Source organism: Xyrauchen texanus, chromosome 33 (assembly GCF_025860055.1).
Source record: "Xyrauchen texanus isolate HMW12.3.18 chromosome 33, RBS_HiC_50CHRs, whole genome shotgun sequence".
Taxonomy (NCBI): domain Eukaryota; kingdom Metazoa; phylum Chordata; class Actinopteri; order Cypriniformes; family Catostomidae; genus Xyrauchen; species Xyrauchen texanus.
The window spans coordinates 31,888,062-31,960,150 of record NC_068308.1 but is presented as its reverse complement, the minus strand read 5'-3'; the positions used below and the strand labels follow the sequence as shown (position 1 = coordinate 31,960,150).

General features: G+C 36.6%; 1 protein-coding gene across 3 annotated transcripts; it reads right to left on the bottom strand.

Moving 5' to 3' along the window:
• Positions 1-30,026: 30,026 nt before the first annotated feature.
• Positions 30,027-71,701, bottom strand: LOC127627261 (dual specificity mitogen-activated protein kinase kinase 6). Of its 3 annotated transcripts, none has more exons than XM_052103603.1 (12): positions 71,325-71,701; positions 48,957-49,023; positions 48,688-48,736; positions 47,268-47,381; positions 45,773-45,892; positions 45,346-45,462; positions 44,526-44,577; positions 42,932-43,059; positions 41,053-41,130; positions 37,657-37,796; positions 36,592-36,637; positions 30,027-34,962 (listed from the first exon to the last, which is right to left on the bottom strand). In XM_052103603.1, exons 1-12 carry the CDS (start codon positions 71,413-71,415, stop codon positions 34,885-34,887), a joined length of 1,080 nt encoding a protein of 359 aa, XP_051959563.1. In that variant the 5' UTR covers positions 71,416-71,701; the 3' UTR covers positions 30,027-34,884. The 3 variants fall into 3 exon arrangements, with proteins under 3 accessions (XP_051959563.1, XP_051959564.1, XP_051959561.1); XM_052103604.1 differs by lacking the exon at positions 71,325-71,701 and adding an exon at positions 69,235-69,434; XM_052103601.1 differs by lacking the exon at positions 71,325-71,701 and adding an exon at positions 49,297-49,495.
• Between the last annotated feature and the right edge of the window lie 388 nt (positions 71,702-72,089).

Sequence of the window (72,089 nt, the reverse complement as noted above, 5' to 3'; positions counted from 1 at the left end):
TAACTAATGGCTAAAGTATTTTTAAAAGACTAGAGGCCGACCAACACAGTGCAACGAACCCAGACAGAGTCCGGTCTCGAGTACTTCAACACTGGTATTTATCCCATTTTGAAGTGGTTAACTTTGCCGGTGTTAGCACGTTCAACTCATGCAGCTCAAACAGAGAAATCCCTAGCATACTGGATTAATGGATTTGATTCATTCATGTCTAATATCTTATTCTATACACAGATTATCTAGATGTTTTTTCTTCTGTTTATATCTTGCTGTATCATTTTTATCTCGTCATATTTTCATCAACATTATGCTTTATTTTAAGCATTATTATCATCATGATGCATCTTTTTTGTCTCATATTCATTATCGTTGACAAAATAAAAAAAAACCTTTATCAACGAACATTTTTGTCAGTGATTTCATTGATGATATTAACACTTTTCACGGCATTCATTCAGTTAAGATCAGTCAACGTGACCGACGTGCAGTTATTAGCAACTGGTGCCAACTTACCTACTTCTGTATGATCATGCACATAGAAAATTTTTCCAAGAACATGTAATGTATTTTTTTTAATTAGGCTACATAATTAATACAATCTACTGAAATACTCTTAAGTGCTCATTCACTATTTTGTTTTATATGCTCCATCACTCATGGGCCTTCTGCAGTGAAAGCCATTCACACATCTGCCCATAGTGAGATACACTATACCCCTTTTATCATCATTCTTTTGTCTGTATTCTTCCCATTAATAATCTTTTATACACCAATCTTTGCAGTTGTCTCAGTGTCATAATTACAGAGTGTAACAGAGTGTAATCGTGTATATTGTGGCCGCGTATAGTGTGTTAGTGCATTAGCTTTATGAATTCAGAATTTAAACAAGACAAAGTTCCCTTACAAAAATTGAGAGCTCACTGCATATTTGCTGCTTGTTATTTTCACAGGCAAATGAGCTTTGCAGCAAACTTGTAGAAAATTGTACATTGTTGCCAAAGGTTTGCCGGAGGTTCACCACTACCGGTGAAAAGCTGCAAACTTCTGGCAAACATTTGTGGTGAATCACAAGCTCATTTGCATGTGAAAATAACAAGTGGTAAATTTGCAGTAAGTTTGTGGCTAGTTTAGATTTTTTTGTAAGTGTTGGCATTTTCTGCTTCATATACATTCTTTTAAATCATCATTGAATAGTTAAAAAGCATCTTTTACTGATCTATTGTGAATTCTACTCATAGAATGAGGCATACAGTCATTGATAAAACATTTTAATGTCACATTAGTTTAGGATTCACTGAGCATTCTCATATATAATGAACTTCTAAATGCCTCCCACAGCGCTGTGTTGGGTGTCTGAATGTTTGCAAACAGTATACTGTTGCTCGGCTCTTTCGAACAAGAAGTACTTCTCCGAGAGTATATCGAGCCTTTAGGGGGCTATCCTTCACATTTTGAGCCAATCAGAAAACTAGCCCATCGAAAACTCTCTCTGCCTGTGAATGATTTGTTGACTTTGGGTTTGCTGACATATCTTTGGAGGGTAGGATTTTGGATAGATTGCATGCCCTTGAAGTTATCAAAATGGATGGAGCTAGCAAAATGGCAGAAATCGCTTATAGCACATTGAAGAGCTTAAAGCTACACTATTTCACTTTTGGCCCTCTAGCATTTGAAGTTACTTGCCGAGGAACGTGGTTTTGGTAATTATGTGAGTTGGGGTTAGACTCTGCTCTTCTGCATGGATGAATCTGATGGTTTGAAGAGTACCGGTGTAAACATGGTTACAGGTGATCATCTTATGAAAGCAAATGTCACTAATGACAACGGCTCACTTTTGGTCCAATAAAATATCTTACCTGTCCAGCAAGAAAAACTCAATTTCTGGGTCAGTTTTAAATCGTTTAAGATCTCTGATTTGTCACCACCTCTGAAAAGCCAAACCAATGTTGTTTTGTGTTTTATTACGTGCTCTGTTGCTTTCCCTTGTTGTTTGCAGGCTCTTATCTGTTCAAGGTTTCTTTATTTTGAAAACGGTTGATTCCCCAGAGGGTTGCTTTTTTTAATGATCCATGGTCAATGTCGCTCATTTGTTGTGGCTACAAGCTTTCAGACCACACTACTACCACACATGTCACCGTACATAGAGTATCCACACGCTGTAGTAGCTGGAACTTGTTTTCTTTATTTACAGACATTAAATAAACACACACAGATGAATGACAGAAGTATGAAATTTCCCGCCAAATCTATCCCAACAGCTCTAAAATATAAATAATTATTATAGGAAACATAGTGAATCAGGTAAAGGTAGAAACATGGTTTGGAATGTGGATTGTTTGTGTACCTACTCATTAACAAAATTTTGTTCATTTAAAAAAAGAAAGAAAATAAATAACATAGTGTAGCTTTAATTTCCAGAAAAGTTATCCAGGTAAGTAATCCTAACCAAGGAACTAAACATCCAAATAACAGGAATGGACGATTGAAGCAGTTTCGTTTAACATTCCAAAACATCAGTGCAGAAGCTACAAAAAAGATTTTTTCCAGTACTCACACACTCAAAAGAACCGCTACCAGACCAATACAGTATCTAAATGGCTCTCACCTCACTTAAGAATCAAAAAAGTGCTTTTCCTGCCATATTTGATTAGCAGCTTTTTGACGTTTTTACAAAGGAAGAATTTAATTCAGCTGTGTATTATATGAATTCATAATACACGACTCAGAGAGACACAACCTTCCCCTCTCACACACCATTCATCTCAATACGTCAGATGCATAGCCACTGCCAGAGGTTCAAATGGTTGTATACTTGAAAATGTATCATATTACTATATTAATAAAAGACTGAGAGCCAGGTGTATTTCGTTTGAATAAACTGTAGAATCACTGTAAAATTACTGTTCAAGCCCTGATATCCAGGAGACATTAATTCCACTGTTTTGCTGTTGATGTATGCTATACAGTACTGTGTAATTTTACAACCCTTGAGGGCAAGCTGAGGTAGGATGCATTTATGAAAATTTGGGCCATCGGGTAATGTGAATTACTGTACTTTTACTCTATGTGTGTGTGTGTGTGTGACAAGCGCTAATGTAAACAGACTTGGCTAAACAGACAGCATGTTTTCACTGTGAGAATTCGAGTTGCTTTTGTGATAGTTTGGCTGTCCGTTTCAGAAAACAAACATATTATATGCCTGAAAAGAGTTTCTGTTTGTGTGAATGAAAACCGCATCAGCACCTAATCAGCAGATGTGGCTGTGTGCATGGGAAGATCGCGTTTAGATATGATGGCTGTGCATATACAGTACAAGCTGTGAACTGTTGCCTGGTACTTTGGTGATCATTTAGTTGTTTGTTACATAAAACAAACATATTATGTGCTTGAAAAGACTCTTTGAGTAGTTGTTTGTTTGATGAATGAGAACCGCAACTAATGTAAACAAATGGCAGCACGCATTCCAGGAAGATCGAGTTTGATATATTGACTGTGTGTATAAGAGCTGTAAACATTTTATCATGGTATTTTGGCGATGAGTTTGATGTATGTACATAAAATAAACTTATTTTGTGGTTTAAAAGACTGTATGAGTAACAGTTTGAGCAAATATAAATCACAAACGCTTGACCAGCGCAGCCTGTGTCGACGCTAAAGCCAATTTGAATATAGCAGCTTTTAACGTAACTGGCTGTTGCAGAAACTCATATGTGTGATGCTACTCTGCAGGACCCAGTTATTAACCATCACATATGTGTGATGTTACGTATGAAAGGGTTCATTTCTTTTTAGCTCTAAATTCATTTTTAGCCATGTGTTACATTATAATGACTTAACAAATAAATGGCACTTTTATCAATGGATTAGGGGCCTGTTAATGTATCCAAATACTAGGCTAAATATAGTGATAAAATCTGAAATTCTGTCATGTAATTGGAGGAAAAATGTGCACTTTCTGGAATACAGGCTTTAATAGACTGTAATGTACAAATACACCAAGTTGTACATTCACTGGCTCAAAATAGTTTTGGATAAAATACAATTTGTAATACACTGTGCGTAACACAAGAACGCACAGCTGTAATAAATAGTTGTCAACCGATATATCGCTGAGGCCGATAAATTGGCCGATATTGTGACTTTTAATTATCACTTCGGCCAATACATTTTCATGTTTAGCCGATTTGTTTCTTGAGGGCACCGAAAATCACCTGTGACTGAGACATGTAAACCACCAGTCATGGTTTGTTTTGTTGTTACGTGCCATCATGTTACTACAATAATAGACCGGTGTGCAACACAGTCTCATTTAAATGGTCCACATATCAGAGTTGCAGCAGATGCACTTGAGCTCATAATATTAAAGTGCTCACCTGTTTCATTCTCCCACTATCTCCACAAAAGTTCCCTTTAACTGTTAACAGTTTTGTCTAATGATAAAAATTTAAATATCAGTAAAACTAATATCATACACCATTTGCATAGATAAACGCGCATACCTCTTTTTAACAGGTGTAATAAGCAAACCTCACAAAACTTAAGCAGATCAGCATCCTGTGGAGCGCTCATTTATTTACCTCTAAAGCACATATTCTATCAGCCTCCCCTCGTCAGTTCCCTGTAACTTTAAACTTTCTTTTCTAATGATAAAAGGCAAATATCAATAAAACTTCTATTATATACCACTTGCAAATATGTAGATTTCCTGTTTAAACAGATGTAATTCTCGAATCTCACAAAAATCCAGCGTTTTCTTCCCATCGAGTTCTCAATTAATATCTTCCTCTGAAGTGTTTTAATCTACAGCCAGAATCAAAACTTCAGGATCAGTATCAAAAGTTCCTCTGATTCTGACATCATGACGGTCACTCTGTAACAATCCAAGCAGGCAATCCAGGTCGTTTAAACTGTCAGGAGACTGCTGCTCACATTGGATCCACACAAGCACGTGAGTGCAACTTCAAAGTAAAAGTGCTTCATGTGTGCTATAAGTAAATGTCTTATTCACTATGCACTGTATGTACAATTGGTTTGATTTTTTGTGAAAATGTGATTGCTAACGTGGACATGCCATCCATGGCTGCTGGACTACTGTGTGTACTGTTATTTCCTTCTTCCTATTATATTAACAATTTCTTATTGTTAAAATAAATTACACAAATTTGATGACAAATCATAAATTGGAAGAAACGGCTAATTTTTAGATTCTAAAGTTTTGTGTGAATTTCTGTGAAATTGAGTAAATATAGATAGCAATTTTATGTTTATGTTATTTACTATATTAAATTGTGTGACATTTCGGCATCATATCAGCCTGTCGGCCACCCGGTATCGGCCAGTAAAAACCAACTTCGGTCGACTACTAGTAAGAAGATTCAAGATTTTTACAGAAAATTATTTGCATTTAGAGAGTAAGTACGGGGAGCTTTGGTTTATGTATGAATGCAAATAAAAACATAAAAATAATTCTGATGTTACATTAATTATTGAACCAATATGAATGAAGAATAACATGTCTGACTTGAAGCAAACTAACAAATGATTAATAATTATAAAAACAAAGTGTTAAAAAAATTAACACAATTAATCATGTGCCCATACTGTAATAAGGAATATTCCTACCATCGGAGAAATTCAAGCTTGAAGTACCACCTGTTTTCAGCAGGGAGCAGTAAGTGAAACTCCAGCTGTATTGGCAACACACATCAGTACAGACATACCACACTCAGGCTCACTTGACACCAGCTAAAGCACAAGATGAAAACTTGTTCTTCCATTCAAACACAGCTGCACAGAGTGCAATTTTGAATGCAGGAATCTCGAGATGTGTTTTTTTAAAGTTTCAAACTACGTTTAACTTGACACAGTGACATAAATCGCTGTATTTATGACACTACGCAAACAAAGTGAGATGCAATGATGATTGTGACGCAATCTCAGACAGATTGATAATTAATTTGCTAAATCAGTCACTGTGGACTGTAGGCCAATGATATTAACAATAAATAAACAATATATTGCTTTCAAAAGCCACTTTTTTGCATGATGCTGCATCTACACATTAGGTGCCAGCACACTAATATTACTGAGTGCACATTTCAGGTTACGGTTTGGGAGTGAACTGATCAATATTCACACAGGAATTCAACATGTTGCTACTGTACCCTGATATTGACCCTGTTTTGCAGTTACTGATAAATGCCATCTCACATCAGATATCAATTTATGCAATTTAAATGTCTTTACCTTTTCCTGTGGCACTACATCTTTAAAGTCATGGGTTCTGGTCCAGTGAAAACCAGAAGTAATCACGTTCACATAATCAAAGATAAGCGTGATTTGGAGGTTGCATTTTCCCTCCAAGACTACATTTTTACAATAAGGTTTGGGTTAAGGTGTATGGTTGAGAAAATATGAATTCTTGTTGACTATTACATAATTTACGACTAAAAATAACTTGTTTACCAGCTAGCTTTTGGCGCCACTTTGTGGACATGTCACACAGAAACTCGTGCACGGCAGGTGGTACACAGGTAAACAGGCTTTCAGTCAGGTTCTTAGTGTTGCAGTGACTCTCACAGAAGTAGCTGGTTCCGAGTATTGTTCTGGACAGAGGGAGAAAGTGTCACAGTTGGCCCTGTGACATATCTTCAGGGTTGTCCCCTACTCAACCCAGAGAGACATCACCTTCTCCTCTCACACACCATTCATCTCAATACGTCAGCTGCACCGCCACTGCTTCCAATGAGATTCCATTCCTGGCAACTTAATATAAATACAAAACAAGAAGGGAATACTGAGGTCATATACTGTCCTTCTCAGTATTACAAACATACTGTAAGCAATATCAAAATTATTTATTATCTGTTTTGTGTGAAAAAGCCTCCATATGGGCGACATACAAAAGCAAGTTCTCCCAAAAATGAAAATTCTGTGACTATTTACTCATGTTGTTTCAAACATTATTTCCTTTTTTAATGGAACACAAAAGGAGATCTTTAGTGCTTGCATTTAATTCAAAACATTCAAAGGTTTCATGTTGCAACTGGTCGCAAGTTGCAAGAACCAATTATGTTTTGCATCACTGACATCAAACCTGGCATTTGTATGCACATCAGAATGAAATTTGAATGGAGGGGAAGGCTTTAAGTGAGTAAAGGACAAAGTAAACTCTACACAAGAACCTAAATGCAGACATTTCTGGCTAAGCATGCTTGATTTTGTGCGCTGTTGAGGTCGAAAATATTTCAGACCGCAATTCATAACACAAATCAAGTACACATTACATTATCTATAGTGGGCATAAGTGTGAAATGTCCACTTCTACGGTGAGTTTTCTCTTTCAAGCCAACTACTAGCATATCAAAGCAACAGTTTAAAGAATCTTTTGCTGAACAAGGTAAAGTCAATATATTCATTGCGACTTACCTGAATTATAACACATCTGGTTTAATGACACAGACTTTTTAAGGTAACTCTATCGCTCCCTAGATTACTGAGGTTTGTTAGCGCTGCAGTAACACAAAAATGCATGTAAAAGGGTAAGTTCACCTAAAAATGAAAATTCTTTCAACATTTACTCACCCTCATGCCATCCCAGATGTGAATGACTTTCTCTCTTCTGCTGAATACTAATGAATTTTTTTTACAAGAATATCTAGTCTCCTATATCTACATTCATACAATACAAGTGAATGATGGCCAGGGCTTTTAAGGTCCAAAAAGCACATAAAGACAGCATAAAAGTAATCCATATGACTCCAGTGGTTAAATATATATCTTCAGAAGTGATATGTTAGGGGTGGTTGAGAAACAGATCTATTTTTAAATAATTTTTACTATAATTCTCCCTTTTCACTAGTCGGGGATGGTCAAAGGTAGAGATTTATAGTATCAAAGGACTTAAATATTGGCCTGTTTCTCGCCCACACCTATCACATAATTTCTGAAGATATGGATTTATCCACTGGAGTCATATGGATGACTTTTATGCTGTCTTTATGTGCTTTTTGGACCTTCAAAATTCTGGCCTCCATTTGCTTGTATCCCCCAATCAGAGGGAGAGATAAAAGTAGGAGCCAGGGACGCCAGAGAGAGAGAGAGAGACGCATGCAGCAGTGCTTTGTGTGCGTGCCTTTGTGATTCAGTTCAGTGTTACATGTTGAATTAAAGTATTTTTGATTGTTAATCTGATTCCTGCTTCCTTCATTCCCGATGAACAAGAGGCTTGTCTGCCACAGCAGATTATACAAATTATAATAATAATAATAATAATTTCCATTGTTAGTTTGTGTTATATTCATAATACATTAGCTAATGTTAATGTATATAAAATTTCATTTTGAAAACGTTATTGTATATATTATTATTTCCATTAACCGAGATTATTAAATGCTGTAAAATTATTGTTGATTGTTCCTTCATGTTAACTTGCACCATTAATTAATGTTAACTTATGGAACCCTATTGTAAAGAGTTACCATAAAAAATAAATGTTTTTAAAAATTAAAAAGGAACTAGTCTCACCAAAAAGAATATGCTGTTCAATCATCTTGACCCACACCAGACCTGAAGTAACACAAACCTGATTTAAGCATGATCTTTTCAGCAGGGTGTATCTTCCTGGTGAAAGATTCAGCCATGTGCTGCTGGACAGGCCTGTGGAAAGACAAATGCTGGTACACATGCTACAAGCACATAAATAAACAAACAAGCACACTCTTTCACAGTACGTGCCTTACGTGACATCTCCTTTAAGTAAATCCGCTGACCATTTTCCCTCTTGCTAATTACTCACTCAACTCTCACTCTGGTTCCATGAGATGCATCTGTGCAGCTGTCCAGGCCTCTTTGGAGTCTTTCCTCCTCAGGTACATATCTTGTTTCAGCCTCTTGAACAAGCATAGAGCAAAAATAGGCAAAAAAATATAAATAAAATGTCTCGGCTCGCAGATAAACAACTCTGTCCGTGCATGCTTGGAGTCGCATTACCCCCACAGCAGCTTGACCTCATCAGTAAACAATTTATACCATTAAATTACTCCAATAAGAGCAATGAAATATTCACAGCCCTCTTAGAAAAGGTCAACGGCTATCCATCAGGAGAGACTATTGAGAATTGTGTTTATAAGCATATCAGATTTATCTCTTCACCCCAAATCTGTCATTGGGAGACTAAATGAGAAGTTCAGAGCTTTCAGGACACTGTAAATCAAAGATGCTGCTATCTGTGTCCCTCACAGTAGAAGGATATGACCTCAAAACTGTACCAGTGCTTTGCGGTACTTTCAGCAAGTGAATGACTTGGAAATATTGCTTTCAATGATATGTGCATGGATGTAAAACAAAACAAGCTAAAACATGGAGATGACAGGAAGGTGTAAATGTGGATTAGAGAACTCTTTGGGAGTCCTTTTAATGCTTGCAATGTATTTTAAGTTATTTTAAGTGTGTGATTTCTGTGAATCTAGTGTCACCCAACGGAATAGCAAAGATTTGGACTGTTTTCCAACATGTTTCTCAAACACTTCTCTCAACTTGAATTGATCAGCCAAAGAGAGAGTTTCACCCTAAACTCGTGCCATTGGTTGAGCCAAAAGAGAGTGAAGAGCAAAGAGCAGTTGTGTCTTAGGCAGCTGGACTCTGGCGAGAGTCGCATGCAATGTTCATACACTGTGTTAATTGTGTTTATTTAGAATTCCACAGAAACCTTACACCTAGGGGTGGGCGAAATGACCAAAACCTTAAATCAAAATATTAATAATTTGATATCATGATTTGCATTGGCCCTTTTACCTTCCCTTGCGGCACGGCAGGAAGTGTGTCGTATCATCAACGTGGGAGCCTTGGTTTCAGATCCAGTAATAATGCCAGAAAGTAATCGTGTTCGCAAAGTCAGTGACTTTTTAAGGTAACTCTATCGCTCCCTAGATTACTGAGGTTTGTTAGCGCTGCAGTAACACAAAAATGCATGTAAAAGGGTAAGTTCACCTAAAAATGAAAATTCTCTCAACATTTACTCACCCTCATGCCATCCCAGATGTGAATGACTTTCTCTCTTCTGCTGAATACTAATGAATTTTTTTTACAAGAATATCTAGTCTCCTATATCTACGTTCATACAATACAAGTGAATGATGGCCAGGACTTTTAAGGTCCAAAAAGCACATAAAGACAGCATAAAAGTAATCCATATGACTCCAGTGGTTAAATATATATCTTCAGAAGTGATATGTTAGGGGTGGTTGAGAAACAGATCTATTTTTAAATAATTTTTACTATAATTCTCCCTTTTCACTAGTCAGGGATGGTCAAAGGTAGAGATTTATAGTATCAAAGGACTTAAATATTGGCCTGTTTCTCGCCCACACCTATCACATAATTTCTGAAGATATGGATTTATCCACTGGAGTCATATGGATGACTTTTTTTGGACCTTCAAAATTCTGGCCTCCATTTGCTTGTATTGAGTGGACCTACAGAGCAATGTTCATACACTGTGTTAATTGTGTTTATTTAGAATTCCACAGAAACCTTACACCTAGGGGTGGGCGAAATGACCAAAACCTTAAATCAAAATATGAATAATTTGATATCATGATTTGCATTGGCCCTTTTACCTTCCCTTGCGGCACGGCAGGAAGTGTGTCGTATCATCAACGTGGGAGACTTGGTTTCAGGTCCAGTAATAATGCCAGAAAGTAATCGTGTTCGCAAAATCAGTGACAAGCATGACTTGGAGGTTGGATTTTCCCCTCTAACATGATATTTTTAGGGTTTGGGGGTTGGGTTGGGGGCTTCAGTTCATAAAATATGCATTCCTCTTCACTAAATTACAGCCTGTACAGTTGAAAACAACTCGCTTCACTACTCTCTTTTGGCACCCTTCCATGGACATTACACCCAGAAAATGTAGTGAGTCCATACACCCAACAAACTCACCACTTTGGCCACTGGGGGCAGTGTTTCAAATTTCAGACTGATTTTAGCTAAGGAAAAGTCAACCTACTGTTTCACTGTGAGATCAGTCTGCAGCAAATGAGACTGTCGTGATACTTTGGCAGCCGAACAGTTGCCTTTTTGACACAAAGGCTAAAAGCGGCACTCAAAATAAAGTTGCCAAGTTGTAGACCATATCAGTGCCTTTTGAGAAAGGCTAGGTCTGAGAAAAACATTTTATTGGGGGCCCCTTCAGTATGTTCATAACACTACTTATAATGTTTTTGACAGTGTAGGGGCCCCGTAGCAGATTGGGGGCCCTAAGCAGCTTGCTTAGTTTGCCTATTCACCTTATGCGCCAGAGAAACTAGCGTGCAGCCATCTTGAACATTTTGTCTCAGAACTTCCGTTCTAGCTGTTCTATATAAATATCTATGTTGTTGATATCAAAGTGTAATTAGTTAGTGAAGTGTATTTACAGGTTATCAAAAGCTATCATGGGTATTTTAAAGTGTTCAGGGGATGTTATAACAACTGGAAGCAGACCGGGGAGATTTTAAAACAAGAGTACTTCATTGATAAATACACAAGATCCTACCTTCAAGCTGAGGATGTAATGATATTCTTCTGTGCTCATGAAATTCCAAGACACACTGCAAAGTCATTAAAAATATCTCTGTAAGACACCTCTGACCATCTTCTCATGTCATTCATCCATGGTGGTATTGTTAAAGTAAGCAGATGTTTTAGTTAAACCGGGACAGGGGAGGGATGACACAATATTTATACACACACATATACACATGTGAAAGGTGTAGTGGTCTAAGCACATAACTGGTAATCTGGTTATCAGAAGGATGTTGGTTCGAGCCCCACAGCCACCACCATTGTGTCCTTGAGCAAGGCACTTAACTCCAGGTTGCTCCGGGGGGATTGTCCCTGTAATAAGGGCTCTGAAAGTTGCTTTGAATAAAAGCGTCTGCCAAATGCATAAATGTAAATGTAACCATTTTAATCACATTTAAGCCTCTAAAAATGCAGGGTTTTTTACAATTGTAATTTTCTTATATGTTGAACTTGCATGTATAATAATATGAGCTGTCACTGTTGGAAATTGCATATCAACTACACATTTTAACTAGGGCTGTCAATCGATAAAAAAATGTAATTGAATGAACTACATGGTGTCCCGATTAATTAATCGTGATTAATCGCATATACAAATATTTGCTGAGAAAGCCCCTCATATAACAATAACTCAATATATAATGATTATACATATTTATATCAAATTATACATAGTTATCTTTAAATATTATAAAATTATATATATATATATATATATATATATATATATATATATATATATATATATATATATTCAGATAATAAAAATGCATAACATTCTTGTGGCAGAAGAGTTAATCATTGATAAGACAATACAAAAAGGCTTTAGAATGCAATGTTTTGTTTACTACCATATTATTGATCATAAGTCAATCATTGGCACACAGTTCACAGCAATCCATTTCACAAGTGAATTTGTCAATCAGTTGGAGATTTATTATGAGGGCTTGTTTAAGGCTCGTCAATTTACACCTACATCAGACGTCTCGGGTGTGTTGCGCTATAAACATAAAATGTTTAGGTCACTGTTTCAAATTAAATATAGTTTAATACTCTATCTTTAAACACATCATGAGATCCCTTAGATTGCATTTCCCTCCTTTGAGTGTTTTGAACGTAAGAACACATGTTTGTGTTGTGCTGCCTACTGTAGTGTTTTCTTCACTGTATAAACTGCGCATTGCTCATACAGATGAAATTTCACTTACTGCCCTCTGGAGTAAACAGGTGGTACTACAAGCTTGCATTTCTTCTTATTATGGTCCGTGGGCATGTGATTAATTGCATAAATTTTTTTAACGCGTTATTTTTTGTCAAATTAATCGCACTGAATTAACGTGTTAAATCGACAGCCCTAATTTTAACACAAATTATTAACAAGCTGAAACCTAAAACTTCTAGCTCTCTAGAATACTTGATTCTCACTGTTCACTTGCAGCATCTGCAATCAAATAAAGTGGTTTCCTACATAACTGAGTGTATGTGATATTTTATCCAAAATATAAACAATTAATTAATAAGCTCCAATCAGTATTTGAACTGGGGTCTCTAGCATTGGAGGCAGGTGTGTTAGCAAGAAGGCAATAGGCTACAGCCACTAGTGTCAGTCGCTAGAGCACCTCTTGAGGCCAGGGGAGTGAGGTTTACACATTGCACAGCTAGCTACCTGTTGGCTACCGTTACACATAAATGCAGTGCTGCAAAAATGTCACAGAGGGCACATCTGCAGCAGCATTTACATGCATACGATGCAATTTTGCATTTACCCTTCAAATAGGATTATGTGCCAAGAAAAGAAAGGTTGAATAAGGCTTATTTTACAACATTTTTACAAGGAAATGAACATGATCTCATTAAAGCATTACAAACACAAATGTACTCTCTATTTCAAACCAGGCCTCTCTTCTATCTCTTCACTGTAAAGCTTGGCTTTTAGCATGGACCTTGGCTAAATTGTGTTGTGTGGTCTTGAGTTACATGGAGCACAAGTTGATGGAAAGAATACGAGATGAAGACATTTGATACAAAAGAGCCGCTCCAAATGAAGCTTTGCGATCATGCCAGTGGATCCTTGAGTTCTCCGCTGCTCAACTGACTAAAGAAATGTCTTATCCGGTGTGTGCGTTGAATTCTCAGAGCAGGAATAATTTCACACCAGATCCTGGCTTGACGTTTTTTACCCCGCCCCCAGTTTCCACTGTGGTCTTTTTTTAAAAGCTTTTTGCTTCCTAAAAGCACCACAGACCGCATGGGAAATTCCTCTCTGTTTCCCTCCATACAGATGCCGGACCACGTCCAGTCAATAAAATGAAATCTTCTCCCTTTTTTCCCCCTCTTTGAGCAAACACTCTGTAAATGTTTCATTCATTCATTAATTCTGCACACAGTACAACCGTCTAATTTATACATTATACACTGTAAAATAAAATACAATTATACATTAACAGTCAAAACAAACCAGCAGCTGTGGTTACAAGAAATTCACCAAAAGATTATGGTGACCATATTTCAAGCCTTACGGTATATTTCGGTGCCTTTGCACTGTAATTTACAGTTAATAAATGTATGCATTATTATGATCTATTGTGTTTCATTATTTCATACTTCCGTTGTATGGAAAAAAGATGAAAGTGAAAGTGAATGGTAACATTCAGCCTATCATCTAGTTTCATTTCCTTGGGAAGAACAGAAGTCATGCAAATTTGGAACAACACTGAGTGTGTGCAACTGATGAGGATTTTCTTATTTTGGGCTATCCCTATAAAATGTACTGATAACCACCACAATAATAGAGGTTGATTTTTCACAGCATATTGTAACTTTAACTAGGTCAACTTACTAACAGTATAAAGAAAGCCTTGTGTTCTCTATGAAAGGCTAAGGTACTGGAAAAGATAAAATCATGAACATTCATTCTGATATGATTCATTTTCCCTTCCATCCACCTCGTAATCTTAGAGGTGCCTTCTGATCTCAATGTAACTTTTTTACTCATTACATTCTCACCTCTTTGTTGTAATGAAATACATATCCTTCCCTAACCTTTGTCTACATAAAAATGACCAGTTCCGTTGTTCTACAGTAATTTAATCTTTTTGTTTACTCCTTTCTGATAAAGAACAATTGTTGTGTTGGTCTTAAGGCTTCTGACAAGTTTGAGGCCTACAAGCTCAGTTTGTGTTTGTTTTGTGTGTGAGAGAAAGAACAGACTGTCAAGTGACTTATTTCAAAGTCTTTCTAGCGAGTCAGTCCACTGGCAGCCATCTTTGGAAAGCTCTCGGGAAGCTATCTCCAAAATAGTTGGCCAATATTACGATCAAAGAACATTTTACAAATCAGCAGTCAAATCTAACATCACTGGTCTCATTATTGTGCTTCTTTACCTCAGATTACACACAAAAACACGTAATCTTCCCAGGATTTATAGTTAATGTGCATGCACATTCTCGAGTTGATTGACATGCGATGTCTGTATCTAAAAGGTGATTGGCTCTTTTACCTGTAAGGCAGGACATCCTTTCTAAATCCATTGACCTTTGGGCGTTCTGATTTCTTCCTTTCATTTTAATAGAAGTGGCCCATCTCTGCTAATTTAGCTGTCCTACAAGCTACTTACAAAAAGTAGCTAACTACCTTTAAGCTATTTAATGGGACAATATATATAAATATCAGTTTATTCTTTTTTCAATTAGAACTTTATTTGCTTGGCACAAATCAATAATAATGTTAATTACTCTGCTGAAAAAATTATCTTAAACCAGCCTTGTGTGGTTTGCTGGTCTTAGCTGGTTTAAGTGGGCCTCCCAGTCTGTTCAAGCTAGTTTTTAGCCTAAGCAGACTAGCAAGGTGAGTTTAAGCTGTTTTTACAGCAGTAAAGATTGTAGGGTGACAGCATTGCAACTTGAACAGATTATTACAATAAAAAACTCTTACTTACATAACATTTTGAACTGGTTCAAATTAAAGCCCCACTTCGCTCAGCCATGTGCAAAATACATTGAGACATGAAAACTAGCTATGCAGCATTTTGTGATGCTATAGGCTATTCGTTTGAAATAGTAATGGCAAAGCTACTTTATTTTGAGCTATACCGTCACAGCACTGAAGAAATATAGTTAAGGTAGTAGCATTTAGCTATTCTCCAACACTGAACATGACTATGTTAAGGACAAGTTGTTGTTGTTGTTGGTAGTAGATTGGAAAATTGTTGTCACTGGGTAGTGTTGCAGTTTGAATGTATCTCTGTAATGTGAGCCATTCCCTCCTGCCTCTTGAAAGCCAAAGCATTTAACAACCACAGCCCAACTGACACATTCACAAAGCTTACAGATATTCTGTAATGGGTTGAGGGAATACAACAACATATTTGGATTTGGATTCATGCCTTGTGGGCTTAAAATCGAGGAGCTTCGTGATCGGTGAAAGGAAAACCTTATTACGTGATATTGCATCTAAAGGCTGAAGTTTGAACTATTGAACCCCCTATCTTGACCTTTTTCCCTTGAATACAAACACACAAATGTTATATTCTAGCTAGAGAGGTGTAAAAAGACAAAAGACATCAGAGAATTAATTTATAAATTAAGTGAAATTTCATCCCTACACCAGTCTACTCTAAGAGGGCTAGGAGTGGGGGGACACCCACTCAATTCATGTTTTACATTTAAATGTACTCTTTCTATGAATAACAGTGGCCTTTCCTCATTAATGTGCCCTAAGCCATCATCTGCCTCAGTGCACTGATGGTCTATGCATTGCAGAAGCTTTAAGCAAGGGATCATGCAAATATCCCCTACATACAGTATTTGTGAGGGGCCCTCAGAGCCTCACTATGGAATGTGCATATTAGTGCAAGTGTCTGTTTGCAATGCATGGTTGTTTCTTCAACTACAGACACTTTCAAGTCCCATGGGTTAATTTGATTAAAATGAACAGAGATAGAGTTTTTTTTTAACTTATTGTTATACAAAGTTATTATTTCATATCATCATGAACCAAATCATTTTTAAAATGGCATTTTAATTCTGTTAAAATGACAGAAAGATATAAAAAACAATACATATTTTGAGATTTGGCAAACATAAAATTGTTATGGAAATGTACATCCGAAAAATGGCAAAATGACAGAATTTTTATGTTATGCATGAACATACATAGTAGGTTCATGCATAATAGGTCAAATTAAATAAACTACAGAGATTATGAAAAATGTGTTGTGGGGGGTGGCCTAGGTAGCTCATTGAGTTAAGACGCTGACTACCACACCTGGAGTCACAAGTTTGAATCCAAGGGCGTGCTGAGTGACTCCACCAGGTCTTTTTTTTTTTGTCATGTGTCAGTCCGGTTGTCAGTTAATAAGGGCATTTTCAGACAGACATGTGCAGCTGCACTGCCAGGATGGCATATACAAGCTCTGAATTGCATGGCGATGGGCAAAGTTCTGTTTGGCACAAACACATCATCACGTACACCTGGTCATTAGGATACCCCAATGAGAGAGTGATAAAAACAGATTGTAGCCCAAGGTTAGACAAAGGAGTTGATCGGTATATACACCGAATAATGAGTGCCAGAAATGTCAATCTAAATCAACATGAGGGCAGTGGCAGAGAGAGAGTAGAGGGGAGAGAAAGAGTTGGCATGCATACACGTCAAGGCATAACTAGGGCCTTGATAGTGCCTAGGCTTATTTCCTTAATTATCCCAATTACAGATCAATCCTTTCATCAAGAAGAGTAGGGAGGGCAAGTTGGAAGCTCCCAAAGGAAACGGTTTGGGGCTGGTCCAAGAACAAGCTTTCATTTAGTTCTGTTACATCATCTGGCTTATTTCAACTAATTATTGTGTAATGATATCACATGTTTTATGGGGTGTAATCGGCAGGCCAACTGGTCAAAATGAAAAGGATCAAGACTTGTGGTTTGGCTGTGTGCAAAAGCTAAAGTGCATGCATATATGTGTGTGTCTTTCAGGCATGCACCTGCCGCAGCTGCAGCAAGAGAGATCTGCCGGTCAATAAATGTGATCAGCTGAGTCCGGTTCTCACAGTCAGCACTACCTAGACTAGGAGAGCTCACAGAGAGAGTAAGAAAGAGAGTAGACTAGCAGAATAAAAAGTCTAGACGTAGGGGTCAACTTTTGACTCCTGCTGGTAGAAGCAGAAACTGCACCATCTGTTCCAAATGAGCATCTTTCTCTATTGACAACCATTCAATTGTATCTGTGCATTCTGTCATAAATAATATTTTTTTGCAATCAACATAGTATATACATCTAATATTTCATTATAGTACAGTAGATGTTTTATCAGTGCTTGATTTTCTTTTAAGGGGGGCTCTTGAAAGCATGAAATGCATGTTTCTTCCTTTCTGCTGCCTTTTAGGTAACTGCTCAGTATAGTCGCTAGTGAAAGGCTTGGGATTTTGCATGTTCTTGTGGTGCCATCTGAGTTGTCATGTCATTTTTCTGTGGCTCTAGAAAAATTAGTCACATGTCAAAGAGCACTTTTGCACATAAATCTTCAAACAATTGTGTTTTATAAGCTGGCAAAGCATGTTTCACGTAAACACCTAAACAACTTTACTTTAATCGGTGTAAGGTCAAAAACGGTTTGAGCAAAAAGCGATGCCAATTACCCCAATTTTGTGTTGCATTTAAACTTTACTGCCATTCTTACAAGCTTATCTCAAATTAATCTCTCCTTTTATGTTTGAGATTGGCAAACCTGTTAGGGTACATCTTTCAAACACATCATTTTGCACCTCTCTCCCTCTTTTGTTGTGTTTATGGAATGTTAAAGCAGAGACAGGAAGTGCTTTTTGTGAACAGGATGCCCCCTTAAACTCCTTCTCAGCTAATAACTTTAACACTTTACTTTCCTGTAGCCAAACACAACCATCACACACAGATACACACACTTCCCTTCACAAGGCTGTTTCCTCTAGAAAAAAAAGACATGTGTAGGAAAAGTCTCCATGCATAGAGACATAATTAGCCGTTACTCTATTGGTTCAGGTCCTGAAACACTTGACACTTCAAAACTGTGAAGAATTGGTAAAAATAGAAAGGAACAACAGCTCTGAGGTCAGCTGTAAACTATAATATTACAACAAACTTGACAAGGTTAAACAAAAACTAAAACTGCATGTAAACTGTTAAATTAAATAAAAACAAAAAATCAAATTCTACTAAAACACAATTGAAAGACGTGCACATCTAGGATGGCATAAGGATGAATAAACAATGAGAGAATTTTCATTCATTAGTGAACTATTCCTTAATTGAATTACGTCATTCGCAATTGTGGTGAATGTCTTTGTCTTTTTGTCTGAATTTCAAATACTTTTCTTTTTTCTTCCAAACAAAGTTTGTAATGATGTGATTCACATCAAAGCTGGTTGTTTCGGTACATGTATTAAAATTATTTAATTTAGGATTTAATGTAATCTCTGGGTGGGGAAAAAACATGGGGGAAATACTTCCGGAACCAAGATGGCTGGAAAAGGGGTCACTGTTACACTTTAGTGTATATCACAACTATTTGCATGAATTGCAACTTGCAATTGTTATTCAGAGGTTGGTGGTATTAGGAGGAGGGGCATTCTCATTCTTCAGAGCATTTGATTGGATAAATTATGAGTGCAGTATGAGCCATCAAAGTTTTTGGTCTGTTTTCCAGGAAAGAGAAAGGATGTATATTTTATTTGCATATCTGCTACAAGTGTCACGATGAGGAGTACACTAGCAAGTAAATGATCTCAAAGCTGACAAACATGGACTCAAAACCACACAATTCAACTAACTCCAAAATTTGGGTTTCATTGGGTCTTTAAGTTGTCTATCAGAAAAAGTCAAAAGCAGACATTACACCTCAGTAAGTTGAATGGGTAGCCATGGCAACATATTTGGTAAACTGTGTATGAATTTTCATTATTATTAATGGGATTCCATGGTTTTGCACACACTCATACCATTACACACATGTATAAAATTCATCATTGTGAGTGTGTTTCTCAGTGGGACTCCTTGTAGTGCGAGGGCACTGGTTTTCTCTCTATGCCCTGGTTTGAGTTTCACAATATAAAGGACCAGCTTCCCATACTGACAGCTGATGATGTCATGGAAAATGTTATGATTGCACTTAAAAAATGGAGAATGATTTGTAATGAAGTGCAGCTCTCTCATTTGCTTTTCCTTCCCTTGTTTTCTTGAGGAAATGGGGGGAAGGTGGTCTTCTTTGAGCCCTTGCATTTATTAAACCCATATACCTGAGCAGAACTCACTACTTATATATTTTTTAATTTACGTAATTCAGAGCAGGGTGCTTTGTGGGACCATGTCCATGTTGAATTTGAATTATTATTTATTTATTTTTTAAAGTGGGCCTCAAGTAAGAGAGGGTTTTCAGGCAAGGCACCGTTAATTGATTGCAGTACAAAAGGCCCCTTGACCCGAGACACAAGGTCTCTCCAGACCTTTATATCAAACTGTCCAGTTCTCATGGCAGAACGCTCAAACAGAAAAGAGGGCTGAGAAAGTCTTGGGGGCTTGTGAGACTTATGCTGATGGGACATTGTTAAAAATGCAGTGGCTATATTTAATATGCGCACAATAAGATATGACATAAGGACCTTACATAAGGTAACAATCAGAGTAATAAAAAACCCTGCCATGCATGCCAAATTCACATATAAGACTCTTATATATGCAACAGCATGTACGTAACAGCATTTACAAGCAATAGAGCACAACATCAGGGTTCCAGGAGTAAAAGTCAAATTTTCTGCAAAAATAAATAGATTTTTAGCAATAATGTAAAAACCTTTAAAGACAGACCTACATTTCTAAAGAAACCTCAACAATTATGGTAACCTGCCATTGTTACCTCAAGGATCTTTTTCGACCTGATCTAACCCACAAAAATGTATTTCTTTAACATTTTTATAAATTAAATAGAAAGATTTTGCAGTGAACATCAACTTTTTTCTAACTTGGTGTAATAGCCACATTTCCTGTAAAGAACTACACTACCCATAATCCAAAAGATAGATCCACCAATCAAAGATGTTGATATTGCCATGAAAAACAGAACTGAAATATAACGGTATATTACTGAATATTTTGCACAAAAAATACAAAAAAAAAAAAAATTTAAATATTGTTTCTATTCTAAAAAGTCAATAGTTTTACATTGTTTATTTGTTTTTTGTTTGTTTGTTTGCTTGTTTGTTTGTTTGTTTGTTTTTAATGCAATGTTAGCTTCTATGTCTATTTTCATGGTAGTTTTACATTGTACCGTTGTTTTCTATTTAATTGTGTAATTCGCACCATTCATGGGATGAGTAGTGCATTGTCTAAGTACAAAGTCCCTTTGTCTTTTTCACATTTTCCTGTACTTTTATCCTTTGAATTAAAATTTTAAATGTTGTAATTCAACTTAGGGCTAGTTTTATACGTGTCATTATATGTCATTTTATAGATACCTTAAAAAGTATTTTGGATCAAGAAAAATTAGTGGGAGCAGTATTTTTAGACTTTAAAAAGGCTTTTGATACTGTCAATCATGAAGTACTCATAAATAAATTAAAACAAATTAACTTTTCTCAACAAGCCCTAAACTGGTTTAAATCATACCTGGGTTGTAGACAGCAATGTGTTAAAATTAGTGGTATTAAGTCATCACTTCAAAAATGCAAACTAGGTGTACCACAAGGCTCAATATTGGGTCCTTTGCTTTTTTGTTTATATATAAATGATTTACCTGAAAGTTGCAAGGAGGTCGGTTGTCAAATGTTTGCAGATGACACAATTATTTATGTAACAGCAGAAACTTCTCATTTGGTCAGTGTTTCCCAGTGGCTGCAGTATAACTGTTTAACTTTAAATTACAACAAAACAGTATCAATGAGTTTTTCACTAAAGAACAAATCGCTGAATGGGCTCAAAATTGACCAAAAGGAAATCAAGGAAATGAGCCAATTTAAATATTTATGTGTCATTGTAGACTCTAAGCTTAAGTTTGATGCTCATATTAAGAAAATGTCTAAGACTTTTAAGACAAATTTGAACTGTTTTCATATGATAAGACCATGTATATCTCTTAAAGCAGCTGTTTATGCATACTATGATATTATCACATATGACCTATTGTGTGATAATTTGGGGTCAGGCTTCTCAATCAGTTGTTAAACCTGTAATGTCATTATACAAACAAACTTTAAAAGTAATGGGTCAGAAACCAATGAAAAGGCATTATTGTCAAATTGTTCAAAAGTATGATTTGTTAAGTTTTGATAATTTTTAAAAGATCTCATTTATAAAAACAGTATTTATATGTTTTAAGTATTAAGTGTTTATATGGCCATGCCCCTGATGTAATCTGTCAGTTGATACGAAAATACAGTAGTGATGGGGCAAAGACCAGAGGGGCAGTAAGTGGGAATTGTAGAGTTCGGAGATGCAGAATTGCTGTGGGTCAATAATCCTTTTCAGTGAAAGGTTCACATCTATGGAACACTATGCCTGTAGATTTTAAGTTGCAATCAGAACTCACAGTTTTCTCTACAAAGCTGAAACAATGGCTAAAATCTTTTCATCGATGTGATCATTGAGTACCTTAGGTTTATTCAGGTTGGTTAAGTTTATAATTTCTTTCTGTATGTAGGATCATTTACATTTTATGTTTTGTGACTTTGTATAAAGTTACATATGTACTTAGGTATGTCAATGTGCCATTGTTTGAATTGTTTAGGTACAACCTATACACACATAGTTATCTGTTTATACATAAGTGTATTTGTTTTGTTTCTTGTAATGATTGATTTTTTGTTTTTCTTGTGATGATTTTATGTAAAAGCCTAACCAGGGATGAGGGATGCAAATTAGCTTTATGCCCTATGTACATGGCATAGGTTGCCTGTTTGTAACAATGCCTAGTGTATTGTCCCTGTTAAATAAACAAATAAAATAAATAAAAATGAACGAGAAAGTTGTTTTTTGAAATCCCTGTGGAGATAACCAATTGGAATTAAAATACTTCCAGAATCTAGACTTCTGAAAACGTGGACACTCTGATGAAGCCCTTCTGTATGGATTTGGTGTGTTTGTGCTAGAGATATCAAAATTTGTATGTGTGTTGTGGGGTGGATGGAGATGAGCTGGGGGAAAAATAAAAGGGGTGGGGGCGTGGGGTTAGGTGGTACTTCGTTGCACCTGCAGCAGAGTTGCTTGTTGGGAAAAGGGAAAAAACAGGATATGAAGTTTAAACAACATCCTGTTACAGCACCCCCTCTTCCTTGGGCTGTGTGTGTGTGTGTGTGTGTGTGTGTGTGTGTGTGTGTGTGTGTGTGTGTGTGTGTGTGTGTGTGTTTCTCATGCCTCCTGAGCAAAAAGTGGGAATGAAATGATTTAGGATGGTGAACGGAGAGTGGGTGGTCTTGTCCCTTCAGACAGGATTTCAATGATTCTTCCTCAGTCACCTCTTCATTCACTGGAAAAAAATTAAGAGTTTATATATGAGTGTGTGTGTGTGAGTGTATGTGTGTGTGTGTGTGTGTGTGTGTATCCTTTGCTTTTAATGATAGTCTGCGTAAGTGGCCTTGTTACTGGAATCAAAGTCCTTCCTTTTGTGGAAAAATCGCTTCATACTGTAAATGTGCTGTCTAAAATTAGCCAAAAAGATGAAAGAGTAGCACCATAATTTCCTTGTGGAGATAAAAGTGAGACATTACTGCACGTTTACATGGACTTCCTACTAGGTTCTTATTACAAGCGACTTCCATCTATATGTGTTCAAAGAGAGAGGGGGATGTAGCTTCAGTCATCACAACAGCCTACTAGTGTAATTTAAGTTTGTATTTTTTTCTTATTTTTTATTTTGTTAAAATTTTGATGTTTAGTTATTGTTTTCATTCTATGTTTGTTTGAGCAAAGTACCTGTCAGCCTCTACTCCCACTTTTATCGGGTCCCCTACAGTCATTCACCCTGAGCCCCAAACCCTGCACTGCCTGTTGTTACACTTTTTTTTAAGTTTCAGTTTAATTTCAGATTTTCAAATATATACATTTTTTATTTTAATTCAAAGATTTTTGGGAGTGTTGAAAAATATAAAAACACATTTTAAGAATTATTGCACAAACTCACTTTTCAGGCAAAATATTTCTCAAAAAGAAATTTGCTATGTTTCAAATTATATAATATAAAAATATAATTTTATATTTAGACAAAATGTATTTGGCAATTTTCTAGTAAATGTGATGAACTACACCTGTGGTTACTTTGCTAGGACACCGATGGGAACTGACTTCATCCATTAAAAATCATTGACACCAGTTGGTTGAAAGTCTTTGGGAAAATGACTCAGAAAAAGAAGTTAAAGATCAAGCATCATTTGTAAGCAGTTGCCATTTGTTAGACATTTTCAAGTATGACATAAGTGCACAAATGAAGATTTTTAGAAGAATATCTCTGTTTTGTAGCTTCATACAATGCAAGTGAATGAGATCCAACACTTTCAAGCTCCAAAAGCACATAAAAGGCAGCATAAAAGTAATTCATATGGCTCCAGTATGTTAATGTCTTCTGAAGCAATCCAGTAAATTTTGGGTAAGAACAGACCAAAATGCAACTAATTTTCACTGTACATCTTGCCATTGCATTCTCTAGGTACGATCATGATTTCAAGCTTGATTACACTTCCTAGTGCTTTATGCATGCACAGAGAACTTGATGGCGCTAGGAAGTGTAATCATGACTGCCAAGGAGACTGCAAATGTCAAGATTTATAGTGAAAATGTAACTATAATTTGGTCTTTTCTCACCCAAAACTGATCGGAATCATCCACACGTTTTGACAACAAAGCTGTGCAGAACATATTTGAACACTTCCTCTGAGCGTCTTTTGTTTATGACCCCTCAGTCTGTGAATTCTCATATGTAAAGAGGAAACAAGTTGGCACTCCAATGCCAAGTAGGTAAACAGGTCTCATGGCAAAAAGGAAAACTCCAAAACAGCTGAGTTACTCTGAAAATAAATGAAGATTCGCTGCAATAATGAGATAACTTTATCAGTGTGTATGTAGCAAAGAGTACCTACACTACCAGTAAAGTATGGACACCACTGTTCATTCTTTATTTTTTTCTCACATTTTATAATTATAGTTACAGTTGAAGTCAGAAGTTTACATACACTTTGGTTGAAGTCATTAAAAAAAACATTTTTAACCACTTCACAGATTTTATATTAGCAAACTATAGTTTTGGCAAGTCGTTTAGGACATCTACTTTGTGCATAACACAAGTAATTTGTCCAACAGTTGTTTAAAGACAGATTGTTTCACTTTTAATTGACTATATCACAATTCCAGTGGGTCAGAAATGTACATACACTAAGTTAACTGTGCCTTTAAGCAGCTTGGAAAATTCCAGAAAACTATGTCAAGCCTTTACACAATTAGCTTCTGGCTAATTGGAGTCAGTTGGAGGTGTACCTGTGGATGTATTTTAAGGCCTCAGTGCCACTTAGCTTGACATCATGGGGAAATCTAAAGAAATCAGCCAAGACCTCAGAAAAAACATTGTGGATCTCCACAGGTCTGGCTCATCCTTGGGAGCAATTTCCAAACACCTGAAGGTATCACGTTCATCTGTACAAACAATAGTAAGCAAGAATAAACACCATGAGACCACGCTGCCATCACACCGCTCAAGGAAGGAGACGCATTATCTCTCCTAGTGATGACCGTAGTTTGGTGCGAAAAGGGCAAATCAGTCCCAGAACAACAGCAAAGGACCTTGTGAAGAGGCTGGCGGAAACAGGTAGACAAGTATCTATATCCACAGTAAAAACGAGACCTATATCAACATAACCTGAAAGGCTGCTCAGCAAGGAAGAAGCCAATGTTCCAAAACTGCCATAAAAAAAGCCAGAATACAGTTTTAAAGTGCACATGGGGACAAAGATCATAATTTTGGAGACTTGTCCTCTGGTCTGATGAAAGAAAAATTTAACTTTGCACCCATAATGACCATCGTTTTGTTTGGAGGAAAAAGGGTGAGGCTTGCAAGCCGACAAACACCATCCCATCCATGAAGCATGGGGGTGGCAGCATCGTGTTGTGGGGGTGCTTTGCTGCAGGAGGGACTGGTGCACTTCACAAAATAGATGGAATTATGAGGAAAGAAAATTATGTGGATATAATGTAGCAACATCTCAAGACATCAGCCAGGAAGTTAAAGCTCAGCAGATGGGTCTTTCAAATGGAAAATGATACCAAACATACCTTCAAAATTGTTGCAAAATGGCTTAAGGATAACAAATTCAAGGTATTGGAGTGGCCATCACAAAGCCCTGACCTCAATCTGATAGAAATTTTGTGGGAAGAACTGAAAAAGTATGTGCGAGCAAGGAGGCCTACAAACCTGATTCAGTTAAACCAGTTCTGTCTGGAGGAATGGGCCAAAATTCCAGCAACTTATTGTGAGAAGCTTGTGGAAGGCTACCCAAAATGTTTGACCCAAGCTAAACAATTTAAAGGCATTGCTACCAAATACTAACAAAGTGTATGTAAACTTCTGACCCACTGGGAATGTGATGAAAGGAATAAAAGCTAAAAAATGACTCTCTCTACCATTATTCTGACATTTCACATTCTTAAAATAGTGATCCAAACTGACCTAAGACGGGCAATGTTTTCTATTATTAAATGTCAGGACTTGTGAAAAACTGAATTGAAATGTATTTGGCTACAGTGTATGCAAACATCTGAATTCAACTGTCAGTAACTAAAAATATATAATAATGCTATTAGTAGTATGGGAATCATGTAGTGACAAAAACAACAACAAAAGTAAGGTGCCACCTGAAATGATTTTTCAACTATATTATAGGAGTTCCTATGTGTATATGCTGCCCTCTTGTTGGCTGCTTTTCCTATAACCCTGTTCAATTTATGAGCAACACATAATGATAAACACCATAGGTAAGGAAGAAGCTACAAGATTTTTTTTCACACAAACACAGACACTTTCTTTTCTTTGTGTAAGCTCAATTTAACCCTCCAAACCACAATATGACCCCAAAAACCCATACAAATTTATATTTTTAAATGCAAAACATGCATCTTTTTGTTCAGCCTTGTCTAACTGGAGGTAAAGGTCTCCATCATTGAACAGTTCCACTTCTTCTTTAGCGAGAGTTGACGTGAGATGTGAGAGATGTGTCTTTGTGTGAAGAAATATCTGAGGAAATCTTAAAACAGAGGCTTTAAAGTAGAGTCCTTCCCGGCTTTAAATACCACTATCCAAACAGAACATTATGTAGCTGCAGATCATGGGGGGAGGGATGTGCTTCAAAACATACAATGCATCAAAGCAGGTGGCCATAAATATGGGCCACATGAGGTCATCTTCAATCTTTCTCATCGGTTTTTGGATAGGCAGGATTTTATTTTGGCATGTTTTGTCTGTCATCTGCTGTTTTTGGCTTTCTTTAATATGTGTAATAGACTCAAGTTCAGAGTTAATTTGACCCTCTCATTTTATACACTAGCTCACAATGCTACGTGACTACAGCCTAAACCTCATTCTGCTATAAAAAGTCTGTCAAAGCCCAAATTTTTATTAAACACTGGAGCAAAGCCATGTGTCAAATGTCCCCTATCAAAACCAACTTCTCTCAAAGTCCTCTTTCTGATCACCTCTTAATTAAGTCCCTTTTGTTAAAATGGCACCAAGTCTGTCAATACCATCCAAGATATTCACAAATACATTTACCTCTAAATCAGTGGTTCCCAATTCAATTTGGTTCAGAGGCCAAATTTTACGTGGTGACCCGATACTGTACCAAAATGGTTTCTACAATTGTTAACTAAAATCTCTTTTAAACCAAACATAGAAATGTATTAATTTTACCATGAACTGCATAGGCCCATCCAACCCGATGTCAGGAAAAATCATACATCATTTATGAGTTGGCTATTTTGTATTGCCTCGCACGATGTTGTTCGCATAAATTCGTACGACTTCATCACGTGCAAATTCCTGGATGTCTAATGCGGAAGCATGAGTTCTGCGCACGAGGCGTTAAGAACATTCTTATTAATATTATGCCGTTTCCCAAACCCCTTATCTAAACCTAACAAATCAGTAGAGTGTGAAAACATGATCGGAAGCTGTTGTGTGTGACAGAAGCAAGAAATTGTTGTGTATTGGAAACGATGTCCAGCGACGTCATTGGCTGTAGTAAAAGTCGTAGGAATTCAAACGAGTGCAGTTGCACGATATCACACGAATTAGCCACATTTATAAAAGTCATTTGAATCCTGCCGATTTCACAGACGATTTCAATACAGTTTTCATGTGGCGGTTGTGGCTCAGGTGGTGGAGCGGGTTGGCCACTAATCACAGGGTTGGCGGTTCGATTCCTAGCCCACATGACTCCACATGCCAAAGTCTCCTTGGGCAAAACACTGAACTCCAAGTTGCTGCCAATGGCAGGCTAGTGCCTTGCATGGCACCTCTGCTGTCATTGGTGTGTGTGAATGGGTGAATGAGTCACAGTGTAAAGCGCTTTGAAAACCGCTAAGGTTAAAAAAAGTGCTATATAAATGCAGACCATTTTACCATGTGTGATTTGCCCATGAACCCATATTTATATAGGTCTGTTATATATATATATATATAAAAAAAATTATTGTGTAGTTCTGTTTATTGATTAGGTCATGCAACCTGTCCTGCTGACATCTATCTAATTTGACTTCTACCAAGTGACAGATTAGTTTCCAAAATGCTGCACTGATCGGATGTACAACAATAAAAAAACATTAAAAAAAATAAGGTAATTATTTATTCCTCCTTTTCAAAAGCTGAAAAGCCTAATTATTTTTGCTATACTAATTATGCACAATTATAATTGTGTAATTATGTATTTTATTATTTTCTTTAAGTATTACTGTGTGTTTTCCCCATGCTGTCTGCAACACTCAGAACAGATCTGTGATGCACCAGCTGAGAACCACTGTTTTAAATATTGAACAGTTATTAATCTGAGAAAAAAATGGAGAAAAACTCACATTTTTACAGCAATTCCAACGAGCGGGAGAAACACTTAAGAGAAAACTTATATTATACATATAATACTGCATTTTCTTTCCTACTGTGGCATATATGTGGGTAAAATGTTAACGCAGCAACTCCAGATCTTGCTGCATAATAGTACATGTCCCCAGCTTAACTGCACCGTAGCATTGCAAGAAAATTAAATAAAAAAGGCTTAACAAAAAGGCAAAAAAAGGCCCCAAGGTCCTCAAGCAAAAAACTCACATTGCACTTTTTACTAATGCCTGCATGAGCACAAAAATGTGACAGCTTAAACTCAAACACACTGTGCATTTACTGCCGAATTCCACATCCTGTATACTTTGCACAAACTTTCTCACATAAGGATATTTGGTGTTAAGAGATGGATTTGACAAAATGTTTTAACTGTAGCTCAAGTTAAAGGCCCAGTACATGCAGAAAATTCATCATTTACTCACCTTAATGTCATTCCAACAATAATTTTTTTCCTGATGTTATCAAAATAAGATAACATCAGGCAAACTAGGCAAAATGTACACTGCCCTTAAGTGGAGCACCAAAAATCACAAAAAGCATCAATAAAAGTAGTTCATACAACTTATGCACATTTAAACCTTTACCTGCCTATATTTTTCCCCTCTGCCAGAGCTCACAAATCTAATTTGTGCTTGATCAATAAACTAAATGCAGTTTTTAAACTCATCACACCTGGTTTGATGTCATGGCAAACAGCATTGATTCCTGCATGCCACTTGACTAACTACAACTATGTGGCAATTTAGCACAAATGAGATTTGCGAGCTACGGGAAGATTATCAGTGTACAATTTATATTTCAGTCTTCCTTACTCATATCTCAGTCATATTTCCTTGTATGGAAAATAGAAGTTCAGATTCCCCTTTTGTGTTTCACAGAAGAAAATGATGCGGTGTTGGAAGGATATGGAGATGAGTAAATGATGATAAAATGTTAATTTTGGGGTGAACTTACCATTTTAGCTTTGGTCAAAACAAAAACCTATAAACAGTACATTTGGGAAACTACTGCAGCCCCTAATCTGTATTGATTTTCCCACCAGGATTTTACGGCATCGGAACAGGAATAGACATGTCCTCACGTTTCCTTGAATTCTTCAGATCGGAGGATTCATTTGATTAGTCACATGAATGTGCATGAAAAACTCTGTGATGAATTAAAGTCTTATTCTCATATTCTAGTAAGAGGAGATGAACGCATCTGAATCACACTTTCTTAAAACCACTTGGCATAAGCAGAATTCGAAATGTCAGTCTGCATTTACGGCACATGGGACACGTTTTCCATTGTATTAAACAGTTTAATCAGCATGTGGGTATAGAGCTGGCAAATAGAGACACACTCATATGGAAGGCTGTAACCCTTTAATTAACAATCAAACGTAAACACACCTCTTTGAGACAATTTTTGACGTCTACAGCATATGCAGCTAGCCAGTTTCCTGTCAAAGAATAGACGACAGAAAGAAAATACAACCCACAGGCATAAAGGGTCAAACACAAAGCATACAAATGATATGATGTCCTGTGGATATCTGATAAAATAACTATTTTCTGCATCTCATCTGATGTTACATTCATTAATAAAGGATATATATGCAAACGGCCCTCGAAAAGAAACATAAAAATGAATGCATATGAAACAGAGGTTTTATTAAACTCAAATCAAGAACCTAAAACTAGATTTAAAGGTATACTGAAACAATGCGCAAAACCAAACAGGTAATACCAGAATGTATGGCACAACTTTGCAAAAAAATTTTTTAAATGAATGTAATCACCCTAAAACAAGTTACCTGAGTCTCAAATCTAACTTAAATATCAAACTCCACACATTTTGCATGCATCACCTATAAAAATAATTTTATTGGATGGGACAACTTGTGAAGAGGAGAATTGCATGATGTTCCTCGAACGCCCAGGTTGACTTCTCGTCACAATGAGTAAATGAATGGAAAAAGATCATAGCTTGACAGAGCATTTTAGGGTGGACATGTGAGTCACAAGACGTTTGATAAAAATAAATTAAAGTCATCAGATAAATCTTCTAACTCTAAATCTTTCAGCAAAGAGAAGGTGACATAAAATGACAAAGAATTGATATAACCTCACTCAAGGGAGAAGAAATTGGGATGAATGAAAAATGAAGAGGAAAGGCTCTTGTACCACAGGCCAAGTCGTTGTCTTTTTAAAAGGGCTTGTGCTAAATGTAATCATGGTTACGGTCATCCCATGGTGGTGTCCACTTAGCTAATCTATTGCTTTAAAAAATGATGGCTGGGAATGCTCATTTGGATGAATGAAACAGACGGAGTGGAAAGATTTGGATTCTAGAACACCTAGAAAGGTTTTTGAAGTGCCAAGTTCGTCCTTCGCGACCTTGTACACAGGATAAGCGGTTGACGATGGATGGATGGATGGAAGTTCGTCCTTGCATTTTTCAGTATTTCTGTGCTCGTTAATTTTTAAATTTTTTGCATATGTATTTAAACTCTACTTGCAATATTCTTGATAACAAAACCTGAATGGTTAGTTTGATGACTCTCAAAAAACATGTCAAGGCCACATTTCAAAATGTAATTTTCTAATAAATAAGAAATATATCATACATAGAAACCTATTTTATATATAGATATACATTTTTTTTTATGACAAGTACCCCTATGAAATTAACATTACTGTAATGTGTACGAACATTTTACTTGAGTTCCTTACATTTTTTAATTATTCTCTATACATTCTCATTATGGTAATGAAGTATTTTTTATAAGTATATAATTTTTTTTTAAATCAGCCCGCATAATAGCAGTACAAATAACATCATGATATATAAATACAGTGTCAAGATTACCTGCATTTATGTATACATTTGTATTAAAATTTGGCTTGATCTTCATCTGTTTTAACTAATAACACACAAATTAATGTATTTTTCTTGTACATATTAAATACATCAAACATTCACAGTGTAGGTTGGAGAAAGTATGTGAACCTCTAGGCTAATGATATCAACGATAGCTAATTAGTCAGGAGTCTGCAAACCTGGCATCCAATTAATTAAACGATATTGTAGGTGTGGGTTAGAGCTATTTTGATTTATAAAAAGCACAAACGTTTTGAGTTTGCCATTTACAAGAAGCATCTGCTGATGTGGATCAAAAAAAGAAAGATATAAGAACTACAATCAAGAACTTAAGCTGGGAAGGGTTACAAAGATATCTCAAACCGTTCTGATATTCATCTGTCCACAGATAGACAAGATGCCTATAAATGCAGAAAATTTAGTACTGTGGATACGCTCCCTAGAAGTGGCCATCCAACCAAAGATGACTCAAAGGGCATGCCGCAGAATGTTCAGTGAGGTAAAAAAGAACCCTTGATTGACAGCTAAAGACTTGAAGGAACCATTGGAACTGGTTAACGTCTCGGTTCATGAGTCTACTACATGGAAAACATTAAACAGGCATGGTGTCCATGGTAGGACACCACAAAGGAATCCACTGCTTTCCAACAAAACATTGCTGAAGGCCTGAAGTTTGCTAAACGTTATTTGGAAAATGTTTTGTGGACTGATGAAACTAAGGTTGAATTGTTTGGGAAGAACACACATCACTACGCATTGCGTGAAAAGGGTACCGCATACCAACATGAAAACATCGCAACGGTGAAGTACAGTGGAGGGAGGATCATGATTATGGGCTGCTTTGCTGCTTCAGGGCCGCTTGCCATCATCGAGGGAAAAATGACTTCCAAAGTGCATCAAGATATGCTACAGGATAATGTCAGGTAGATGCGGTGGAATGCAGAAAACCAGCTATTTCCAAAGGGTTCACATACTTTTTCTTGGCACTGTATTTTGAAATAATATATTTAAATATTACATTTCTATTTGCATTACAGTAAGATTTTTTTTTTCAGTAATGAGGTTTATTGACATTAATACAAATTCTGGGGGGAATGTGCTGAAATGTCAAAAAGCAAAAGAATCTTTTTCCTTTTATTTTTTCAATTGAAAGTATTTTTGAAAACAAAAAAACATTTATTTAGGGTGAAACATTAACCTCAATATGTTCTTGACAGGTTTTGTAAGATATGCCCAGATAAACCAACTTTTTCTGAAGTTTGAAAATACATTTCTATTGTACACAAATATAATGCATATAGATTTACTATACCATGTCAAACCAAACTGCACGGGAGTGGATATCTTCAGGTTGAACTGGCCCCAAAAAACTGACACTGATTTCATTATCATATTGCCCATATCAAAAAGAAGCAGCGAAGATATAAGAGAACTTTTATGTTTGAATCAAACAATATAACGATTACAGGCAAATCAGCAGTGTTATCCATTCTGTGTACAGTGGTCACAAGACAAAAAAGACCAACCAAAAAAAAAAAAAAAAAAAGATCACACACACACGCACGCATACATCATCTCCATCTTACAGAATTTAACGAGATTAAAACCAGAAGCCCAGAAAGCGAAGCATCAGACCCCTCACCACTATCCAAAGCCTGAGGAAAGCAAAGCATGTCTTTGTGACACAAGCAGCGTGGGTTTTGTAGTTTGTTTTAATGTACTGTAGGTGAATTCTTTAGCTTTTTTTTTCTATAGAGAGGCACAAAATCAGGCTTCCGAGTCACAGTGAGGCTTTGAAAGTGTCAGCTACGTGTGTTCAGACTCTTATATAAAAACGCTCACATGCATGCATGTACACGCTCACGCTCTCACTTAAACACACTCATACCTGCACACATTCTTAAAATTAAAAAGATATTGTCAAGTTTCCAATGAGAAAAACAGCAGTTACAACACAACGTACAGAAACTGCAAAACACCTCATTACGGTAATACATATGCAGTGTGTATAATAATAAAATAATATGATAGTAATAATAATAGAATAATTTCCAGTTCGATTGCAGTTGAAAATAGTCAGATTCTTTTTTTTTCTTTTCTTTTTTTATTGGCTCAGAACAGAGAGGACCAGATGTAGCCAACAGACTAAGATATCTTTTGCCCCAAAATTACCTTGGTATAGACAAGTAGCAAATAAAGCACACACATACGTTCACACAGAGTTCATGGAGGGTATTTGGAAAGCAGTGTTTGATACCAACCACTGCATTTAGGCCTTGCAGGTAAAGCAAAGCTCCACTTCTGGCTATTAATGGGACAGTTCAAGCAAAAATGAAAATTCTGTTATCCTTTGCTCACCCTCATTTCGTTCCAGACCTGTGGCTTTCGATCTTCTGTTTTTTTTTTCCATAGAATGAAAGTGAATGATGACTGAGACAGAGGATTCTGCCTAACATTTCCTAGAGTGAGCAAATCACACAGCTTTGTAAAACAGGGTGATTAAATGAACAAATTTTCCTTTTTGGGTGAACTACCCCTTTAGCATGTAATGCAGGGACAGCTTTGTGGGCCTAGTTCCTAAACCCTTACTATTCTGACAGCATTTCCAAACTGATCTGATATTCCATTCATCCATTTTTTTTTTTTTACATATTTCTTTTTTTTATTATTGTCATCACTCCTTGCAGCCAACAGTGTATATTTTCCTTATGTGCTCAATAAACAAATTCAAGAAATATCTTTGAGGATATATACATATCTAGATAATGGATAAATATATATTCCACTCACTTTATATTTTTATTTTAATTCGTTTTATTTTGAGGAACCGGACGTTGTTGGTAACTTCAACACTGAAGTGCCACTGGGGAAAACTCAACAGACATCTATAACAGATTCACCTGATTCTAAAACTGCTTTTTGGATTGAGAGGTAAAGCGGAGTTTTGACTGCGATTGAACAATAGATTAACTGACATGAAATTCAGATTTGGGACTGTAAAACCTTTTAAAAATGCACATGTATGCACATACAGGCAGGCATTAAATTCAAACATACATATACACACACACACACACACACACACACACAATTGCACATGCATACATGCGCGCGCACACACGTACTAAGATTCCCGTCCCATGCCCTACTCCCATGTGTTGTTAAGAAACACCCTGCCCCCCTCAGTTTCTGTCCCCCAGCCCCTCTTGAGTGCATGTGCACTGCTGGTAGCTGAGGTGGGCATGTCTTACAGGTGTTAGTCTTGCTATTGGTGTTTTTTTTCCTGAAACAGTCCCATCTCTCCCTCCTCCCGCGGCAATACGTCAGTTTTGCCGAGAGGGACGCTCTCAGTCCCCGAGGATGCTCTTGACAAAGAAAGCCACGTCTGTGTCTTTGGAGTCATGGAGGGTGAAGAAGGGATGTTGCTGGGAGTAGAAAACATTTAAATTATTAATATTGGGTCAAAACTGTCAATTGTTGTGCTCATAGAAAAGGTACATTTAGTCAAAACAGTTGAAGAGAGTACTAGAGTTGACAATTTAACATGGACATTTTTTGTCTTAGCATCAAGATTTTAGGTTAACAATTATATACAGTGGGGTCAAAAAAAAACAAATAAAAACACACACACACATTCAGGGTTTCCCCACACCTTTTGGCCAGTAGCTTCCATGACTTTTCCAGTTTTTCATGCTTTCTGAAGTATTTAAAAAAATGTAAAGCAGCAATTTCTAGCCAATGAAATATTACAGAGCTGAGCACAACTAGAAACATTTATATTGACTTTTCAAGTCTGGGGGGTTTCCCAAATATTTCCAGGTTTTCCATCACTACTATTTTATAAACTATTTTTATGCAAATGCAAAATATGCGGTTAAAAATATAACAGAATGGAAATGCTTGATATGCACGTAAACTCACATTTCTAGAAATTCAAAATGCAAATTAAGGTGATGGAAACCACTTATTCGCAAAACGATGATGTGTTTTGGCCATATGTATGTGTTTCAGCTCCTCTCAGCAAAGCAATTTTTCGAACATAAATCTTGACAGTCGGAAGTGTGTAACCCACAGCTGGCCATTAAAGTGGCATACAGAGGCTGGAGAAGTACGGGGATAGCAGCCATTCTGCACTCGTTATATGACATATTAAAATCATTCTTTGCCGTCTCCTTGCAGCATTTAATAAAAAGATGTACAATTTCTCCAATATCGCAAATACAACTTTACCAAAGCAAGGAGGTCATTCAGCTGCTCTATCGTGACAAGAAAGGGCTTCCAAGATAATGCGCATGACAGAGGATGAAAACATGCAACGATTTTCTTCATGTTTTTTTTTTGTTTAATTTTTAGAAATGCACTTCAATGTGAAACATCTTTAAAACATTCTTAAATCATGCTGGGATAGGTTGGATCATCAGGTTTTGCATGAACGTGTGGCCAGCTCGAGTATATGCTGTCATTAAAGCAAAAGGGAAGATACAAAATACTAAGAAATTAAAGTTAATTCTCAAGATGTTTCAAATTGTTAAGCTGACAAAAATAATTAGCAATAAGAAAACGTAAAGTAAAAAGAAAAAGTAAAATTGAAGGCTTTTCACAAGCAGTTTGAGATTTTGGACCCCACTATGCATGTATGTATGTGTGTGTATAATATATATATATATATATAAGAAAGTTCTTATTTTAAATACTGTAAGAAGATTTCCCACCATTTTTAATACATTTTTATTTTTTTTGGCCAATTAATTTACATGCCTGCCTACTCCTGCAAACAAATGTTTAAAAGTACAATTATTATATCTAGTGTCTCAGTTAATGTGTTTTTAAAAAACAAGAATTAGAAAAATGTGTTCCAATTAGTTATTTTCAAATAAAGTATAGCAGGTCATATGGCTGTTACTTCTTGACATGTCATGAAAACTACCCAACAGCTTCAGCTAGGAGCTTCATAGTGCAGGTTTGGCAAAAACGCATCAATAGAGCAAGTCTGACATCTAAAGGCCAAACCAGCGAAGTACTACCTTAAAAAATCCACTCAGCATAAAACTTACCATTAGCTCTGTATAGTTTGGCCGCTCTTTGGAATTTTTCTTTAAGCTGAAACACAACCAGATAAAAACAGAAATGTGCAGGTTAGAAACACGCTTCGAAATGGAAAACTCAAACACAGCTGCAGCACCCAGAGAAACTTCAATGTAGCACACTGCAGCCACGAGTACTTCCCCTAACAATGTGAAAGAGGATGCAATCAGGGTTTCTGCATCCTGTTCACTTTCCTGCTACACATGCAGTCAAGGTATGTGTAGAGTGTGTGTGTATGTGTGCCCTGACACTACAGATTTGAATGAGCATATTGTCACTTTTATGAAACTATGCAATGACAGCGACGTTCTACAGAAGCTCAATTTGAGATCATCCCATCCATGCGAGTCACAAAGAAAATATCTTGCGTTAATGGACTAATATGACTAACTAAAAACGAGTTAGTCCCGAATAGATTTAATTGGCTGAAGTGAACAGGAATGCATACGATTAATCATGACTTGTCTAACCTGAAATATGTTCAATGAATACACCCTTACAGTATGTATAGCTTTAAACTGTGTTTTAAGTCAATATTAAATCAATATGGACCTTTAATACACATGTCCTGGTTTATTGTGCAGAATTAATTGATACACGTTCATTGGCGCAGACATGTAATCTTTGATCAAATTTAAACCTCCACTTCTGAAAAAATCTTTTCATCTGGATTCATCAAAAGTCCCTCGAACTTTAAACCCTGGCCCTCGCCCTCCAACTATCTCCATTTTAGAATGGAATGCCCACTTTTCACAATCCAATAAATTATCAATGGAAAACAATCAAGTCCCACCCTATATTTGTCCTCATTGAATATCCTGTTTCACTCAGAAAAACATTAGATTACAGATTTAAACCGGTTGCATGCGTATGCTGTTTCATGCTGACTTTAAAATACTCAATATAGGGTTTTTTTTAGAACGTCAGATTGCTTGTAAACAGCAAGAAAGCCTTTGAACCATAACCCTGCAAGTTACTTCAAGAAAATGTCATTACATTTTTAAATGTGTATTTGTTTGTAAAGGACCTCCCACCATTGTGACGTGAAGTCCACAAACTCGGCTGAGAAGCGGTCTGCAGGCAGCTGGGGTGACGGCTCTTCCACCACCTGCTTGAGCTGCTGAAATGGCGTTCCCCATGACTCATAGGGAAACCGCAGAATGGCCAGCTCAATCTGATAAAATAAAAATTGTACATGTCAAAACACAACCAATACAAATCATAACGCCACATGCTAGACAGAGGCACCAGCACTGATTTTATTTTAATGCAACATGCACTGCAATACTTTCAGAGTGCCATATCATCTATACCTACTAATTTAGTACCAATTCAAGTCATTGATACAAGTTATATAGCTCATGTACATTCAAATCATTAATATTCTTACATTTATATCGTCAGACTTTTATGGCATTTTTAACTATTTTAATGTACATTAATTATATGTTAAAGGGATAGTTCACCCAAAAATGAAAATTATCCCATCATATACTTACCCTCATTCTATACCAGATGTGTATGACTTACTTTCTTCTGCTGAACACAAATTACAATTTTTAGAAGCAGATCTCAGCTCTGTGGGTCCTTACAATGCAAGTGAATGGTGACCCGAACTACATAAACCATATAAAACAGCACAAAAATGATCCATAAGACTCCAGTGGTTAAATCCATGTCTTCTAAAGGGACATAATAGGTTTGGGTGAGAGACAGATCAATACATATTTTTTTGTATAAATCTCCATCTTTGACAGCCCCTACCAGAAGGTGGCGATATGTAAGAAGAATGTAAATCACCAAAAAAACTAAAGAAGAATGTGAAAGTTAAAGTAAAGATTTATAGTAACAAATGACTGAAATAATTATGTGTTTCTCACCCACATCTATCATATCACTTCAGAATATATGGATTTAACAACTGCAGTCTTATGGATTACTTATATGCTGGCTTTTTGGAGATTCAAATTTGGAGATATTCTTCTGAAAATCTTTTGTGTTCAGCAGAATAAAGAAAGTCATACACATCTGGAATGGCATGAGGGTGAGCAGATGATGAGGGAATTTAAATTTTTGTGAACTATCCCTTTAAGCATTATACAAGGTAATAGGCCTGCTCGATTACAGCAAAAAAAATATTTTTAACAGTGGATTTCCTTGAACCTGAAATGTAAACTGCACGCCAACATTTACAGCAGGGGTGCTCACACTTCTATGGAATGAGATCTACTTTTTCAACATGTTATTGTAGCAAGATCTACCATGTACAATAAAGGCTACACATTTTCACAATACCAAAATATCAGTAGTCTCTAGTGAAATTTGAAGATATCTGAAGCATCTTGACGGTGCTTCAAAACCCCAACAATTAATAATAACACTTAATAATATGTTAATTATGGAGGAATTGGTTTAAAGTTCTTAAGTAATTATTCAAGACTAGTAAACAGTCAGTAATAAAATAACAATAAAAAACAGCAATGAATATAAATATATAAAAAATAATAGAACAAATTAAGAAAATTCAGCGCTTTTTTAACTGCTTTAAAAGTTTTTAACAGCAGTAGGCGATCAAGCGATCAAGTAAACATTCAGAATGAAATGAAACTACAACAGGTCTTTACTGTATGATTATAATTAGGGCTGTCGATTTAACGTGTTTATTCAGTGCGATTCATTTATTTTAATAAAAAAAAAATAAAAAAAAAAAAGTTACGCAATTAATCGCAATCCCCCGTACTGTAAGAAGGAAGATTCCAGAGAAATGCAAGCTTGTAGTACCACCTGTTTACTTCAGAGGGCAGTAATTGAAAGTTTATACAGTGAACAAAACAACCCACAACACAGACATGCGTTACATTCTTGCATTCAAAACACTTGGAGCGGAAATTCGAACTAAGGGATCTCAAGATGTGTTCTACATAAATGTTAAATACCTAAAAATGTTATGTTTATGACGCGACACACCAGAGACGCCACACAAGCATGTCTGATGTAGGTGTAAATTGACGAGCCTTAAACAAGCCCTCATAATAAATCTCCAACTGATTGACAAATTCACTTGTGAAATGGATTGCTGTGAACTGTATGCCAATGATTGATTTATGATTAATAATATGGTAGTAAACAAAACATTGTTTTCTAAAGCCGTTTATTGTTTTGTCTTATCAATGATTAACTCTTCTGCTACAAGAATGCATTTTAATTATATTTAAGTATAATTATTTCATAATTATATATTGATTTAATTTTATATGAGGGGCTTTCTTAGCAAATATTTGTATATGCAATTAACCATGTAATTAATTTGATTACAAATTTTAATCGATTGACAGCACTAATTATAATACATTAATACTTTTTAAAGCTACTAAGTTATTCAGTCAAGAGCAGCGAGTGTTTTCTTGTTATTGCTGTATGATTATCATAAATATACCCAGTTATTTTTAATCCATTTTAATCAGTCTGCTTGTCCAGTCGGGTAAGTAAAATTCACTTGCCCCTTCAAAAATCCACTTTTCCTGGACAAGCGTTAATGTCGAGGCCTGATTAAATATTGTTTTCAACATTCTCCAATAAAAAAACTACATTTCTTCTGCAGTATAGCTCCTAAAGTAAATGTTTAGGATCTTTAAAAGGAGTTTTAGAAGTTATTTTGGAAAACAAGTCAAAAAAAAAAAAAAAAAGACTGAAAACACATTTTGTTCCAGTGTATAATAGGCTAAGACTACACTCGCTCACCTATGTTCACTTCGATCCATCTTTAACTAAAAAAAAAAAATATATATATATATATATATATATATATATATATATATATATATATATATATATATATATATATATATATATATATTTTTTTTTCTTAATAGAACTGCGTATTTTCTCCATAATAAGATTTACACAGTGAACGTGACACATATATTATGATTCACTACGTTATAATCTAGCTGCAGCAAACGCACTAGAGTGACAAGCATCCCCATGCCAGAGTGTGCATCAGCCGGGAGAAAATTCAATCTCTTCGCGGTCACTTCAAGCAAATCATAGATGTGGGGCTGACCGCACAGAGCTTATTTTCATAAACCGCTTCCTTGTCATTTTAACTTTAATAAAGGATGCTTTAAAAAAAATAAATAAAACCGGGGTGTTTAATTGTGAAACGGTATGCGGCACAATAATTTTCTCTCGATTATCTTGTTTTCATAATTGTTGGAAGTGAAAATCATAATTGAAAATAAAATTGTATTAATCGCCCAGCCCTACAAAAGGTAAGATTGCTTATTAATATCATTAATAAAAAGGTTACTAGAAATGCTATTATTTAAAGTTTACGTGTTTTGCCATACCTTTTGGTTACACTTGACTTCAGCTTTAAGAAATAAACGTAAAAATTTTCGTAAAAAGTATGTAACGTCGCTCAGACCTACCATTGTGATTCCTAAACTCCAGATATCAGACTTTACATTGTAGCCTTTCTGATTGGTCTCTGGGTTGATTCTCTCAGGCTGTAAATGAGAAAGAGAAAATTATTGATAAAATACGATGTATGGTACAACAAAGAGAGGTACGCAGACAAACAAGCCAGTGAGAGATGTGAAATGCACACTAAAAAGTCACTTTTGCACACACATCTACTTTTCAAGAGGTCTGCCTTTCACTAACCACACATTTATACACAGCCGTTTTAGTCATTTTAAGGGAGTGTGTGGAGAATTCTTTAAAGCCCCATTGACTTTATCAATGACTCGTTGTCTCAACTTTTGAAATGACGGTGTGCAGTACTGTGCTTTAAATATGGTTGCAGGCTGTCAAAACTGTTTACTCGCTCTTAATAAAAAACTTTTTCCGACAAATTCACAAATGCTAAATGTTCATAATATGTTACGACATCAAATTAAAATGGACCTGATTTAACTAACAAATGTTCTTTACTGTTCAGGGTTCAATGCAAATAATTTTTTTCTGCTGGCCCAGTTGGGCCTGTGCATCAGATTTTTACTGGCCCTCCAAAATTTTCACAGGCCCAAACAAAAACATGACAAATAGCCGTTTAACCATCACGGCTTTAAAAAATATGTCCAAAGATAAATATTTCTTATTACATACAATAACTGAATACAAACGGCATTATCATGTCGAAATAATTTCATTATTTTTTACATATTGAGCAGCTCGTGATTTCCAGACACGTGTATAACTGGGGTTTAACTAAGTTTATTACATCTAATTCGGCGCTTCATCTCTAAAGGCAAATTAATTCGAAAAAATGTGTTTGTTTTTTTACAGTGGGAATAAACCTAGTGCTCTGTCCCTTTAAGAGAACACATGCATGTTAAACAGACTATGCTGCACAGAGAGATGATGATGAGACATTATGCACAGAGACATGGATTTTCAGTCCTATAGATAGAAACTGTTGATTTCTTGTTCCAATGTTTGGATTTCTAATTTTCAGCAACATGTAAAAATGAAAAATGTGGGGATTTCACGGACTGTGAACACAGAATGTGTGGGGATACGTAAAATGTTGCTCAAGATGTTAAATCCCACTACGAAATTCATTAAGTGGGTTTTTTTCCTGCCATTTTCTACACATTGGTAATAGCTGCTGCTTAGACACTTGGAAAAGAGCGAGGACAGAGCTAGGAGAGTGCATATGGTGTCTGCAGGATCATGTGTGTGTGCACACGACTGTGCCTTGGCGCATTTGCATGTCTTTGCAAGATAAATATACTCGTGCTCGCTTCTTGGTTAGAAGACTTGGTTCGCTCCGTATAATTATTTGACTCTCTCGCTTGTTGTTTGCTTGCACTAATGTTATAAATGCAGCACTAACCCGATCGGGCAAGTGACAGTTCTAGCAACTGGCCCAAATCTTACTCATACTAGCCCCGGGCCATCGGGCAGTCAAGCCCTACTGTGGTTCTTAAATTATTCTAAGCAAATGTTTCATAACCTGTCATCAACGTATAACTTTCTCTTCCTCTAGAAATGACTTCTCTGTTGATATAGCAAAGGCTGCATGGGGCAGGGCCATAACCACCATAGACACCTGGGGTGATATGAATTCGATAAATATGGCAAAAAAAAAAAATGTAAGTTTTACATTTGGTACCCCTCAATGGTAAATATCTGGTTAATGCCCATTTTTACGGTCCAATCCCATCCTGATGGACATATGGCCACCAGTTTCTACTGAAAACCCTGTTTCTTTCGGAATTATGTCACGGTATGGAAGTTAAATGCATTCTATGAACTAATTCAAATCTTGAGGATATTAATTGCCCATGAAGATATCAGACTTACCGCCATGTAAGGTTTACAGCCAGCATCCATGGTCTTTGCCACCGAATCCACCAGGTACCCGCTGATGCCAAAATCACACATTTTCACCTGGCCCTGCATGTTTATCAGGACATTAGAGGGTTTCACATCTGGATTGATGCAAAGAGACAAAGAGAAAATGCAGTTAAAAAAAGGAAATTATGTTGTTAACTCAGTGGTCTAACAACTCCAGATAGGTCGCATCAGGTCCCGATCTTATTCCCCCCTTCTCCTAATCTGTCTTTCTACTATGCTATCAACAAAACAAAAAAGTTAATGATGTGCTGGCACCATCCTAAGCAAATACATAGTGTCTGGCTTTGTTCAGAATAGCACACTACAATACTATTCTTACTGTTGCAGCAGTGTATACTATGTATAATGTGCATAGTATGCAAATGTTCTGCACATATTGAATGACCAACAACTTAATTTGGCAAAATGTTCTGTATACAACAGACTGCGATTACACTGCACAGAATACTGTTTCCCACAATGCAACTTGACCTCCAGTTTCCAGTGTAATGAATAAACTGGAAGTAATTGCATCTGCAATTGTTTTACATCTCTCTTTTGACTCATTGTTTAATCAGACTGCCAAACAGAAAGATGGAAAATAAAATAGAAAATAAGCATTTTTATGTTCAAGATAAGTGGAGGGCAATAACATGCAATGTAATGAGGTCATGGACTTTCTTCTGCAGAACACAAAGATTATTAGAAGAATAGCTCAGCTTTGTAGGTCCATACAATACATGTGAATCGTGGCCAGATCTTTCAAGCTCCAAAAAGCACTTAATGGCATCATAAAAGTAAAACCTTTAACTCATCCTTAACTTAATCGTAACCTAAAACGATCCAATCGATTTTGGGTGAGAACTTGCCATGATCATGATTTCAAGCTTAATTTCACTTCCTAGTGCTCTACGCATGCTCAGATATACATAAAAGTAAGCCACAAGACTCCAGATGTTAAAGCTATGACTTCAGAAGCGATATAATGTGTGAGTGTGAAACAGATCAATATTTAAGTGATTTTTATAATAAATCTCCACATTCACTTTCACATTCTGAAAGTGAAAGTGGAGATTTATAGAAAAAAGGATTGAAATACATATCTGCTTCTAACCCACAGAAATTACATCGCTTCAGAAGATACATATATACCACTGGATTACTTTTATGCTGCTTTTATGTGATTTTTGGAGCTTGAAAGGTCTAGTCACCATCCACTTGCATAGTATGGACCTACAGAGCTTAAACGTACTTGTAAAAATCTTTCTTTGTGTTATGCAGAAGAAAGAAAGTCATACACATCAAGGATGGCATGAGGGTGAGTAAATGATGAGAGAATGTTTATCTTTGGGTGAACTATCCCTTTAAAAAAAATACTGCACAGTTTTCAGCTAGTAAACTAATGTTCTATTCTGAACATGACATCTCTCTCTCATTAGGTCACTGTGAGGAAAAGGCAACAGGAGTTTATAATCACTGTTCAACCATTATTTTGGACCACTTGCAGTCCAGAAATCATATTCAAACTTTGAGCAAAGTGCACGTGTCAGTTGCATCTCACCTCTGTGTATCACTTGCAGGTTGCTGTGGAGATGCTCCAATGCTTTCACGATCTGCAATGGGAAAATAAAACATCAGGCTCATTACACAACTCCAGGGGCTCGGGAGTTATGTATCGTTAAAATTGATCTAATTTGTTCAGGTACTGGGCATGCAAAGCATTAAACAAATTAAGAATTAAATCTGTATGAAAGTGTTGAGAGATTTTACGGCTGTAATCAGATCAAATCATATCATTTTACCGCAGCCAAGATTTCCTCTCCATGAAGTTAATGGAAAAGATGGAGAATATAAGTGACTTGCTTCTCCATTAAATGCGTAGCATTTTAGCATTTTAACATTTTAAGAAAAAGACATGATGATGTTTGATGAGGGCCTTGTCCTAATGCATGCATACATTAATTCCTCACAATAATCATATTTTAAATCTAATACCATGTCCTAACAAGTTGCATTAACTTGTTTGTCCTAAATGAATGTGGAACTGTTGCGTTACGTGACACAATCACAGTCAATCAGAACATTTGATGTTCAATTTGCAATTATGTAAAGAATTTGGACCAATGAGATTTCCCTGTGGGCAATGCTACCCAGCACAACGCTGCAGCTATACAAATAAAGAAACAGATGGACAAAATGACCTGGTGCCTGTTGTTTGTCACAGCTAGTTATGACAAAGTGTAAATTATCAATGATGTGTAATATAAACGTACATAAATATCTTAATAAATCTCACACAATGTCAGACCCACAGATCAAAGAGCAACTCTGCTGGCCAATCAGAGATTGGTGAAGACCACAGTTAATGGGGCGGTACTTACAGAGACTGCGATCTTGCCAAGGATGTCCTCTGGAATGGTCATACCCATCTCATGCACCTGCTTATAGAACTTATCCAGAGAGGTGTCCATCAGCTCCATGCAGATCCACACGTCACCCTGACAACAGAACCAGCCAATCAGGTTAGAGAGTGAGAAATAATAACAACCTCTCATACAAATGAGACAGCAGGAAATGACTAAAAACATTCCCATTGTAGGACTTCCTGTGGAACTTTTCTAACACTCTGTCCTCAGCAATATTTTGTGTTGTGATATCAAAATATAGCCAAAGACTTAGTAAAGAAGACGACTGATAAAATCAGGTTTGATATCATCACATGCACAAAGCAACAAATGCATCTCATCAAATGTCTTTTTTTTTTTTTTTTTTTCTGTGTGCAGTGGTTTACTGGAAGTGAGCTTGTACCTCTCTGAAGAGAGCCCCATAGAAGGTAACAGTGAAAAAGCAGTCTACTGTTCTCATTGAGATGTCCAGATCCATTAGCAGTCGTTTCTGCTCCTGTGTGTTTACTGTGGCCCGGATCCGCTACAGGAAAAGCACACGTGTCAGCACAACCAGCAATATATTGTAAATTAATGCATGCAATTTTGCATAGCATTTTTGGGATATCCAAAAAAGTTATGCCTATGACTAACATTTTGTTTATTTAATACTGGTATAAACGACATTATTGAAAACGTTCTTGAGCTGCATTCAAAGATGTGTTAAACTGCCAAGAGACGCGGACCTGTATCTACACATTCTATATTATTATTATTATTATTCTATATGCACCAAGTTGCAACATGGCCTGGCAGCTGTAAACAGCCTACATTTAAAGGGATATTCCGGGTTTAATATAAGTTAAGCTTAATCAACAGCATTTCAGACAAAATATTGATTACCACAAAAAACTATTTTTTAATTAAAAACAGCACAAATCAAGGTTTCAGTGAGGCACTTATAATGGAAGTAAATGGTGGACATTTTTGGAGGGTTTAAAGGCATAAATGTGAAGCTTATAATTTTATATAAACATTTACATTAATTCTTCTTTTAAAATTTGTCGTTTCAGGATTTACGGCGTTCCGTCGTCATGGCAAAAATGTTTTTAAAATTGGATATAACTTTAAAAAAGGTAGCAAGCGATCTAATCGCAAGTCATCTAATCACACTAAAATAATATTAACACGCATATTGTTTACATCTTGCGGCTGTAATTTTAACACAGCCACAAGAGCTTAGCGTTGTTACAGCGTTCTTAGCGTTTACAGATTGTCCCCATTCAAGTCTAAATTATTCTTTGTGGTAATCAACATTACGCCACAAATGCTGTCGGTTGGGCATAACTTGTATTAAATCCCAGAATATTACTTTAAGCTAAAGAACTATATTACTTTGTGGAAGAGTAGTTTACTATGACAATATTAATATAGCCTATCATTGAAGTAATTTGGTCAACACACTGGGCCTTATTCAATAAATGTGTGAATAAATCGTTAGTTTCAGCTGTTTTTTGGCAGTAAAATGATTCTTATGTAAATTGTCCCATTCAATTTAATGGGACAATTTATGCAAGATAGCATTTAAACACACATTTGTTTAAAGTTTTATGACGTAGGCCCATTGAGTGTCTTTTATTATATTGTGGTTGCCACCATTTAATAAAAGAACTATGCTTTTAGAAGGTATTTTGTACAGATGTTAAGCCTCTTTTGGCTCTTTGTGGAGTTATTAAACAGCATAGAACATTAAATGCTGATGTGAACCGTAAATCATCAAATGTAAATTCAAAACATTGAATTGAACATAAAATGTAGTTGAGAAAATAGAAAATACTGGTCAACTTCTAGTGAATTTTCCAAAGTTAACTTCTTAGTTTGCCTGTTGGGGGGTGTAGTGTGGGCCTTTATAAACGAACCTTTACTGCCATTATCAGGCCACTGGGGACGTGTCTCATCTTGTCCACCACTCCATAAGCCCCTCGTCCCAACTCCCCAATCTGCTCCAAATCATCTGCTTTCACCACAAAGTTCTGCTCAGAACAAACACAAACACATACGTTAAAGGTATTATATATGGCAACAATGAACTATTTTACTGTGTGACGATACTCTGATGAACAGAGTATGGGAGATAAATGGAAACAAGGATAAAAGGTCACAAATCAGGCTCCTCACAAAAGTACTCCACCAGACTTTATCAAAGAACAACCACTGAAGTTACTTAATCTTCAGGGTTGGTTCCAAGACAAAAGACCATCATCTTTGCCAATGGAAAATTCCACTTATTTGCAGAGTTTAAAATAAATATTTATACAGCCTGAGAGGCAGTAAAGTGCATTCCAGGCTGCCTACAATCAGTTGTATTCAAAAGGGCAGTAATGTGCACTGGGCCATTTTTTACGACCTGCAGGTCTTTAACCGAGCCAAGCTTTCATATCAAAGCTCGGTACAGAGACTTACATCAATGTAAAAAGCAATACAAAATATGACTTTTGAAAAGATGTGACATCTCAATCTCCTTTGCAGGAGAATGCACATTCCATGAGCACTTAACAAGTCACTAAAAAAAAAAAAAATACATTCTTGTTGCACTTTAATCTGTTTTGAATACAATTCTGATGCTAGTGAAACTTTGTAATTTGGCACTTGTCATACCACGGTCTCCTTAAGATGATTCGCTTATATTTTCCTATTTAGTAAGTCACATTGGAGAGAAGCGTCTGCCAAATGAATAAATGTAAATGTACTAGCCACAATGCTTTGCATACAGGTGATCTAATGTTCTGCTCATAGTGCTTTATAACTCATTAAACATTAACCAAAAAAATTAAAAATTTAATTTAAATCTCTGTTAGGAATTTCCCATAGAGGCAAGATTTTATTGCCATGCACAGAATGATGCATAACAGAAAACACTCCAAACCATTTTTTACTCAAATTGACTAAGACCGATAATGTTTAGGTGTCCGATAACTGATATGCAGAAAACATTTTTGTTATGATTGTTTTATTTCAATAAAAATCAGACTATAATAAAATAATATCAACATTTTAATAATATTATCATTGACAAACCTATATATGTGTGTGTGTGTGTGTGTGTGTGTGTGTGTGTGTGTGTGTGTGTGTGTGTGTAAAATATGGACATTTTGAATGAGATTTTGCACAATTTTAGATTTATCTGTAAAAAAACAAAACATAAGAAAAAGGAGAAGATAAACAGCTTGACAAAAGGAAAGACAAATATGAACAGTTTTTTTTTGTTGTGAAATACAAAAAGATACAAATTGAAGAGAGCTATATTTTCTGTTTTAATGAAAGGGCAATGAGCTGTACCTTTTCTCCAATGGTAACACAGGCTTTGGAGTCCAGGTCTCTCGGGGGTCTGTTTAATAAAGAAATCCCATTGAGTGCCCCCCTCTCATACTGTAAATGACTCACTTATTAATGCAAACCTTAATTATAAAATCTATTCTACTTACACAGACTGAATCTCAGAAACACAAAGCTGATAAATGAATAATAATGTGCTCTAAGTAACACCAAGAAAAAGCATAATGATCCAAATACTTAATAAATGCACTGAAATTGATGTAAAAACTTACGCAGGTGCAGGCTGTGGTTTCAGAAACGCCTCTCTTGGAAGCCGGAGAGGTGGCTTCTTTTTACCTGCTGAGGGGAAAGGGAAAAAAAGCGTAATTATTACATGAACATCTGCCAAGATGTTTTGATTCACCTTGTGCAATGAATTTCTTATAAAAAGAATCCCCTTTAATAAAAAAAAACACTGTCTGCAACAAATACTTCGTGAGATTTAAAAAATAACCAAAAGGACAGCCTGAACAAAAGAGAGGCATTCTGAATCTGCCCCAAAAGACATTGTGCTCTTTCCTTTATTTCTGTTCCCCATGGAATTCCGTGATTACCAATTGGATGAGCACTTACAGTCAGACAGCGCAAGAGGCTCCAGATCCTGGCTGAGTAAATGCAAGAGAGAGAGACAGTGTGAGGAGAGAGAGTACACGTGTGAATGAGGCAGACGAGACAGCAGGGCCAGGTGCATTCTCTCCATGTGGAGCAGATGGGAGCTGCTCCAACAGGCGCTACTGCCACGGAAGTGACACATCATGAGTGACACCTGAGTGGTGCAATCCACATACCTGATGAGCAGCCCACAACACACCCACACCCATCTGACTGACTGTTTGCACTCTGCTGAATGCAAACAATAAGTACAACTTGTGCTGAAGGAGTTCAATGTGTGTGCACCTTTCAGAATTTAATTGAGAATGCCAATTTGATTACTGAATTTGAATTTAATTCCAAATGTAATTTGAATTAAAGGACGTAGAAGTCAAATGGAATTCAAAGAAAATCATCTAACTGCTTTTAGTGTAGGTTTTTAAAATGCTAATTTTTTTCAGTACGAATTAACCATAAACACATTATCATAGAACATATGGGGTATTTCTAAAAAATATTATTTGATAATAATGTTTGAAATTCCACAATGTGTGTCTATAGGTTGCATATAGGGCTGCACGATTTGGACAAAAAGTCATATTGCAATTATTTCGAAAAATATTGCGAATGTGATTTGAACTGCGATAACACTCACCTAAAGGATTATTAGGAACACCTGTTCAATTTCTCATTAATGCAATTATCTTATCAACCAATCACATGGCAGTTGCTTCAATGCATTTAGGGGTGTGGTCCTGGTCAAGACAATCTTCTGAACTCCAAACTGAATGTCAGAATGGAAAAGAAAGGCGATTTAAGCAATTTTGAGCGTGGCATGGTTGTTGGTGCCAGACGGGCCGGTCTGAGTATTTCACAATCTGCTCAGTTACTGGGATTTTCACGCACAACCATTTCTAGGGTTTACAAATAATGGTGTGAAAAGGGAAAAACATCCAGTATGCGGCAGTCCTGTGGGCGAAAATGCCTTGTTGATGCTAGAGGTCAGAGGAGAATGGGCCGACTGATTCAAGCTGATAGAAGAGCAACTTTGCCTGAAATAACCACTGCGTTACAACCGAGGTATGCAGCAAAGCATTTGTGAAGCCACAACACGCACAACCTTGAGGCGGATGGGCTACAACAGCAGAAGACCCCACCGGGTACCACTCATCTCCACTACAAATAGGAAAGAGAGGCTACAATTTGCAAGAGCTCACCAAAATTGGACAGTTGAAGACTGGAAAAATGTTGCCTGGTCTGATGAGTCTCGATTTCTGTTGAGACATTCAGATGGTAGAGTCAGAATTTGGCGTAAACAGAATGAGAACATGGATCCATCATGCCTTGTTACCACTGTGCAGGCTGGTGGTGGTGGTGTAATGGTGTGGGGGATGTTTTCTTGGCACACTTTAGGCCCCTTAGTGCCAATTGGGCATTGTTTAAATGCCACGGCCTACCTGAGCATTGTTTCTGACCATGTCATCCCTTTATGGCCCCATGCACCCATCCTCTGATGGCTACTTCCAGCAGGATAATGCACCATGTTACAAAGCTTGAATCATTTCAAATTGGTTTCTTGAACATGACAATGAGTTCACTGTACTAAAATGGCCCCCACAGTCACCAGATCTCAACCCAATAGAGCATCTTTGGGATGTGGTGGAACGGGAGCTTCGTGCCCTGGATGTGCATCCCACAAATCTCCATCAACTGCAAGATGCTATCCTATCAATATGGGCCAACATTTCTAAAGAATGCTTTCAGCACCTTGTTGAATCAATGCCACGTAGAATTAAGGCAGTTCTGACGGCGAAAGGGGGTCAAACACAGTATTAGTATGGTGTTCCTAATAATCCTTTAGGTGAGTGTATAATGGTAATGTTTTCCACGTTTTCTACTGCAAAAAGGCTGCTGGGGTATTAAGATTTGAGCCCTCTTAAAAAGAACCAAACTGAGACCTTTTTCAGTTCACCCACAAACAAATAAATATATAAACAGTGAAACAAAGTCTTCCTCATATCCAAATGTTACCATGTGTTTTTGTCTATTTTGTGACAGGATCTCAGCCCACTAATCATCAACATTAGTTTTTGAAACAGACAACTTGAATATCAGGGATGCTCAAACCAGGATTTTAACATCCGACACCAATCTCCAATTTTCATCTCATCTATCGATGCTGATCATTTAACTTTTTATCAGCAGCTCTGTCAAAACTGGTCATATATGAGCTTTCTGCTCAATGTCACTGTTAACTACATTTCCCTGTTGGTAAAACCATAGTTGTAACCTAGTTTTTGCTGTCAAAAATAATGTTGATTGATTTAATAATTTAGTATACAAAATTTCTTTCAGATATAAATATAAATGTTACTCTTTATTCTAGGCCTTAAACTAGCAGGCTCATACAAACTATTCCTTACTGTATATAAGATAGTCCTAAAGAATGAGGCTTAATTTCAAACTAAATTTGAACTGATACCAATGGGTTATCAGTTAAACTTCAGCTTGAAATTAAGTCTCATTGTATTTAATTGTAATTCAATTTAAAACTGAACATTTTGGTTAGTTTGTCACCATTTCATTTAATTATTTCTATTCACTATTTTATTATATTTAATTTAGCAATGCGTTATAGTAACTAAATATTTGATATAGATTTATTATATGTACGTTCCATCCTTTTCATTTTGTTGGATGTTGGTAATATTAGTTCCGCTTTCACTTGTTTCCACGGGGAGTGTAATAAGGACACGCTCTCTCCTGAGGTAAATAAATGAAAGGAGAATGAAGAGACGTCTACAGGTGTTTCTGTTAATGCTGTTTGCTCAGCAATCATTTAATAAAGATGTTTGAATTATTCCCCATCTTGTATTCTGCGATATTATTATGATACCTGTGCATTGGGGAGACTGAGATGCTGCTACCGAAGATAATAATAAAAAAAAACGCTTCACGCAGGATGCGCCAGTTTAGTGTAAATGAAGCGTTTTGCGCACGTAAGCAAACGGAACCGAACTTAGAGTACTTCTGTTGCTCTAAGCACGAGAGGGAGTTGTGGAGCACAGAACCGCTCTGAAAACACTGTAACAATGCGCTAATTTAATATAGACTAGACAGAGCAGCGCAAATAAACGTTGAAGGGAGCAGAATATTTATTTATTTAAATCGCAGCCTGTGCAATTTAATAAATCGCAAAAGGTCATATCCCGTTTTCGATTTAATTTCGATTAATTGTGCTGCCCTAGTTGCATATTAAGGGAATAATCCAGGTTTAATACAAATTAAGCACAATCAAACAGCATTTGTAGCATAATAGTGATTACCAAAAATGTATTTAGACTCGTCCCTACTTTTCTTTAAAAAATCTGTGTTACGATGATGCACTTACAATGGAGGTGAATGGAGCCAGTCCATAAACATTAAAAAACGCATGGTTTCAAAAGTACAGCCACAAAATGTAAACAATATTTGTGTTAACATGATTTTAGTGTGATAAAATCACTTGCTTTCTGTGTAAAGTAATAGATCTGTTCAGCTTGTAGTCCAAAAACCCAGAAGAGTATTCACCATGGGTTCCCTGGGTTTTTGGACTTATGAGTAAAATAAGGTCTGTGGTAAATATTAATTGATAATCATGAATTCTGAAGCCGCAGTGCATTAAAAAAAAAAAAAAAAAAGAACAAAAAAGTATATTACTCAATTAGGCTTCAAAATTCATGTTTGAGGTATGGCATATTCTAAAATAATATTTACCAAAGAACTTATTTTACTCATAAGTTCAAAAACCCCATTATAAAAACCCATAGGAAAATGCAGAGGCGAATGCATGTCGAATAAGAGTTCTGGGTTCGCCTCCAAATTGATATAATGGCTGAACAGCTCTATAGCCAATTTTACAACGTAATTGCCATGATGATGTAGTCAACAAACCCTAAAACAACAATAAAAATTATGAATTAAACAACTTTACAGCTCAAAAAATACATTTTTAACAGAAAAATCAATGTAAGTGCTTTTATACGATTTTCTGCCTTTAAACCCTCCAAAATTTGGCCCCATTCACTTCCATGGTGTGCCTCACTGCAACCTCGATTTTGTTATTTTTTTAAAGAATGGATGAGTCCAAATTACTTTTGTGGTAATCAACATTATGCCACAAATGCTGTCGATTGAGCATAACTCATATTGAACCTGGAATATGCCTTTAATAGTATTTAATTCTAATTAACTTTAATTGTATGGACCATGGCGTGAAAACGCTTCATTTGGAAATAGTTTCATTTCCCAGACTCACGTAAAGTAAATTAATAACGCAATTATGTTTTGTAAAATATTTTTGCGTTGGGCTAATTAAATTCCTATATTGTGTCTGTGTTCAATTTCTATTAATTGCAATTCTGTAAATACCTCTTCCTGTCCAATCAAAAATCCTGGCCAGTTCAATTCAAATTCCAACCCCTGCATTGAAAGATAATTCTTACCCTTGTGTGTGCAACTGCAATACACATCAAGTTTTACCTGGGATGCTGGAGATATAGATCGTTTAAAAAATGACTATTGGCTCCACACATAGATTCTAGTATAACTACACCCTTCAAAAAAACCCTGCAAGCACAAGGTGTGGTTTCGAAACGTTCCTGACCACACCACAACCCACAGACAGGAAATATAAACAGAGACAGTTCCCATATTGTCACATACAATAAAGTACACCTCGTTCTGAGCAGCTATACAGATTTACTGCCTCAGCACTAGAAGGGAATTGTTTATTATGTCAGCCGTGTAGTAGGCTATAGTCTGTTACACTACTGTCACCTGCAAAAGAGTTGCTCTGAGCCTCTCCCACCTGCATTTACACACACATCAATAGCAACAGAAAGCTGACACTCAAAAAATCACCAAGGACTCCAAATCCTTTTAAAGTGATGGTACAAAACCACAAAATGATTGTGTGCCTCAGTGCCTGCAGAGAGCATCAATAGTCAACACTGCCAAAATAATGCCACAACTGCAAATCACTCCCCAGCAACCGAATCGAGCGATTTTCTACGTTTAAAGCCTTAATAAAGAAAGAAAAAATAAATAGCACATGCTGACATATTAGGGTCGACACCCAATAGCCTTCTTCATATTCATCAGATCAGCAATATAGGGAAAAGGCTGATTGACTAAATTATTATACAAGCATTAAAAACAGTCACTTCAAGTACTATAAATATAACAAGTGCTGCTGATTAATTTCACATTTATCCCAGCATTCAACACAGTAACTAGGTTATCTGGCCGAACAGTGGATTTTGTCAGTAACTTGGCAGAATGGGGCTAATGTAAGGGTGCTGGAACAATCAGTAACAACATACCAACTTCCCATGTGATCATGTTGGTAGAGATGGGTCTCCAGCATTGTGTCCTTACCAGGTGCGATGCAACAAAAATCACAGTCGATCAGAACATGTTTAAAGTCAAGATGAAACAGCGTTCATTTACATTACATTTACATACTCGGCAGATGCTTTTTATCCAAAGCGACTTACAGTACAGTGCAATTATTACAGGGACAATCCCCCCCCGGAACAACCTGGAGTTAAGTGCCTTGCTCAAGGACACAATGGTGGTGGCCGTGGGGCCGAACTATCGACCTTCTGATTAACAGTTATGTGCTTTAGCCCACTACGCCACCACCACTCACTAGTTCAGCCTTCAGAAACCCATACCATGTATTTACGAGCAAAACGTTGTGCGCATGTTGACTAACAAAACGGTCTCCTTTTATAATAAAGCATTATTTATGTGACAGTTGCAGGTGCCTCATATCAAACTAGATGGATAGGCTATAAATGAGTGAATCAAACATCAACGGATCCTTTTATCATGATATCGCAGATCGATCGCTAAATATTTCTTTGATCTGTGACGCGTTTTAAGTGTACAGCACATAAAGCCAACATTTGGGAAGTGATCATTTAGAAAAACTTTGCAAATTGAAATGTAATGAAAACCATTTATCATTTAATATTGCTGCACTGCTCGGTGTATACCGCACATACCCACTAGAGCAGTGTTTCCCAACCGGGGGTACGTGTACCCCTAGGGGTACGTGGGATGATTCTCAAAAGACAAAAAAAAAAATTTTAGCCATTGACTATTCTCAAAACATTATATAATATAATATAATATAATTATATAATATATATATATATATTATATAACATTATAATCATGTTATAATATGGTCACCCTGTCCTTCCCGCCAAATGTGCTTGTCCGTGGACGCACGCTGTGTGTGGCCGCACAGTAGAGTGACCACAGCAACAGGCAGAGAGGCTAGCTTTGAGTAGAACGCTAGCTAGATATGGATCAATGGCTAAAAAAACACGCCGTTCCAAGCAGCAGCAGTGCTAGTGGCAGCTCAAGTGAACCCATGGAAAAAAGAAAAAAAAGCTGATAAGTCAAAGTACCGGCAATTTCATGAACAGTATGTCGTTTTCGGTTTCACGTCCACACCTACTGAACTGCCTCAGACGCTGTGTTTCCTCTGCGGGGATGTGCTCTCTAATAATAGCATGAAACCAGCCCATTTACAACGACACCTAAGTAACAAGTTGTTGGTTCTTGGTTGTTCCCAAGACACAGTTTCGTTCTGTGATAAAGCATTTTCTTCCTATGCTTTGGAATTCAAATACATTAGTGACTTTTAAATCTTTTCTCAAAACATTTTATTTTAGGATTGCTTTTACTTGATTATTAATTTTATTAGTTTATTTTTGTATTTAAAGTGTGTATTTTTCTCTGTTGTTATGTTTGCCTGTAAAGCGCTTTGAGAAAGCAACTTTTAAAGGTGCTATATAAAATAAATGTATTATTATTATTATTATTATTATTATTATTATTATTATTATATAAAATGTGATCTTTGTTTTTGTATAATTGGTCTGGACATGTGAAGATGTGAAAAAGTCATACAAATATTGAACAAAGACAAGTATTATATTATAAGAGTTATAGGAAGTAAAAATATCATTTACAGGTAAATTCAGGTATCACCTAAAATTTACACCAAATCTAAAAATCACACCGATCACATGCGCTTGTGGGGGTACTTCAGGCAGGATAAAATGTTTTGGGGGTACAGTACCATAAAAAGGTTGGGAACCACTGCACTAGAGGGTGCCTCACGCTCACACAGTGCTGACTAAAGTGGCGGATACAGATTTTAAAATGCAGCCTTTTGTGGTTTAGTAATTCCCCAGGGTCCAATTGCGATTTCAATCTTAAAGGTGCTTTAAACTTTTTTTTTATGGAATGGTTTGCAGAAACTGTTCCTACACCTGAAAGATATCACTGAATTAGGTGTACAAAGATATCTCACCGGTCTCTGTGTCCGCACTAATCTCTGTAAACAGCAAACAAAAATGTGACTGGGCCACAGTCGCTTTCTGCCAGTCAATCATTTGCACTCTCTCATAGTGTTGCAAGTGGATCATTGAGGATTAATACCATATTCAAGTTCATAATAGTTGTCCATTGATGGTGCTATTTTGCTACTGTTGCGTTTAAAAATCTGTGGGGCTCTTCTGATCAGCATCAGTCTTAACGGTATATTTGATGTGCAGGGTTTTGGAAAGAGGGGGTGTGGCTAATTAAACGTCTCCGTCTCGTGGATGTTAGAACATCTTAAATCGCTTACAGCGCCATTAATGTTGTCTATCATGCAGCCTTAATGGTTACCATGCAGGTCAAATATCAAAGTCCCTTTGCAGGTCCCTTACAAAAACCGAGAGTTCATGGCAAATTTGCTGCAAACCTGCCGCTTGAATATTTTCACATTCAAATGAGCATGTGATTCACCACAAATGTGAATCTGGCTCTTAGCCAGTAGCAGTGATCCTGCAGCAAACCTTTGGCAACAATGGACAATTCACGGCAAGTATACCGCAAAGCTCATTTGAATGTAAAAATAATCAGTGGCGGGTTTTCTTTTTTCATGTCAGTAACACAAGTTCATTTCTTGTTCAATCTTTTTACACTCTTAAAAATAAAAGTCCACACAAATGCCATAGAAGAACCATTTTTGGTTCCCAAAAGAACTTCACAATGAAATCGAGTTTGACAAATTTTCAGCGGAAGCATAAGTGAAATTTCAGGCCGCCAAAGCAAATTCAATTAAATTCTTCTCACGATCGAAATATGCTTCTCATCTCACACACGCAGCTATGTAATACGGGATTGTCGCACGCAAGTTCACTCCAACAGGTTTCCAGTTTGTGCTCCACAGACAGGAGATTGCAGAGTGTGTGATCTCTGGCGATACTCAATCTGGTTTCTCAATATCGCAGCACAACTTCAAAACTTGAGTGACCCATTTGAACTGAGTTGAGTGTTTTACCTTAAAGCGCTCAAATAGTGAGAAAGCCTGACATTCTAATCAACACTTATGAGGAAAACAGCTAAACAACGTGTCATGTGCCAAAAATTGTGTCATCTGACATGTGGATTGTTACACATCATCGCCCTTAATAAAATTCAGTTTGAATGTTAGATATTACAAAACAAACCGGCATTGCATTCAGATATTCACGTATTCTCAACAGAGATTACTTAAAGCTTAATGAAGTGGTTTTTTGTGTTTTTTTTTTATCAAGGATAAGATTTATATTTTTTTTTACTCATGAATAATTTCCTTTGATGCATTGCTTCCAGAAGATGTCACGTTTCTTGAGGAAAGTTTTATAATAATGATAGTAATCAACAACATCAGACTGAAATGTGAAATGTAGCATTGTGGTAAGGTTGATTACCACTTTTTGATTAAGACCAAATGTGTTTATTTAATTTTTTTTTACTCTGAATATGTTTGTAAAGATCCAAATAAAGAGAAAATGATCTAAGAGGAAGTAGTTCTTATTTATAAAGTATTTAATTAAATGACTGGATTTTTCAAAAGTAGGTATTATAATATATTTAACTATATCATGATCTTTGTCGTTATTGTGATACAAAATTTGTGATATCTTAGCCAAGACAGTTAATAGTAACAGGAAACTTTGAGGAGAGAGAGGGAGAATGAAACAGGTGAGCAGAGTTTAACATTATGAGCTCATACGTGTCTGTCGTAGCTTTGATATGCAGACCGTTTAAATGAGTTGTTGTTGCATGCCGGTCTATTATTGTAGCAAAAACGATGGCACGTAACAAAACAAACTGTGATTGGTTGTTTACATGCCTCCAACGGCTCCTTCACATGCTAGCATCTCACGCAGCAACCTCGCAGCTTAAACTAATCGGCCAAATGGGAAAATGCATCAGCAGATTCATCGACCTCTGCGGTATATCGGTCAATCACAATATTTCAGCTTTAAACTTCAGTAGCAAAAATGTCTGAGAATTTTTTCCCTAAAATCACATAAAACTGTCCGTTTCAATGAACTGATTCAAAACTCTGATTCAAATATAAGTTTTGCATTTTTGGCAGATCTAAATTAAAATTATAATATACTTCTTGCGTACAAAAAAAAAAAAAAAAAAAAAAAGTGTACAAAACATGTCCCAGATGTTTTACTTTGTTTTAGTTAGTAGACACATAGCCTAATATTTTTAATTGACTGATTTTTACATAAACAAACTTTGCTATATTTCCCAGCCCTAAAGTCCAAAACCAGGGCTGACAAAAAAACAAAAAAAAAAAACACTGTTCCCATGGCAGTAAAGCTCAGTACAACACGATACCAGCACATGTGCAAGTGCTTGCATATGGAGACTCAGAGAATGAGAAAAGCCAAAAAAAGATCAATAGATTACATAATCATTCAGAACTAGCAGAAAACAAAGGTTTTGTTCAACAATTGTGGAGAGAAAACTGTGTCAACTTCCTAAGGCAATATTTGGACAGCTGGTTTCGCAACAATTCCATTTTATATTGTTTGATTATTACAATTAATGTATAACGGCCAAGTGGATTTCAGTTGACTCAACATGGTTGAACAACTGAAGAACACACAAATCTATTCACCCATCTTTTTAGCTGATCTCAGCCTTCAAGAGAAATGAAAAGCACATGTGCTCAGGTATGTCAAACATGCTCGCAAAAGCCTTCAATATAGATAGGAAAAAAACAATGCTAAATTCTCAGGCTCAGGTGACCGAATGCTGTGTGAATCCATGCAGGGACAATTGCCACAGAGTTTCCCACTATAGTGTAATATGAACTTTATCAACCCCAGTTCATGTCTGAATTTTCTCTACTGGTGGTAGTCTAACCAGGAGGTCAACATGTCTGCAGTCCAGAGATCCAAGTAAGCCACTTCTAGTCCTTCACAATACCACTCACACACTTTGCCCAGAATTCCAATAATCCCAAGAGTTCTTTGATGGAATTTCAGGGACCCGGAGGAGGGCCGGTGAGAGAAAGAGAGAGAGGGTGAAATAAAAATAACTTCTCTCAAGCTGCCGGCTGTTTGGCCCCTCTGACTGCACTGGCAGTTTGTAAGACACTCTATACTTCCAAAGATGGCAGACCCTTTTGGTTACAGCAGCTGGGGGCACTGCTTTAGAACTGATGTCATCATTGCATCTCAGTGTGCATCCTGCAGTCAAGACACCAACTGACAGAGACAGAGCCGAGACTGACATGACATCTTTAGCTAAAAACAGATAACAGCTTCCCACCACGCAAAGCACACACTGACATTTTTCAATGACATCTATTTCAATTAAAGGCCAAGATGTTTAGCATCCTTTCACTGTGTCAAGAGTAAACATTTTATTTGACTCATTCCGTGTGATGTGTATATATATAAAAAAAAAAAAAGGATCCACGCGATCGATGATTGAATAAATAAAAGTCTCTTTTAAATGGATAATTCACCCAAAAATGAAACTTCTATCATTTACTCACCCTCATGCCATTCCAGATGTGTATGAATTTCTCTCATGCTGAACACAAAAGATTTTAAGAACAATATCTCAGCTCTTTTGATCCACACAGTAAAATGCAAGTGAATAGTGACCAGAACTTTGAATCTCCAAAAAGCACATAAAAGGCTGCAGAAATGTAACCCATATGACTCCAGTGGTTAAATCCATGACTTCAGAAGCTAAATGATAGGTGTGGGTGAGAAACAGATCAATGTTTAAGTTCTTTTTTTACTACAAATCTTCTTCTTTTGCTTTTGGCGATTCCCATTCTGCATGCATATTGCCAACTTCTGGGAAGCTGAGAATTTATAGTAAAAATGACTGTTTCTCACCCACACCTATCATATCGCTTCTGAAGATACATGTATGGATTTTACAACTGAACTCCTATGGATAATTTTATACTGCCTTTATATGCTTTTTGGACCTTCAAAGTTCTTGCCACCATTCAATTGCATTGTATGGACCTTCAGAGCTGAGATATTAAGTCTAAATATCTTTGTTTGTTTTCAGCAGAAGAAATAAAGTCTCCCACACTTCTGGGAAGGCATGAGCGTGAATAAATTAAACATTTTAATTTTTGTGTAATAATTCCCTTTAATATCATACTTTTCTTTACAGAATTCAGTTTGTTTGGGGCCTTTTTCCCCTTTTCTCCTAATTTGGAATGTCCAATCATGTGGAGGCTCATGCTTCTCTCCACGATCCACGCACAACTTACCACACGCCCCATTGAGAGCGAGAACCACTAATCACGACCACGAGAAAGTTACCTCATGTGACTCAACCCTCCCTAGCAACCGGGCAAATTTGGTTGCTTAGGGGACCTGGCTGAAGTCACTCCGCACACCTTGGATTCAAACTCGCAATTCCAGGGGTGGTAGTCAGCATCAATACTTGCTGAGCCCAGGCCCCCCTTACAGTCAATGTTGATCAAAAACAAATAACACATTTAATTCCAATCACGAATAGCACGAATGAGGTAAAGAAGCTTTGAGTACTCTCGTTAATGTGTGTTCATTTACAATGTGTTCGCTCTTTACAGACCAGAGTTTTCTTAAAGAGAACACTGGACCCATTTTAAAAAAGCCTCAAAGAGGGATTTTACCACAAATGTGAATTTTGAAGTCACTGTGTGTGTTTTTTTTTTAAGTACGCAAATCAATACGGCTTCAAAATTCATGTTTGAGGTATGACAATGAATGTTGTAGAACAAAACATCCACATGTCGTCAAGTAATGTTATTTACCAAATATATTATTTACTCATAAGTTGAAAAACCCCATGGGAAAATCCAGAGGGAACCCATGGCGAATTCTCTTCCAGGATATTGGATTACAACCTGAACAGAGCAAGGAAAGTACAACCGGTGGGCGGAGACGTCAACCTGTTAACATTCAATCGCTGCTCTGTTTTTTTCCAAGAAAACTGATGCAGTCACACTCCGTGGTCTGCATATGATGTAGGATCTTTTATTTTGCACTTAACATAATTGGTTGGGAGATTCACCAATTTGAAAACCAAATGGATGTATTAATGGCAAAAAAAAGGGCCATTAGAAACCAGAAACTAGTTTGTCTTCTGCTCAGTGTCACACAATATTCATTTCAGATACTGATATAGGTGAAAATTAAACAGGCTGTACTTTAAATCATTTCACAGAATGAAGTCGAGCACACTGAATCTTATGAGCTTCATTATGCAAAATGAAAGACCTTAATAAAACCATATTTTTTCTAAGAGTTCATTCGAATAGAGACCTGCATGCTACAGAGAATTTAGCACCCGTGGGTGAATTAGTCTTGTCATTTGCAGGAGGAGATTATTTCCTGCATGGACAACATCTCCATTTGCATTTGTAAATCACTCGCTCATGCAACCATCTTCTGAATTTGCCATTATATGACAGCAAATTCTGCGATTTTATTAAAGAAATAAGTGCATGTGTGGACGTGACCGCCCATTCTCTCCCATTTTCTACACAGCTAATAAAAAGATGACCAGCCAGTCTCAGTTTAGGCAGTGGCACGTCTGGTCATGTGAGTTTCCGGTGTTCAGCGTGGAAATCAGGTGAAGATAGATGCCGAGCAGACAGACACTGAACTGGTGGTCAGAAAAAATAATACAGAAACGCAGATCACAGCTTGGTGATATGTCTTTACTTCATCAATAACTAAAGTTAATATAATACGGGAGCGTGACATGTAAATAAACACAAACTCCAAAACTGTCATTCTCGATGCGGTCAAAGCCGCTTCAACCAGTCGCGGAAGAGATCCAATCTGAGCGCGAGTCGAAACCGGGAGAGATATAAAGTTCCCCCCGGCTGATGCGCACTCTAACACGAGACGCTCGTCTCTCAATCTCAAAATGTGTGTGTATATATACACACTCAACAACAACAACAGTTTTAGTGGTTTGAGTGAACCACACTTTTATATTCAGTTTCCTTTTCAAAAGAGTTTATACAAAGTACATGTTCATCCTGCTTAAATGTCCCTGTTTGTTTGGAAAATCTTATTTTCGTGAAAATTTGTATGTACTTATTTATTGTTCTATTTTATTTAGGTGTTATATTGAGAAAATAACAAGTTTGCAGTAATGCAAAGATATTATTTAATTTTGTAAAAATTATTTATCTTGAAAACACTGTGCATGACGTGTGATAGCTCTGTGAATCACAAAAGGCTCTTTAATGAGTAAATATATAGTATGCACAGTGCCAGCACATTAGTGAATGGTGTTGCTCTGTTTACACACACACTCTATGTTTAGCCTTCACGCAGTGAGCAATATTTGAGCGCTACTCACAAACAACATCTCAGATGTAGATACTCAATAATTCGGTTCACTTATAATATGGATTTAGAACGGCACTGGAGGAGCATTTTACCAGAATTTGAATAAGCGAATTAAACTACTGTGAACTTGCCTACAAACAGACACTTACAGGACTTCCTGGAGAGTTCAGAATGTCAAAATAAAAGCGTGAGGGTTTAAAAAGTACATGATTTAAATATATTACTGTTATAATTTTAAATACAAGTCAATAATAATAATATTAATAACAATTTATTATTATTAATAGTCATCATTAGTATTCGTTAACAATAATTCAATTGAATGGGTTCCAAAAAATAACTAAAAAAGTGCATCTAAGGCTGAAATTGTTGAGAAAAAGATTCAGTCAGTACATTAAGCAGTCCTGGCTGAATTAATTGCAGAAGTTTAATACTTAGTGATAGGGCTGTCATGATTATGAAATTTGGCTGACAATTAATTGTCAAACAAATAATTGTGATTATGTTGATTAATTGTCTCTTTTAGGGCTTTCACAATTAAAAGTCTAATTTACATATTTTACTAATAAAATAGGGATATATGACTTCCTTTTAAGGCTTTAGAACTATATGAATGACATGAAAAATAATGTTTTTAAAATATTTAGAAATAAGGTGTGGCTCAGTGACGGTTGGAGTTCAACTGAATGACACACAAACACGCCGTTGATGGAATTAATATATTTGCTTAAAATTCCCTTATTTGGGCATTAAAATGGAATGGAATTTAAAGAGCACAATAATTGCGGTTATCTCAAATATCGCGGTTAGTCAAAATAACCAAGATCAGATGGTTATTTAATAATCGTGACAGGCCTAGAACTTTAGGGATTTACAACAAACCCTAACAAGAATTTTCAAGGGATACAAATAGATTGAAGCATTGGAGAAATCAATTTAATAATAAGCAACGGTTGTCCTTTGTGGGCAAAGTAATACTGTTGCTAGTAATGCTATGGTAAGAGACACCCAGGCTGCCTTCAAGAGAAAACCCTAAATGTGGTCAATTATTCAGAAGTCTGCAATAAGATGGATCAATGTCAGGCTGCAGTTTCTGCAACCCAACATAGCTCACGTCCCACAGAAGAGAGGGGGCTTCTTCACCGGCCTACCGAGAGCCAATAGAGTCATGATGGTCACTCCCAAGCATTGGGGACGCTCAAAGTGTTGTCAGCTCTGTGTCCTATTTAACACAGCTTAGATGCTTTTAAGAACCTATGCAATGCATAAGCCATACAAACTGGGGTGCAAACTATTTGACTGGCATACTGGAATTTGCATGCAACCATCCAGCGTGGATTTCATGTCCTGATTTGCAGCATGCAAACAGAGCTGCATGATTCTATCAAAAATCATAATTGTTGATTATTTCTCATGATGCTTGTTGCGATTAATTGTCATTAGAAGAATTTACATTAAAACACGTATTTTTTACAGGACATCCAAAATATGGATCCAAACAAAATGCGTCAATGAACTTCACATTAGCTGCATGAAAACCAAAACTGTTATTCATATTTTTTATAAATTATACACCAAAAGTGAGCGATTATTTTGGAAAATATTGCGATTGCAAATTGAACTGCGATATGATGAACAAAAAACATGAGATTCTTTTGAACCAAAATGAAACCATGTTTTGCCCACGCCTTACTGCCAACCAGAAATACTGTTCTAGAAAGTGTGTTCGAAGAACCAAACTAAATAAATAAAACCGTGAAATAAAGGGGGTGGGGGAAAGCATCACATTGCATCTGGTCTGCTTTGTAAAAGAAATTGTCCAATTTGTGAAAGGGTCAATTCACTTTTCATTATTCTTTTTTTTTTTTAAACCCAGTCAACTTGAATATAAGTTATTATTGTATAATAATAATATCATTATAACTATTATTTAAAAGTATTTTCTTTAATCATTTCATAATTTACTATCAAGTCCCTGTAAATACTTGAGCCTCTTTTCAAACAAATTGTGGCGTAAGCTTTTATTTTGAAAACTGAAGGGACGAAGGTTTTCTGTTGTTTGAAGTGGAGTTGACAACAGCCTTTTCAATGCAGTGAAATACTCTCATCTGCCTTGCTGTAAAAAAAGTTTTAACGTGTATTACACAAATGTGCAATTAAAGTAAATCTGGGCCCCTTTAAATAGTGTGTTCGATAGCACACCTAACCAAACTCGGAGCACATCTGTCATTTAGGGCACCAGATAGATATGTTGTGTGTATGGAGCACAAAACCACTCTGAAACTACATGTGTAATACAATGATCCTGTTGTATTTAAGAAAGTACTACACACTAGACAAAACAGCCATGCACATAGGCGCAGCATAGTGGACAGCACAGGGAGACTATTTATTTAAATCGCAGGCCTTGCGGTTTTGAAATCGCACTGAGTCAAATCATGATTTCATTTTTATTTCGGTTAAATTTTATTCAACCGTTCAGCCCTAGGAGCAAAAGACATTTCTGTGATTAGTTGCAATGCTCAACAACTGCAAAAGATCATGTAAATGGAAAATGTTGATGCAATATTACACTCTGCATTATATAATCATTATAATACATCTACAACATCACCTCTATAACATCAGCCTGTTGCAGATCAACATTACTGCACAATTGCACTTTACCTTGCACAATGTACATATCGCCAGTCAAAATGTTGCTTCTACCACCTCTACATCTGTCATTATGCACCATTTAATATTCATATGCATACTTTGTAAATACAGACAGTCAGTCAGTCTCTCTCCCTCTCTCTGTGTGTGTTTGTGTGTATATATATGTATATATATATATGTATATATATATATATATATATATATATATATATATATATATATATATATATATATATATAAATTGGGGAGAATAGTTGTACCATGAATTTCAATACATGTCGTACTGTTGTAAGTGACCAATAAAACTTCAAACCATAGAAGCCTAAATTGAATACTGTAATTGACACTCTTTTGTAATATTGAAAATGTATTTGAATCTGCAGCCCTGGGCTGGAACCTGTACCAGCATTCGCATGCAACCATTCATTGTGGATTCCATGCCTTGATTTTCAGCATGCAGGAATGCGTGCATGCAGACATGAATGTGAAAGCATACTAGAGAGAAGGGCCGGTATGGGTGTCCTCTCAATGCACACATCCAAAAGGTGAAAGGTTGGGGGGATCAGCTGCACAATGCTTGCAACAATCCCTCTGCTATTGCACCAAAATAACACAGCAAGGTTGGATGGTCACCAACAATTGTGCCATCAAAATGGGGGTTTTAGTACCTCTGCGACTGAAGCACACAGGGTCTGTTAGCATGACAAACGTAACAATTGAGCATGACATTTAATCAAGAATACAATTACAGCTGCTACAATTAACTAAGTTGCTAAATGTGTCAAATACAGCATGCCATTTAAGTCTACTGCCTTTGCGTCTCAATTTTTGCATCAAAACATTTTTGCAGCAGTGGAGTATTTTTGTTATTAATACTGCATATAGGGCCACTGTGAAGTTGACCATTTAAACTTTATTTAATTATTTATTTAATAAAGAATTCAGGAACACAGTTTACAGTTTTCAATGTGTGACCTACATAAAGAATATGCCATACAGATTCCCAAAAAAAAATATGCACTTAATGTAAATTCTGTTAATAAAAATGAGTCGCATTTGCAATGTAATGGGAAATAATTACGATTTTTGTCATAATCATACAGCCCTAATGCATGAAGACTGCATGCAGCATAGCAGCAAGCCCAAGTGCAGGGTAAAGGCATGGCAGGGAGAGTGACTTGCTGTGTGCACCCCTGGGGCCAGACTAGGGCACACAATAGAACACAACTCATCCACAGCAGCAGTGCAAACAGAGAACCAGAGGCCAACAAGCGCAACAAAACCCCCCACTGATACGAGGGGACTGCTTGTCCTAGGGATCGCTCCCAGTTCAGAAAAACAGTTGCCAACTCTTAAACGGTCTCCTTCCATCCCATCACGCTATGCAATGTGGTCTTACTTGTTTCAAATCAGCTCTGGAATCACACTTTCAGTTTTCATAGAGAGTTATAAAGCTTAAAGGTATTTGCACACAAAAAACCTGCAACCTGTAAAACATAACAAAACACAAATATATGGTCCAGAACATTCAAACCATACATTTTATTGACCCATACAATTAAGACAAGTTTTCCATAAAAAATTACAATCCATGTATAAAAAAACATCCCTGCAATAAATATAGTATTGCATGAATCTAAAAATAAAATGCATGTATCAAAACTATCAGACGTTTATTCAACAATAGGGCTGCAACTAACCATTATTGTGATAATCGATTAATCTAACGATTATTAGAACGATTATTCGACTATTCAGCGTTTATTACAGAGATTAATCATTAGCTCATAACAGATTATTCAGCTTTTGCCCAGATTTAAAAGGTTGGATTAAACGTGCTAACAAACAATAAAGGACAAAATAATCTTTTAAAAATACATCTAAAAGACATTCAAAAATACTTTTTCTAAGTTTAATTCAGTAAAGAAATTCACTGCAAAAAATTCTATTGTCATCAAGTTTTTTTTCTTGTTTTCCATTTAAAATAGTCTAAAAAATTAATACATTTACTTGAAGCAACATACAAGATATTTAGACTTGCTTTAAGAGAATGTCTGTTAAATATACAGCAAGTGTATTTTTCACTTGGTTACATTTCTGCGAGAGCAGTAAAGACAAAATATACTTCTATTTAAGATCTATTCTCTAAAAGCAATTATAAATACCTTATATGCTGCTTCTCAAATGAATGTTTTGTTTTTTTTAAAGGATTTTTTGAGATTTTAAAATATTTGCATTTTTAATATTATATTTAGCATTCTCAGATACCAATTTTGTATTCTGCAGTATAGCTAGTAAAGGTACTTGTTTGAAAGAGTTTTAGATATTTATATTGGAAAATAAGCCAAAACAAAAACAAATCAAAAACATATTTTGGGGCAAAGACAACCCTCTCTCACCTTTCTGTTCACTTCAATTCATCTTTATCTAACAAAAAAACTAACGCTCTTGTATTAATAAAGCTGCGTATTGCCAATTTTCTTCACGATAAGAAATGCACAGTGACATTATATATTATGATTCAATAAGTCACGAGCCAATACGTTATAATCTAGCTTCATTAAGCGTGCACGCTCGAGTGTGCATCAGCCGGGTGCACTTTTTATCTCTCCCCTTCAGATCGGGACATTTACTTAGTATTTCTGCATTATAATTCCCTCATACTTTGCTATCTAGATCACCTGAAGCTCTTTGGAAAGTTTAGAATGCATCTGGACTGTGAGCTGTGTAATTCTTCCTCTCCTAGGCATGTGTGAGCTGCAGTGCTGCTCTCATTATTAGAGTTTAAAGTGATATAATGTTAAATTAAATTACATCAAATGACTATTCCACAACGAAAATGTTTGTCAACGTTGTCAATAATGTCGACAATCATTTCAGCCAAGCACACACTACAAGACTTGTAGTCGCGCCCTGCGACTCTTTTTTTCTGTCGTGCTGGTGCGCACACTACAAGACTGATCGCAAATGGGGTTTATAAACTACACGACCATTCATCCCCGACTGAGGCCCTGTGTACAGCTGGTATAAAGATGCATTTTGAGATATTCAATCACAAGCGAGACACAACACCGTCACACCACGTAGTCTCAATTGCCCACTTGTGTTCAGATTTCGACGGTAGAGTCTATGATTTCACATACAATAATCATTAAATATATTACAGAATGACAATAAAATGCAAAAAAGTAAAAGCGCTAAAAAACAGGTGCACGGTATCTCTTAATTATACGCATACATGACATTAAAAGCAGAATTCCTTTTTTGTGTAGTACCTTAACTGAGCTTCTAATGTGTGTGCTTATATCTGTGTACCTGCATGCTGACACGATGAAGATTGTGTTTTTGTGCATGAACATGCGTTTGCTTTTTTAATTTTCCAATTGTATGGTTATTTCCATTTAAATCAGCAGATTTTGGACCACATAACAGCTGTTTTTAGCATCGTCCCTTTTTAAACTGATCATAAAATTATGTAAAAAAAATAAATAATACAAACTTTGGCTCATTGTCGGTCTCTCACTCATTGGGACAGTGCACATACCTGATGACATGACGTCTAGATGTTAAGCTGGTTTGAAATCTGTCGTAGCATCTGCGACTAGACTGGGAGTGTTGCAGGGGTGCGCACACTGCACCATCGTCGCAGACCAGTTGCCGACTCAAAATATCAAACGAGTCGAGTTTGAATCGTGTAGTTTGAACTAGGAATTAAATGTTGCCTTTCACAATCCACTACCTGCACCCTCCCTGCTTCTCATGCTCTGTTTGCATGACAGAGGGGTGGGATCACAGGGATTTAGTTCCTCAAATGTACATCAGGTGTGTCACTGTTACATAACATAATTACTGCTCTTTCAACACTGAAAAAAATCATCACACATTCTTACACCACACTTACAAATATATGATTGCGAGTGTTCTATTCTCAGAAGTTCAGCTCTCTTGCATTGCAATCAGCCTCATGACATTGAGGAGGTGGCTGTGATCACCACATGGATCGGAAAGGCCCCCCAGTTTTACAGAAGCAAAAAATAACAGCTGCTGGCCATTGCATGGATTTAAGCTTGTGCATGCGTGTAAATTTGGCCCAAGGTGTGAGAAACCTCACACACGGGTTCTATATTGTTCTTCCATGAAAAAACATGGACATTAGATTTTACAAAGGATCTTTGCAACACTGGTAAGCCCTGTAATTTGTAATTCCACCATTGCTTTGAATTGCTCATTTAAATGTAAAAAACAGGTTAATCTTTCATTTATAGGGTGACGGATGTCTTTTGCATGGAGACTTTGAGTTTAAAAGCACATTTGAACCCTGTTCCTTGAACTGTTTGCAAGAGCAGACGATGGCAACAAAAGTATATTTAGCTCTTTATTTTTGCAACCTCTACCTATGTATTACTGCTGGAACAAAGCTTGCATGACAGAGTGTCAAAATGATTTTCCATTACACCCATGGACGGGAACAACAAGAACAGGCACCTAATAAAAAATGTCTGAAGTTCAGCGTCATCTTTCTGCTCTATCTGCTAAACATGGCATGCAACCAGGCCGTCAGGGCCATGTTTCCCTATTGCACTTGCAGACATGACTATCCAGAAAAGTTTAATGTTATTTAAAGGAATGTTCTGGGTTAAATACAATATATTTAAATCTTTAAAAAAGTTAAAAATCTCGGTTACAATTGTCTTACAATTGATGGAAGTAAATGGGGCCAATCCATAAACATGAAAATACACGCTGTTTCAAAAGTATTGCCACAAGAAGTAAACATTACACGTGTTCACATGATTTTAGTGTGACGAAATCAGGAATTTACCGGTGTTACAGTGTTTACCAAATTACAGGGCTTACCAGTGTTACGTTGTCATGACAACAAAGTAATAATATTGGATATAACTTTAAACATTTAAGGTTAGTAAACAATTTTATCACACCAAAATCATATTAATATAATAATGTTTACTCCATGTGGCTATGCTTTTGAAACAGTCAGTATTTTAATGTTTAAGGATTGGCCCCATTCACTTTCATTGCGTGTGTGTAATATATATATTATATGTGTGTATATATACACACATATACACACACGATAAACTAGTCGAAATTAGTTTGTGTGAATTGAGCAACAAATGCTGCCTATTGAGCTTAACTTGTATTGAACCCGGAACATCCCCTAAATGCACCTCGCATGCAACAACGCCAGAAGTACTGCGAGCGAATTTTATTCTCCAGAGCGCAAACGAAACAAGCATGACGTCACGTCGAACGTTTTTCAAAAGAAAAAAATCGCCTCGTGCGCGTTCATAAATCGGGCGCGGACACCGTTGCTATTGCACAATCACTTGGCAGTTCCTCAACACGGAAAAAGAATGCGTATCTTTTAATAATCCTGGAATAACAAAAATGCAAATAGCGCCTGTAAGCGCGCGTCTAATAAGGGGAGCATCGCCTTACCAGAAACTCTGCAAAAGGGCAGTTCATTAAAACAGGAAATGCAAGTGACCCTCGCCAGCCATCAAACTTTTTAACATGCATTGGCCACGACAATTGCACTTTGCAAGCCGTGCATGCAACGCTGGCTGCATTTCAGAGGTTTTGCACGCATCGGTTCAATATAAAAGTACTTACCTGGTTTTGGCACGGACATCTCCCCTTTCGGATTGTTGGGGGAAGGGGAAGCACAAAAGACTTTGCCTTCCTTGTCGCTCCCTCCCTCCATCTAGCCCTCGCAGTGAGGCTTTAAGCGGGCTTGCTTTGCGACAAAGGTGCAAAATACAAGCCCCGATCTTCATGCACTCGGATCCTTTGGGCGTCGTGTGCGCTCTTCTCCGTGCAAAGGCTGGGATTGCAATTGCACGCCTCGCAAAGCGCAACGAAAACGGGAGAATTTCTGCAAGCGCTCTGCAAAGAAACCTCGGCAGGCACTTACATGATGGGCCAAAGCTAGCAGCTGAGAGCTCCTAACTTGGATCAGTGTGAGCCCCTGCTAACAGACGTCCTTCCTGCCTGACGAAGCGAGGGATCATGGGAGTGGTAGTTTCCACGTAATTGGTAAGCGCCGGGGAAGGAGGAGGAGCAGGCTTGCGCTTTTCAATGCCTGTACTCTACTGTTGCAACAAAGGCATACGTTTGGACACACTTGACTGTATTTATGTTTCTCGTGATCTTAAAGGAATATTCCCTGGTTCAATATAAGGTATGCTTACTTAAAAGCATTTGTGGCATATTGATGATTAGTAAAAAAAAGCAAACATCTGGGTTACAGCCAGGCACTTACAATGGAAGTGAATGGGGCCAATCTGTAAACATTAAAATACTTGCTGTTTCAAAAGTATTGCCACAAAATTTAAACAATGTGTGTGTTAACATGATTTTAGTGTGAAAAAAATTGCC

What these genes read in the sequence shown, in the direction of transcription:
- LOC127627261 (XM_052103601.1), bottom strand. Translation starts at nt 49,480, where the DNA reads ATGATGTGTCACTTCCGTGGCAGTAGCGCCTGTTGGAGCAGCTCCCAT. An exon ending in GCCTGATAATGGCAGTAAAG is followed by an intron (nt 45,893 to 47,267) that starts GTTCGTTTATAA and finishes CTTTTCCTGTAG; the next exon opens with CGGATCCGGGCCACAGTAAA. An exon ending in CAAACTATACAGAGCTAATG is followed by an intron (nt 34,963 to 36,591) that starts GTAAGTTTTATG and finishes TTCTACTCCCAG; the next exon opens with CAACATCCCTTCTTCACCCT.